The 72,089-nt window shown below is 41.6% G+C and overlaps 2 protein-coding genes across 3 annotated transcripts; both read right to left on the bottom strand.

Annotated features, from left to right (window-relative positions):
- Positions 1–32,282: 32,282 nt before the first annotated feature.
- LOC122046181 (pectinesterase 31-like) lies at positions 32,283–36,613 on the bottom strand. 2 transcript variants are annotated; one of them, XM_042606744.1, is made up of 6 exons: positions 36,233–36,613; positions 36,055–36,159; positions 35,856–35,933; positions 34,937–35,124; positions 32,794–32,967; positions 32,283–32,594 (listed from the first exon to the last, which is right to left on the bottom strand). In XM_042606744.1, exons 1-6 carry the CDS (start codon positions 36,476–36,478, stop codon positions 32,432–32,434), a joined length of 954 nt encoding a protein of 317 aa, XP_042462678.1. In that variant the 5' UTR covers positions 36,479–36,613; the 3' UTR covers positions 32,283–32,431. The 2 variants fall into 2 exon arrangements, with proteins under 2 accessions (XP_042462678.1, XP_042462679.1); XM_042606745.1 differs by having other exon boundaries at positions 34,953–35,124.
- Positions 36,488–50,949, bottom strand: LOC122046180 (purine-uracil permease NCS1-like). Its single transcript, XM_042606743.1, has 2 exons — positions 49,334–50,949; positions 36,488–36,621 (listed from the first exon to the last, which is right to left on the bottom strand). Exons 1-2 carry the CDS (start codon positions 50,853–50,855, stop codon positions 36,488–36,490), a joined length of 1,656 nt encoding a protein of 551 aa, XP_042462677.1. The 5' UTR covers positions 50,856–50,949.
- Between the last annotated feature and the right edge of the window lie 21,140 nt (positions 50,950–72,089).

The following is a 72,089-nucleotide window of genomic DNA, read 5'->3' as shown; positions in this document are numbered from 1 at the left end:
TGTAGAAGCCTTCAAAAAGCTGAGGGTCGATTTCTGGGAGGTCATCATACAAAAGATTCCCCGAGCGGAGAACCAAGCTGCAAATGAATTGGCCAAATTGGCCAGCTCGCTCTCGCTGATCGTCATCGCACAATCGATCGAGCAGGTATCTCTGGTGGCTCACATCAATTAGATGGAAGGACTCACCTTCCCGAATGATTGGAGAACGACGTTGATAGAATTTTTACTATCGGGAGCCACACCATCCGATCGGGAGGAGGCCCTTTTGTTAACGAAGAGGTTCGGTCGGTTCACCCTCATCGGAGATCATCTCTACAAAAAAAACCTTCTACAGGCCTCTGCTTAAGTGCGTCGGAGCATAGGACACCGACTATATATTGCAAGAGGTACATCAAGGATCGTGCGGAGGACACCTGGGCAGCCGCTCATTAGCCAGAAAGATTCTACTCGCAAGATACTTTTGGCTGACCCTCCAGGAGGACGCCACTCGGACGGTCACCACCTGCCTATCCTGCCAGAAGTATCATACCCTCTTGTATCAACCGACCGAGGAGATGAAAGCATCTACGGTATCTTGCCCGTTCGACCAGTGGGGCATGGACATCGTGGGGCCCTTCCTAATGGCGACAGGAAAGCGGAGGTTCTTACTTGTCACGGTCGATTATTTCTCCAAGTGGGTTGAAGCCGAGCCGCTAGCCAAAATAACCGAACAGATGGTCAAGAAGTTCATCTGGCAGCACATCATCTGTCGATTTGGCATCTCATGTCGGCTCATCTCGGACAATGGAAGATAGTTCGTGGGTCACGGGCTCAGAGCATAGTGCGAGGGGTATGACATGAAGCGGACCTTCACATCGGTGGCATATCCTCAGAGTAATAGGCATGCTGAAGTCACTAATCGGGAGATCTTACGGATCCTACGCGCGCGGCTCGACCATATGGGAGGTAGCTGGGTGGACAAACTTGTTGGGTGCTACTTGGAATTCCATTCTATTTCCCCTGTACAAAAATTTGTACAAGTACAGAACTTTTCCTAACAACCCATGTGTTCTTCAAAAGTTAAACTTAGATTGCAAACGAAACTTAACATTATTAATCCAAGTTCAACTCATGTGTTCTTCAGAAGTTAAACCATATTACAGAAGTTGATTAGATATCTATTTCAAAGATTGGCTTCCAGGTTGTTGGAATGTATACTAAAAGTGTCACGCCCCGGAGGAGTCTCTGTCCGAAAAATTTCGGCAGCATCTCCCCTGTACGGCGGACAATCTGAAACTTTTCTACAAGCACTATATACCTCAGCCACATGCAGCTGGAATAATAACAATAAAAGAAAACAAACACCACGCAGTTAATATCAAATTCAGCCTCTGGCTGACACAACCACGCAGTTAAAAATAAAGCAGCCCGCTAGGCTGTACCAAAATCAAAACACAACAAAAACTGACAGAAACCAAGTACAACCAAACACAAAACTGCTAGCCGGCTAGGCTTACACAGCCAATAACAAATACAAAATACCACATAACAACATCAACACTCCAAAAATAAAACCAGAGTACAAAGCTAAACAAACTGATACATAAAACAAACAAAACATACGTGAAACCGATAAGTCTTCTGATGTGACGCGGGGACCAGCAGACAGGATGCTCCAAGCGACACCATAAATAACCTGGTACCTGAAAAAGATAGTGTCAACGGGGGTGAGTTCAACAACTCAGCGAATACCAATGGACATGAGTAGTAAGATATATCTAACAGCAACAAACATGGAATACAACTTCCTAATCATATATAGGGAATATGCAAAACTGAAAGGTAACTGAGGAAGCTGTACTCACCAGGAACTCCTATCCAGACAAAAAGAAGTCGTCAAATCCATGCAGGTCAAAGGTATGCATCCAACCAAAATGCAGCAACCAAATGCAGCAAACACAATCACAATAATATAAATACATCAATGCATATGATGCTAATGATGCGTCCTGGTCACCCCTGACGCCAGTCAGTCCTCTCACACACAAATGGCGAGACCGAGTGGGTAGGGCTATGACAACCGTGCACTCTGTCGTCACTGCTCCTGATGAGTGACCGAGTGGACGGGATGCTGTCGGAGTACTCCTGTCCTGTGACCCCAAATCATAAATGGGGGAGCTCAATGCTCTCAACTCCCGGTACACGATGACGGGGAGGTATCTCTGCCGGCTACCACGCTGAGTCACCTGACCAACGGAGCCAAACAGAGTCCACCGTCTGCCGGCTACTACGCTGCTACACTAAATGCCAGCGAGCCAAATGACTGCCGGCTACCACGCTGAGTCACCTGACCAACGGAGCCAAACAGCAGAACCGCCACACACCTGCCTGATAAACCACTAATCCATGAGTGGTGGTGTGTGCAATACATGTAACTGGCGATGGGCTCAACCATAGTGGAGCCGACAATCGCACAGCATGCAATCATGATGCATGTCACTATGCATAACAAAAATTGATCAACATAACCATATCCATATATACAAAAATGGGTACTGTAAAAGCGATGGTCACATACCAAAATCTATAGTACACAGGTCAGATAGAATATCAAAAAAAACCTATGTCATGAACATAATAAGTATGGAATATTCTGATCAGCATAGAAAAATCCATATATACATAATATGGGTACCACAGTATCAGTAGGTCAATCCACGGATCTAGGGCATACAGGTCCTCTATGGTATAACAACCTAGATCATAAACATATCCCCCTTCCATAGCATATGTAGCAACAATATGCACATATCAAAGCCACAAGGTTTAGGTACACGAATCATATATGATATACCAATAGAAATACACAATCCAGGCATGGCATAAAAACCTAAGTATCAGATAATTTGAATACACATGCCAGAAACAAAAACCCAGAGTCTAATCCTAACCTCAGTAAAGCATGGTATGTCACTCTAGAAACTAAGATACTCATGGCAATAAGATACTCATGGCAACAAATCACGAGATATAAGTACGGATACATCACAGGCGACAAACCTAACATGCTATGGATATCAAACAGTGACATACCAAAGGCAAACATGTTCATTGCTTGTAGTTATAAAATACTATGCATATCCAATGACAATATCATAAAAGATAAGTCAAGAGGTACCCGCCTTAAATGTAGACCGAGCTAAACAATCTCCACGTCGAAGTGCTCGTCTCGAACCAGAGTCCTGTAATGCATGGTATCCAGATTTAGCTAATTACATATAAATAAATTAGCTAAATCAAATCCTCGAGAAGCTAACATAAATCTAGATCCAATTATAAATCCTAATTGGATCATCTAACTCCTCAATCGTTTCTTATCTAATCCATTCAAATTAGGTCTGGCAATAAGCATAATCCATCACAAGTTCTAATCTAAATCTAACTAACCAATTCATTTAATTCATTTAGGTTAGGTAATCCCAACCATTCCCCATTTATATCTGGATTAAAATCCGTGAGCAACCCCAAACCAAAACTCACCTGAGTTGAATGCCTCAGCCGATAACTCACTGCCGGAGAAGTTGCTGCCAAAGCTTGCTTCCCAAAGAACATTGCTACCAACGGTCTATTGCCGACACTGTAAGGAACTGCAACGGTGCCAAGTTCTTCCTCTCTACCGGAGATTTAACAGAGGGAAAGACTAGGCTTGATTTCCTTGCTCCTGTCCGAACCCACAGTGAGTTGCTGGATCAAAAGAAATCCACAGCGCATAAAATTCCAAGTCCACAGGACACGATACCTGTACCTCACAGACGTGTTTGTTGCTCCACAGCCCTCAACTAGTTGCTCTTCCTCTCCACTGGTCAGTGGTGATAAGAATCCGGTGACCGCACCAGGGCACGGTGAGGTTGGCTGTTGTAATCTTGGGCAAAGGTGCGAGAGGAAACTCGACACTAGTGGCTAGCTCTTGTAGCGGCCGAAGTGGAAGGGACTCGGCTGTCGGCGAGGAGGTGTCGGCTGGAGACTAGGGCACGACTTGACACCTGGTCTCCCGGCGAAGAGGGCTCGGCTGTCAGCGCTAGGGCTCGGATGCCGGAAGGGGAAGGTGGTCGCCTGCCGACTCTAGGGCAGAGGCAGAAACGTCGGGGGCGGCGGTGGCGCGCGTGCACAGAGGGATGAATCCGCGCCTGCATCGGCAAGAGGAGAGGAGAGGAACCGCTCGTGTGCGGTTTGGGGAGAAAAGGGAGGAGAAACGGCGTCGAGTAAAGGGGAGAGGAAATAAGGAAAATAAAAAGGAAAATAAAATATTTCCTCATTAAATTGGGCTAGCCTAAACAGGCTTTCTGGGGCCCCGTTTTCATCCCCCGTAAACTTGTCCATAGTCCATACGGTCAATGAAAAATTCCAGAAAAATTTCTAAAAATTCCGGAGAATTTCCTTATCATTTTCCCCCGTTTTTCCGGTATTTTACATTCTCCCCCACTAATTTGGTCCCCAAATTTCGTTATCTACCATCAGCAAATACCAACAACAGGTAACGAGTATAAATGTTGAACGGTAAATAAAGTCACATATCTCAAATGAAAAATGGGGTATCGAGCTCGGATAGTACCCTCGAGCTCCCAAGTAACCTCCTCGTCTAAATGATACTGTCATCCGACTTTAACCAGCCGGATAATCTTGTTCCGCAACTGACGCTCCTTCCGGTCGAGAATCCGTACCGGAATCTCCTCATAAGTGACGTCAGGCTGAACTGGAACTGAGATATCTGTCAGCACATGTGTCGGATCAGGTACGTATCTCCTCAGCATAAATACGTGGAATACATCGTGGACGCCTGCCAAAGACGGCGATAGTGCCAACCGGTAAGCTACCGCTCTAATCCTTTCCGAGATGTGAAAAAGTCCAATATATCGCGGAGCTAGCTTACCTTTGAGGCCAATCTCTTCACCCCTTTCGTGAGTGAAACTCGCAAAAATACATGATCGTAAATGGAGAACTCTAAGAGTCTCCAACTCCGGTCAGTATAACACTTCCAGCAGTCTTATGCCTCTGACATTCTCTGTCCGATAATAAGGACCACTCTGCCTCGCTGAGCTCTATGAGGTCCCAACAACTGGGCCTCTCGGATTCTCATCCTGATCGACGACTGAGCAATTATGGTAACAAGACTACCCTGCTCGGTCTGTCCCTGCTCCTCAAGGTCTAACATAGAGAAACCCTGAATCAAGTCTATAACCACAACTCGTAGCAAGTTAAACTCCCTTTGGACTTCTGGCTAAGTGCATCGGCAACCACATTAGCTTTTCCCGGGTGATAGCTAATGGTACACCCATAATCCTTCAGGAACTCCATCCTGTTGATACAGTCTGACCTGGATGTTGTTTTGCTGTTGACACTGATTTAAGTTTGTATCAGATAATTAACTCAGATTAATTACTAATCCAGGTTGACTAGGTTGACCTGATTAAAGAGTTGGAAAGTCCTGGTGAGTGAAGCCAGGTGAAAACCCTAGTGAGTGAAGCTAGGTGCAAGTCCTGGTGAGTGAAGCCAGGTGAAAACCCTAGTGAGTGAAGCTAGGTGCAAGTCCTGGTGAGTGAAACCGGGCAAGGGAAAATCCAGATGGATCAAGGGTGATCGGACATCTGGTGTTGAAAATTCCAAGAAGGAAACTTGGCATGCGGAGTCAGAGAGGGTTCGGTAGCTCGTTCTCTAGGACCAGATAAAGTCGGAAAGGGCTAGGGAGCTCATTTTTTCGGACTAGGTCAGAGAGGGCTTGACCCGGACTGAGTCGAGAAGCTGGATCGGTCGGCAGACCGATCCAGTGAAACCTTGACACCTGATCGGTTTGCCAACCGATCAGGTGTCGATGGCTCGAGCGTTCGACGGTCGCACCGATCGAAATCGATCGACAGCCCATCAGAAGTATCGATCGGTGCCGAGACCGATCGAGGCTATAGCGTTTGGGAAAACGCTATCGATCGGTCTCGGGACGATCAGTTAATCGATCGGTCCATGACCGATCGGACTGAGCATTTGTGGGCCATCCGATCGGTTTGGGGACCGATCAGTTGTCTGATCGGTTTGGGGACCGATCAGTTAGTCTGATCGGTCGCGGACGATCGCGATGATCAAAAGCGTGGATCGGTGCGGACCGATCCACGTATTGTTATTATTTGCATGTACTTTTTACGATTGCGTGATTTGTCTTCACCATCTGTTTTAACCATCTGCCGTGAGTCTTTTGAGCTTGCGGGTTGCGGTCACATTCTCATGGTTGAATTCAAATTGAGCTTCATTAAGAGAAGAAAACAAGTGCTCTTTACACTGTGATTTACTGCAACAGATGCATTTGAGGCATCAACGTTCACCGGGTTTCGATTGCGATTGGGCTGCGATCGCTTGACTCCAGGGGATTGGTTAGAGGTAGAGACCCCAATGAGGTCGTGATATCTTGTGGTAACCAATGAATTCAAATCCGTTGAAGAATATGACAGGAAAGGGGGACAACTGAGATCGATTGAGAAGCGGAAAAAAGGAGGACAACGGAAAGAGCTTGAAAAAGTCTGTGCTGTTGTGCGAAGTTCTTGAGCTCTCGGGTGAACTGCGATCTCTGTTTTCTGCTACTGATACTCGCGTGGTTGTAAGCATTTCTATTCTCCTTTGCCACCGAGTTTCTGTAAGTCTCGTGCTTTAATTTAAATCTTCCTTGAGACTCTGTTGAGAGGTTGCTCCACCGAGAAGGAGACATCTTTAGCCGGAAGTTATCCGGGGTGCGATCTGCCGAAGATCAAGGAGTCGTCCACCTTACGCCCACGCCGAGGAGGCCGGGCAAGTTATCCCCGAGCCTCGTATGTCTTTGTGTGTGTGTTTTTCTTCCTTCGTTTTAGTTTTCCACTTTCGCTGTGCTAACTAGTTTTTGTGTAGAACTCTCTGTCTAAGTTTTTTTTTAAGAGGCTATTCATCCCCCTCTAGCCATCTAAGATCCCAACAAGTGGTATCAGAGCCTGGTGCTCTTCATCTGGACTAACATTCCAAGGAGCAACAAGATGGCCATGAAGGAAGGATTCAGCACCAACAGACCACCGTTCTTCGATGGAGCAGATTTCCAGTATTGGAAGAGCCGCATGGAGTATTACCTCAAGACTGATATCTCCATGTGGTTCTCGGTCAAGGAAGGCTTCACACCACCGAAGGACGAAGAAGGTAAGGAACTCGATTCATCAAGGTGGTCTACTGAACAAACTCGTAAAGGGCAAGCCGATGCCAAGGCGGTTGTCACCTTACAATGTGGGATTGCCAAGGACCAACTCGTCAAGGTAGGTCCATTCTCGAGTGCAAAAGATTTATGGAACAAGCTTATCGAGCTCCAAGAAGGAACTCGAGATTCTCGGATAGCCAAGAGGGACCTATTCTTGAATCAACTACAAAATCTCACCATGAAGGAAAATGAAACAGTAAGTGAACTACATGGGAGGTTCAAGGAAATCATCAATGGTTTACATTCCGTGTATGAACGCGTGGAGAATCGCGACCTAGTAAGGTACGCTCTTAAATCCTTTCCAAGGAATGCCTTGTGGTCATCTATGGTAGATGCCTACAAGGTTTCCAAGGATCTTTCCATTGTTAAATTAGACGAATTCTTTTGTGAAATGGAACTTCATGAACTTGCTAACAAAGGTCAAAAGGAGAAAGGTATAGCTTTGGTTGCAGGAGAAAAGAGCAAGGATGGGAGAAGAAGGAGAGAAAAGAAGAAGGAGAAAGAGATTCCTTCATCTTCATCCTCCTCCGAGTCCGATGATGAAGGTGGATCATCATCAAGCGAGATGGCAAATTTTGTGAGGAGGATCATGAGAAGAAGCAGGAGATATAAAGGAAAAGGTAAATCTAATGATCAAAATATCGATAAGACTAATGTTACATGTTATGAGTGTAGCAAGAAAGGCCACTACCGGAGTGAGTGTCCAAAACTCAAGAAGGAGGAACGGGCCAAAAAGAAGGAGGAAAGAGCCAAGAAGAAGAAAGCTCTCAAGGCCACTCAAGCTCATCGGAGGAGGAAGAGAAGAAGGAGAAGAGTACTCGGCAATTGGCACTCATGGCAAGGGAGGAGTCCGAATCCGAGAGTGATGACTCAAGCACATTAGCCGCGGCTTCATCATCTTCGGATGATGAAGAGGTAACCTCTTCTCACTTAGAAAAATGCTATAAGACTATTACACATTTGTCTACCTTGCTTAAAAAATCAAAAACAGAAAATAAATCATTAAAAGAAGAAGTAGAGAACTTGAGAGCTCTTAGGGAAGATGAGGTTGATGACCTACATCTAGAGCTCCTTGAAGATGAAAACAAAGCCTTGAAGGGTGAGGTTGAGAAACTCAAGAAAATGCTTGAGAAATTCTCAACTAGCTCCAAGACATTAGACATGATTCTAAATGCCCAAAGGGCGGTCTACAACAAGGCTGGATTAGGATACCAACCTAAGGAGTCTAGTTTTATTTCTTTAGTATCAAGAATCCAATTTCATAGATCGCATGTTTCTAGGGTTCATGAGACTAGGAAGAAGGTAACAAAGGCATGGGTGCCTAAGTCTTTCATTGTAGATGCATTAGGTCCCAAGATTTGGGTACCTAAAACATCTATCTTTCGTGTCTTGTAGGCATTGGTAAAGGGGGAGCGTCTATCAACTTGGTTTGTTGATAGTGGATGCTCCAAGCACATGACCGGGGACAAGTCACTATTTTCTACCATTCAAAACAAAAATAGAGGTAATGTGTCATTTGGTAACAATGGTAGTCTTAAGGTTGTAGGAGTTGGAGACATTCATATATCCGAATGTCTCCATATCAAGAATGTCCTTCTAGTCAAGGGGATGACTTTTAATCTCCTAAGTGTCAGTCAATTGTGTGATACGGGTTACACAATTGAATTTCATTCAAGTCAATGTTTGGTTAAACACATTGACACACTTGACACCAGTACTAGTAGGCACAAGGGTTGATAATATTTATCAAGTATCGTTTAAAAGTGCTACTAATGCTTTGATTAAGTGTTTCATGTCAAAAGAAGAAGAGTCTTGGCTATGGCATAGAAGGTTGGCACATGTAAACATGAAGAACATCCGGAAGTTGGCCAACCAAGGATTAGTGCGAGACTTACCCAGCATCAAGTACCACAAGACCAAACTATGTGATGCATGTCAAAAGGGTAAGCAAACAAAAGGTGTTCATAAAGGTAAAAGCATTGTAAGTACATCTACTGCTTTAGATTTATTGCACATGGACCTATTTGATTGCAGTAGTGTAATATCATTGAATGGAAGTAGATATTGCTTGGTAATCGTTGATGATTTTACTAGATACACATGGACTTTCTTTTTGAAACATAAGGACCAAACTATAGATATTTTTATTTCCTTTTGTAGAAGAACTGAAAATGAAAAATCGACAACAATTAAAACCATTAGAAGTGATCATGGTGGGGAATTTCAAAATCATAGGTTTTTAGAGTTTTGTCAAGAAAAGGGATATAGGCATGAGTTCTCTACTCCAAGGACCCCACAGCAAAATGGGGTTGTGGAGAGAAAGAACCGAGTCTTACAAGAGGCTGCACGAAGCATGCTCAATGAGTACTCACTACCGAGCTGAAGCTGTGAATACAGCTTGCTATGTGCAAAATCGAGTTTTAATACATAGGTTTTTAGGAAAGACTCCCCATGAACTTTGGTTTGGGAAACCACCTACAATTAAACATCTTAGGGTGTTTGGTTGTAAGGTGTTTATTTTGAACACCAAGGACCATCTTGGGAAGTTCACGGCTAAGGCTGATCAAGGGATACTGGTCGGGTATTCTCTTACCAGCAAAGCCTATCGAGTCTACAACAATAGGACCAAATTGATTGAAGAGTCCTCTGATGTAGCCTTTGAAGAAATCCCTAACTTAAATGATCAACCAAGGGATGTAGGAGAAATTCAATTTGAACTTAGAAATCTAAGTTTGAATGATCAAAATGAAGAACGAGTCGAAGTTGACTCTGATGTTGATGAGCAAAGGCAACAAAGAACTCAATTTGATCCTTTGCCTGATATTGAGTCCTCGCCTGTGCCTAGTGAGACCATTCATGAGGCACCACCAACACCAAGACAATCTAGGATAGCCACTAGTCATCCCCAAGACCAAATTGTGGGAGACATCCAACAAGGGGTTAGGACTAGATCATTCTTCAGAAATGAGTCTAATGAAGTCGCATTGATTTCAGAGATTGAACCAAAATTAGTTGATGAGGCATTGCGCGATCCTGATTGGATCATAGCTATGCAAGACGAATTAGGTCAATTTGAAAGGAGCCAAGTGTGGGACTTGGTTCCTAGACCGAAAAAGACCACCATTATTGGAACTAAATGGGTCTTCAAAAATAAGTTAAATCAAAAGGGAGAAGTTGTAAGAAACAAGGCAAGACTTGTAGCCAAGGGCTATAGTCAAGTCGAAGGTCTCGATTATGATGAGACTTATGCTCCCGTGGCCCGATTAGAGTCCATTCGTTTGATGCTAGCTTTTGCTGCACATAGAGGTTTCAAGCTCTATCAAATGGATGTTAAATCTGCCTTCTTAAATGGCTTTATTAAAGAAGAAGTCTATGTTGAACAACCACCGGGGTTTGTGAATACCGAAGCTCCAAACCACGTGTACAAGCTCAAGAAAGCACTTTATGGGCTTAAACAAGCACCACGAGCTTGGTACGAAAGGTTGTCAACATATTTACTAGAAAAGGGTTTTGTGAGAGGCCAAATAGACCCAACACTATTTCTGCGTAGAGATGGTGAAAATATTTTTGTAGCCCAAGTATATGTCGATGACATAATTTGTGACTCAAATAACAAGGGCTATTTGAATGAATTTATTTCTCACATGGAAAGTGAGTTTGAGATGAGTCTAGTAGGAGAATTGGCATTCTTCCTTGGACTTGAAATCAAACAAACTCGAGATGGCATTTATGTCCATCAGACGAAATACACTCAAGAGATGCTTAGAAAATTCAATATGAGTGACTCTAAGGAAGTGTCCACTCCAATGGCGACAAACACTCGCCTTGACAATGATGAGAGTGGGAAACCAATTGATCTAACGCAATATAGAAGCATGATTGGTAGTCTTCTATATCTCACAGCTAGTCGACCGGACATACTCTTTGCTGTGGGCATGTGCGCTAGGTATCAAGTTTGTGCCAAGGAATCTCATTTAATTGCAGTTAAGAGAATATTGAGATACCTTAAGGGCACAATTCGAGTAGGTCTATGGTACCCTCGTACAGAGTCTTTTGACTTGATAGGCTATACCGATTCCGATTATGCTGGGTGCAAATTGGATCGGAAAAGCACTAGTGGGGGTTGCCAATTCTTAGGTTCATCATTATTTAGTTGGTCAAGTCGGAAGCAACATTGTGTTGCTCTCTCCACGACCGAGGCCGAATATATTGCCATGGGAGAGAGTGTATCACAGTTATTGTGGATGATACACACCCTAGAGGATTATGGACTTTCTTATAAGGGTGTACAAGTGCTATGTGACAACATTAGCACGATCAACTAAAAATCCAGTCCATCATTCAAGGACCAAGCACATTGAAGTGCGTCATCACTTCATTAGAGATCACGTAGCTAGGGGTGACATTGTGCTCACATATGTGGAGTCAAAGTCAAACCTAGCCGATATTTTCACCAAACCCCTTCCGGAAAATGAATTTAGTCATTTAAGGAGGGAGTTGGGGATGTGTTTGGCTCCTTAGGTCCTTAGGACTTCATCATGATCAATAAGGACAAATTAAAATGACAAAAGAAATTGGGAATGATTTTGGGCAACTTGGGAACATCTCACACAAACTATAAGGTTTAACAAAATATTTTTGTTTGCTAGAAATGGGGTGAGATGCTAGGAACAACCAAATTATTCAAAATGTATCATACATCTCTTGAATAATTAGGTTAAAGAGACATTAATTGAGTATGGGGAACACCATTACATAATTCATGTGTAATTGGTTCCTAGATCTTACTCATATATTCCAACCAAGGAATCTTGGTTGGACTTTTGCCTAGAAATTTTCTAATCATGGTTGATGGTTGATGTGTTGATTGGTATTGTTGTTTGGTTCATGTCATGACTTTTGATTGATAAAACGATAGGTTATTAAAGGAAATAATAATAACTTGGATATATTTTGACAAACTTGAAACTAAACATAACAAGAATCAAGAATTTCAGCTTTCATGCCTTGATTGCAAATTAGGACAAGTTGTCTATATTTTGACAAACTTGAACCTGATCATAGAGACGAGTTTAGCAAAAATATGTTTTGAACTCTTAAGGATCAAGAAGACAGAACTCCATATGTTTGGAGTTAGTGTGAGGTTTTGTTTGATGAGAATCTGAAACTTTAGGGCTATAAACCTGTTCAGACCATAACTTTTAGGTAAGAGCTATGCTTGTAGATCCTCCATGTTCTAGGTGCTGAACTTGGGAGTTTTTCTAGAGAAACTCCCACGAATTATCGAACACAAGTTACTGAAATTACGGGAGAAATCAGACACTGATCGGTCTACGGACCGATCAAGTCAGCCTGGCACGCTCGAGCCCGCTACTGATCTCTTTCTGATCGGTCTACAGACCGATCAGAGAGTTCCCTGATCGGTCCGGAGACCGATCAGATCAATTCGGCAGAAAAGCCACTGATCAATCTCTGATCGGTCTACCGACCGATCAGGAATCTTACTGATCGGTCAAGGGGACCGATCAGTGAGTACTGATCGTCTCCTGATCGGTCCGTGGACCGATCAGGATGATCCTGGATCGGTCCAGGGACCGATCAGGAGGCTTCTGATACCTTCTGATCGGACAACCGTCCGATCATTTCTTCACTGTACACCCATCTAAACCCTTAAAACCTCCCGATCCCTTATTTTCCTCATTCACGGAAACCCTAGCCGACTCTTCCCACCAGCTCACCCTTTCTCTTCTCTTTGCACGCCGGAACACTAGTCCGGTTCTAGCCCTCCGAAGCACTAGCCAAGAGTTCAATGGCACCAAGGTAACTCCTATTTCTCTAGAACTTTGGCATTTCGACTTCATTTCTCACATATCTGTGGCTTTGTGTTTCGGGTGGCTCCTGTGCTCTTCTTTTTCCCATTGTGTCCCATTAGAAAGAAACCAGTAGGTGAGGGTACTTCCAAGTCCAAAGATAAATCCAAAGCTCCTGCTGCTAGTTCCCGACCTCAACCATCCAGTTCGGGAAGATTTCCCAACCAACAGTTTGAACAATCCTTTAAGGAAAGGACCTTCAAATTGCTCCCATGTAGATCAGTCGATCAAAAATACATGAATGAGTTTTGTCCAGCAATTACGGAGACCATAGCGTACTATAAACTTGATTCCTTGGTATATTTAGAGAGAGATATCAACTTTGACCTAGTTTCTGAATTCTATAACAACCTTCATCAGACTATTGATGGTAGTTATAGATCAAGAGTGGCTAAGCAAAACGTTGATTTCAGCTTAATTGCCTTCTTTGATTATTTAGGCTGTCGTATGTGTTCGGGGACGGTGTTCTCATTCTATCCTGCTTTGCCTGAACCCGTGCCTCATCCTCTTGATGTCTCATCTGACTCGATTTATGAGTACTTCTTTGGACATCCGAGACCGGATGGATTAGATGAGTTAGATGTCGACTTTCCTACATTTGCAGCCCTTGGCCTTTCTGCTCCTGATTACATTCTTTTCAAAATTGTCACAAACTGTCTTCTACCTATCACCTCTAAACCATTGGCAGAGATTCGACCGTATCATTGTCTGATGCTTTACGGGTTGCGTAGGCGTCTTGACTTTGATGTCATGTCGAGTGTCTATACTTCTATCATATCCCATAGCGAGCCAAGCGGTTACACCATCTATATGCCTTTTGGGCATATAATTACTGACTGGCTTGAGACCCTGGGTATTGATGTCTCTAAGGGGAGGATAGTAAAGATGGTTAGGCAGGATTGTCGACTTGGGAAATGTGCGAAATGGGGATGTTAAGTGGAAGGATGGGAGGGCACTAGGTGAGTTACCTCGACGACAGGTTGCTCCTGTTGCTGCTCCTCCTGCTGCTGACGATGGAGAGGCCGATCCTGATCTGCGCTGGCAGATCGCCGAGCTGGAGAGTCGTTTTGATCGACACGAGGAGATGGTGGCTGCTGAGTTCGATGGACTTCGCATTCGGATAGACCAGCGCTACGATGACCTGCGCGGGCAGATTGACCAGCGCTTAGATGATATGCGCAGTCATCAGGTGGTGACACAGCAGTTGCTACTCGGATGGATGGCACGCTACCCGCCTCCGCAGTCTTACCAAGGCTATCCATCCTCCAGCGTGCCGCCTCAGGATTTCACCCCTCCTGCCGATGGTGGTGATGTTCCTCAGTGTGAGGATATTGATTAATACAGTTTGTTTGTTGACTGTCTGTATTTTGGATGTTATTTGTTAGTTTTTATGTCGGACCTGGATGTTTGCACTTCTGATGCTACTCATGTATTTATGCTACTCAGTTTTATATTTGCTTGCTCTTTATTATGCTTCATTTTCTATCGGTTTTTAATATGCTGTTCCTATGCCATGATTTGATTGTATCTTATGTCTTTCTTATTTTCATATTGTGACCTTAGAGGGAATTCTAGGTCAGTTAAGAGAAGGCAGTATGGGTTAAGGGGGAGCCTTTTGAATTTTTGTCACCTCATTTGCACCTTTTCGGTGTTTGACAAAGGGGGAGAGGATACCTAAGTTTAGAAATGTATGAAAGCTTGATTTTAGGGGAGAGGATAACGGGAAGGATCTTGATTCCCGTCCTTGACTTGGTGGTGTATCCGTCTTAGGGGGAGGATCCTGATTTCCCTAAAATTATGGGTATATGAGCATTTCTGATCTAAACTTAAATCGTGTTGTCAAACAACAAAAATGGGGAGATTGTTGATACAGTCTGACCTGGATGTTGTTTTGTTGTTGACACTGATTTAAATTTGTATCAAATAATTAACTCAGATTAATTACTAATCCAGGTTGACTAGGTTGACCTGATTGAAGCAGTTGGAAAGTCCTGGTGAGTGAAGCCAGGTGAAAACCCTAGTGAGTGAAGCTAGGTGCAAGTCCTGGTGAGTGAAGCCGGGTGAAAACCCTAGTGAGTGAAGCTAGGTGCAAGTCCTGGTGAGTGAAGCCGGGCAAGGGAAAATCCAGATGGATCAAGGGTGATCGGACATCTGGTGTTGAAAAGTCCAAGAAGGAAACTTGGCATGCGGAGTCAGAGAGGGTTCGGTAGCTCGTTCTCTAGGACCAGATAAAGTCGGAAAGGGCTAGGGAGCTCATTTTTCCGGACTAGGTCAGAGAGGGCTCGACCCGGATGAGTCGAGAAGCTGGATCGGTCGGCGGACCGATCCGGTGGCTCTGACACTGATCGGTGCCGACCGATCGGAATGTCGATGGCTGCGAAGCGTTCTTGATCGGTCTGTCGAAATCGATCGAGCGCATCGATGCGGAGACCGATCAGGAGGCTATGGCGTTTGGGAAGAACGCTATCGATCGGTCTCGGGACCGATCAGATTATCTGATCGGTCCGCATCGGACCGAAGTCGCGTGTTGGAAGCAGCGCCATCTGATCGGTCCGGGACCGATCAGATTAATCGATCGGTCGCGACCGATCAGCGATGATCGGCGTGGATCGGTGCGCACCGATCCACGGTATTGTTTATTTTGCATGTACTTTTTCTGATTGCCGTATTTGTCTTCACCATCTGTTTTTAACCATCTGCTGTGAGTCTTTTGAGCTTGCAGGTTGCAGGTCACATTCTCATGGTTGAATTCAAATTGAGCTTCATTAAGAGAAGAAGACAAATGCTCTTTACACTGTGATTTGCTGCAACAGATGCATTTGAGGCATCAACGTTCACTGGGTTTCTGATTGCGATTGGGCTGCGATCTGCTTGACTCCTGGGGATTGGTTCGAGCTCAGAAGACGCCAGTGATGACTGTGATATCATTAGTGTGAGTTCAGAGAACCAGGTAAGGAGGAAGAGGGATTGGCTGCAGCGCTGATTTGCGCAGTTTTGACCAGATCTGTGACAGCAGAGATCAGATTTGAGAAGCAGTAAAAACAGCAAGAACAACAAGAAAGCTTGAAAAAAAAAGTCTGTGCTGTTGTGCGAAGTTCTTGAGCTCTCGGGTGAACTGCGATCTCTGTTTTCTGCTACTGATACTCGCGTGGTTGTAAGCATTTCTATTCTCCTTTGCCACCGAGTTTCTGTAAGTCTCGTGCTTTAAGTTAAATCTTCCTTGAGACTCTGTTGAGAGGTTGCTCCACCGAGAAGGAGACATCTTTAGCCGGAAGTTATCCGGGGTGCGATCTGCCGAAGATCAAGGAGTCGTCCACCTTACGGACACGCCGAGGAGTAGGGGCAAGTTATCCCCGAACCTCGTATATCTTTGTGTCTGCTGTGTGTGTGTTTTTCTTCCTTCGTTTTAGTTTTCCACTTCCGTTGTGCTAACTAGTTTTTGTGTAGAACTCTCTGTCTAAGTTTTTTTAAGAGGCTATTCACACCCCTCTAGCCATCTAAGATCCCAACACATCCATCTCCTCTGTCGAAGATTAAGTTCCTTCCAAGTAAAACAGACATTTGAGATTCGATGATCAGTGAGAATCTCAATGTAATATCATACAGGTAATGCCGCCAAATCTTCAGGGCAAAAATAATAGCGGCCAACTCCAGATCATATACTGAGTATTTTCTTCTCAGGCTCCCTCAACTATCGAGAAGCATATAAGAACACTCTACCGTGCTACCTCAGAACAGCACTCATACCCTGTAGAGACGCGTCGATGTAGAGGACAAATTCGTCCTCTTCCGAAGGTAAAAAAAAAACCAAAAATCAAAGCCGACACTAGTCTCCGCTTCAGCTCCTAGAAGCTGGTCTTGCAATCCTCAGTCCAAGTAAACTTCACGCCTTTCATGGTCACGCGTGAAAGTAGCATAGCTATGCGGAAGAAACCCTCGACGAAAGGTCTGTAATATCCTGCGAGTCACAAAAGACTGCGGATCTCCTACACTGATTTCGGCTGCTCCCAACGGTAACAACCTTTATCTTCTGTGAAACCACGGTACACTCCTACTAGTGACCGTGTGTCCCAAACATCATAACAAAAGACAATCCAAACCAGCAGTACTGATAATCACATATAGATGTTCTCGTCGAATCATCTCTAGATCTATACAAAGGTAGTGTACGTGACTCACCTCGGATCCGTAATAGATCCCAACATCGTCCACAAAGATAATGGAAACCTATCCAAACATCCTCGACATACCAGGATCATCGAGTCCCTGAAAACATCTAAGGCACTGTAAGCCTATATGGCAAAAACCAATACACATAATGTCCGTATCACAGACATTCCTATCCATAAGATCTCCAATAATAAATCGAAAAATCTGATCATCAATAACATAAATCACCAAAGAATAAATCCTCCAGGGTGAGAGCAACGCTCCATCACAGGAAACACCACATATGTGGGAGCAACGCTCTACCACAAGAAATCCTCAATATGTGGGAGCAACACTCCACCACAATAATCTGAAATATGTATCTGCAATAAATATAGGAGCAATGCTCTGCTACCAGCAATCCGTGATATGTGGGAGCAACGCTCCACCACAAAACAATACCTAAGTACCCCAAGGCACCTAACTATCCAACTAGAGACTGTACAAGATCTCTCTACCACAATTCGCTGTGGTTAGCCTAGGATATAACAACCTAGTAACTAATCAAATCCATCATCAACTCTATCAGCATCCTAGTGGGTCATCCACTGATAGGAAAATTAGTTGATGGGTTAATTCAACAAATGACATAATGCAATCACTCCACATTCTGCATTCAGTATAAGTAGAATCATCATACCGCTACCAATGTATACACCTAGCACACATGCTCACACAACATATGTATGATCAACAAAATCCTCCAATTATTATACACCAAACATACTCACAACTCAGGTATATTCAGTATGATACCTCCAACAATACATACCGAACACGTGTGTAAAAATCAATGTAGGTAAAATCAACAATACACCACAAACAACGCTCACATGACATATCCTCACCTATGCCAAGAGTATAACCTACATATACTTCCAATATAGCATACTAAACTCAGGTGCACTCACAAATCAAACATAATCAAAAAGATACCTCAGATACCACACCAAACACATATGTACATATCACAACTCAAATTAAATCAACAAAATACCTCCATCAAAACACCACCGATGTACTTATACTACATCTCGGATTAAATCAACAAGATATCTTCAATAATACCTCCAGATACATACACCCAAACACATATCTATGATCCACAAGGAACCTTCAAACCATATCAGAACATGGATACATATACTACTTGCAAATGGACAGTCTACCACAGGACTCCTACAACCCAAAACAATCATGATATACATGCAAAATCAGCATACCAGCTCAATCAAAGAGACCAACCTTATGCTACCAACACTCATGGGTTACGGGTATATCTAAACAAAATTCATGCATATGTATCAAGCATGAATACATCAATCAAAAGCAACCCAAAATAAAGCAGTCTAATCATCCAGTAACAACCCTGCTCTAGGTTCAAAGGAACTAATATCGGACAAGAAAGATATACACACCATGGTATAACATTGCCAATCAATGTCATACACTACCAAGACCATATCTAATGGGGAAAATTTTATCATCATAAATCCAAATGTACTCTCCCAGTATACACTAGTAACGATTGTATCTCATAAGTGTTAAGCAATTAGCTCTACACTTCCTTACATCAGCAGGGTCACATATCCCAATGCACCCTCTAAGTTATCCCACCAGGTATATACAGTCCACGGTCAAAGTCTTCATGGAATATGATACATCGATCCTCTATAACCTATCCAAGCCGTCAGTGATATATGGCTAAATCAGTCCTTTCCACGTCAGTACAAAACATGTACTCAAATGTGCTTTAAATACATAACTAAGCACAAACAACCCAAAGATCAGCATCTCCATAAAATAGGGTATGATTGTCCTCTACTGATCGGTCCAACAAAACTAAATTGGTCACCTATCAACTGATCAAGATTACATTAATCCTCCATAAGCATTTAAGGTAAATACATTCACAACCACTAAATCAACATGTGTAAATCAGTTTTCTATTGACCGATCTAACCAGAGTACATTAATCATCTACCGACGAAAACTAATTAAAGTATATCTGTATTCTACTGGCTGGGTCATCTAGAATATATAATTACTAGTCACTACCTAGCTAATAATAGCAGAGGCTGGTATGTGCCTCAATCTGCTAACCAACTAGTAATAACAGAAACTAAAACTACTGGTGTATGATATGAAAAATCGCCAAAAACTGTAATCCCTCAATCTCTATTAAGGTCAATCAAGATCAGTGGCTAACCCATCACATATAATATATGCTACAACAACCAGACAGGTACTAGTAAAGAGTGCTAATACATGTTATAGACTGTAATAATGAACAGGGCATAAACTAATCAAAAAGGTAGGATAACATATACCAACATACCTCCTATAGCTTGGTGATGTCCTGCTTCTGCCAAGTCCCAAAATCCAAAAAGTCACATCGAGAAGACTAAAACATGAAATCCGAAATACGAGAAATAAAAACTCGTAAGCCGATCTCTGATACCAAATAAATTGGTATCAGATAAATCTAAAAAAATCCAGAACACATAGCAAGTATCGTAAACCTGCCTCTGATACCACTAAATTGTCACGCCCCGGAGGAGTCTCTGTCTGAAGAAATTTCGGCAGCATCTCCCCTATACGGCGGACAATCTGAAACTTTTCTACAAGCACTATATACCTCAGCCACATGCGGCTGGAATAATAACAATAAAAGAAAACAAACACCACGCAGTTAATATCAAATTCAGCCTCTGGCTGACACAACCACGCAGTTAAAAATAAAGCAGCTCACTCGGCTGTACCAAAACCAAAACACAACAAAAACTGACAGAAACCAAGTACAACCAAACACAAAACTGCTAGCCGGCTAGGCTTACACAACCAATAACAAATACAAAATACCACATAACAACATCAACACTCCAAAAATAAAACCAGAGTACAGAGCTAAACAAACTGATACATAAAACAAACAAAACATACGTGAAACCGATAAGTCTTCTGATGACAGGATACTCCAAGCGACACCAAAGCCAACCTGGTACATGAAAAAGATAGTATCAACGGGGGTGAGTTCAACAACTCAGCGAATACCAATGGACATGAGTAGTAAGATATATCTAACAGCAACAAACATGGAATACAGCTTCCTAATCATATATAGGGAATATGCAAAACTGAAAGGTAACTGAGGAAGCTGTACTCACCAGGAACTCCTATCCAGACAAAAGGGTCGTCAAACCGAAAGTGTCAATAATCCTGTATGCAGGTCAAAGGTATGCATCCAACCAAAATGCAGCAACCAAATGCAGCAAACACAATCACAATAATATAAATACATCAATGCATATGATGCTAATGATGCGTCCTGGTCACCCCTGACGCCAGTCAGTCCTCTCACACACAAATGGCGAGACCGTAGGGCTATGATAACTGCACTCCACGCTCACGATGGTGACCGAGTGGACGGGATCTTTGTCGGAGTACTCGCCCCGTGACCCCAAATCATAAATGGGGAGCTCAATGCTCTCAACTCCCGTACACGATGCGGGAGGTATCTCTGCCGGCTACCACGCCGAGTCACCGACCAACGGAGCCAAACGAGTCCACCGTCACGGCTACTCTGTGCTACACTAAATGCCGTGAGCAAACAGGAAGTGAATCGCTACCACGCCGAGTCAATCGACCAACGGAGCCAAGCATGAAACCGCCACACACTCGATAAACCACTAATCCATGAGTGGTGGTGTGTGCAGACATTAATGCGATGGGCTCAACCATAGTGGAGCCGACAATCGCACAGCATGCAATCATGATGCATGTCACTATGCATAACAAAAACTGATCAACATAACCATATCCATATATACAAAAATGGGTACTGTAAAAGCGATGGTCACATACCAAAATCTATAGTACACAGGTCAGATAGAATATCAAAAAAAACCTATGTCCTAAACATAATAAGTATGGAATATCCTGATCAGCATAGAAAAATCCATATATACATAATATGGGTACCACAGTATCAGTAGGTCAATCCACGGATCTAGGGCATACAGGTCCTCTATGGTATAACAACCTAGATCATAAACATATCCCCCTTCAATAGCATATGTAGCAACAATATGCACAGATCAAAGCCACAAGGTTTAGGTACACGAATCATATATGATATACCAATAGAAATACACAATCCAGGCATGGCATAAAAATCTAAGTATCAGATAATTTGAATACACATGCCAGAAACAAAAATCCAGAGTCTAATCCTAACCTCAGTAAAGCATGGTATGTCACTCTAGAAACTAAGATACTCATGGCAATAAGATACTCATGGCAACAAATCACGAGATATAAGTACGGATACATCACAGGCGACAAACCTAACATGCTATGGATATCAAACAGTGACATACCAAAGGCAAACATGTTCATTGCTTGTAGTTATAAAATACTATGCATATCCAATGACAATATCATAAAAGATAAGTCAAGAGGTACCCGCCTTAAATGTAGACCGAGCTAAACAATCTCCACGTCGAAGTGCTCGTCTCGAACCAGAGTCCTGTAATACATGGTATCCAGATTTAGCTAATTACATATAAATAAATTAGCTAAATCAAATCCTCGAGAAGCTAACATAAATCTAGATCCAATTATAAATCCTAATTGGATCATCTAACTCCTCAATCGTTTCTTATCTAATCCATTCAAATTAGGTCTAACAATAAGCATAATCCATCACAAGTTCTAATCCAAATCTAACTAACCAATTCATTTAATTCATTTAGGTTAGGTAATCCCAACTATTCCCCATTTATATCTGGATTTAAATCCGTGAGCAACCCCAAACCGAAACTCACCTGAGTTGAATGCCTCAGCCGATAACTCACTGCCGGAGAAGTTGCTGCCAAAGCTTGCTTCCCAAAGAACATTGCTACCAACGGTCTATTGCCGACACTGTAAGGAACTGCAACGGTGCCAAGTTCTTCCTCTCTACCGGAGATTTAACAGAGGGAAAGACTAGGCTTGATTTCCTTGCTCCTGTCCGAACCCACAGTGAGTTGCTGGATCAAAAGAAATCCACAGCGCATAAAATTCCAAGTCCACAGGACACGATACATGTACCTCACAGCCGTGTTTGTTGCTCCACAGCCCTCAACTAGTTGCTCTTCCTCTCCACTGGTCAGTGGTGATAAGAATCCGGTGACCGCACCAGGGCACGGTGAGGTTGGCTATTGTAATCTTGGGCAAAGGTGCGAGAGGAAACTCGACACTAGTGGCTAGCTCTTGTAGCGGCCGAAGTGGAAGGGACTCGGCTGCCGGCGAGGAGGTGTCGGCTGGAGACTAGGGCACGACTTGACACCTGGTCTCCCGGCGAAGAGGGCTCGGCTGTCAGCGCTAGGGCTCGGATGCCGGAAGGGGAAGGTGGTCGCCTGCCGACTCTAGGGCAGAGGCAGAAACGTCGGGGGCGGCGGTGGCGCGCGTGCACAGAGGGAAGAATCCGCGCCTGCATCGGCAAGAGGAGAGGAGAGGAACCGCTCGTGTGCGGTTTGGGGAGAAAAGGGAGGAGAAACGGCGTCGAGTAAAGGGGAGAGGAAATAAGGAAAATAAAATATTTCCTCATTAAATTGGGGTAGCCTAAACAGGCTTTCTGGGGCCCCGTTTTCATCCCCCGTAAACTCGTCCATACGGTCAATGAAAAATTCCAGAAAAATTTCTAAAAATTTCGGAGAATTTCCTTATCATTTTCCCCCGTTTTTCCGGTATTTTACAAAAAGCCTAGCTTTTGTAAACATTTATTTTGAAATAAAGAATCACATTGGTAAAAAATATCTACATTTATGTTAAGTGTAGTTGTTCAATTAATTTATATTATAGATAACATGATGTGTGGTGTCACACACAGAAGATCATGTTATCAGTTCTTTATAAATTATAAACAGTTGCTCACGACTAAGATTGAAAGGAACAAACCGTCGGTAAAGTCGTAGTGTGATTAGGGATTAGTTTATCTTAACTAATAAATTACACTAGTACACTCTAAGTGTATTGAGTAGGACCATTTTAGGTAAGTTCTTTTTATACTGCCTTGATAAAAGAACTAGACCTTAGTTATTATGGAAGTGTGTGCTCTTAATCCTAATATAATAACAAACACATATATTTAGTATTTATTTCTTTGACTTATCAATGGGTGAGATTTAGCTCGATAAATCAATAAGCCCGATAAGTTGGGAAATGATATTACTTATAGTGTGTGTTGTTGATTATAGAAGGAAGCTGTGTCCTAGTAATCTAGTTGAGAATGACCCTAAGAGAAGATCATAAGGATTGTCATGTTAAACCCTGCAGGTGAACTTAGTCCGACATGACGATGAGGTTGAGTGGTACTACTCTTGGACTAAGATATTAATTAAGTGAGTTGTCAGTAACTCATTTAATTAGTGGACATTCGACATCTTAAACACAGGGAGACTAACACACTCATAATAAGTAGGAGCCCAAAATGTAATTTGAGATTTGTGCGGTAGTTCAATAATAATTCTTTAGTGGTATGAATTATTATTAATGAAATTAAGTTGTGTGTTCAGGGCGAACACGGGAAGCTTATTTTGATCGGGAGACCAAAACCAATTCCTCCTCTCAGTCTCTATCATAGCCTCTTATACGTAACCTATACCCACCTTCTTACCCACTCTTTAGTGGCTGGCCAAGCTAGCTTGGAACCCAAGCTAGGGCCGGCCAAGACCCAAGGATTGAGTCAAGATTAATGGTCGGCCCTAGCTTGGAGTCCAAGCTAGGTGTGGCCGACCACATATAATATAAAAAGGGATTTTATTTAATTTTTTTTTCTTATGTGGATAACATGGTTTTAAAGGAGAGTTTAAAATTTAAATCTTTCCTTTTATAGCTTTCTACAAAAGATTAAGAAAAGATTTGAAATCTTTCCTTATATATAGATTGAAAAGTGGATTTTAATTTTAAGAAAACTTTCCCTTTTTGTAACCATGTTCATGATTTAAAAGACAGTTTAAAAATTAAATATTTTCTTTTATAAGTTTCTACAAAAGATTAAGAAAAGAATAAATATCTTTCCTTATTTGTAGATTGAAAGGAGATTTTAATTTTAGAGATAACTTTCCTTTTTGGAAATTATCCACATGTTTAAAAGAAAGATTTTAATTTATAAAATTTCTTTTTATAATCCACCTTGAAGGGAAAAATTATTAGAGAAATTTTTTATTAAAAATTTCTGGAAACAAATTAGGAAGTTTTAATTCTTATGAATAAAAACTTTCCTTGATGGAGAATTCTTTGTGGACGGCCACTTTAATAAAAGAAAAGAAAATTGATTTTATCAATTAATTATTTCTTTTTCATGGCAAAGAAAATAAAAAAATTTTATTAAACTTTTCTTATTTGCCAAGGCCAAGGATTATAAAAGAGAGGGTAGAGGTGCCTTCAAAGTAACGACTCTATTATATTTTTCTTCCTCTCTTTTCCTCCTTGGTGGTGGCCGGCCCTATTGTTTTTTCTTTCTTCCTTTTCTTTCTTCTTCATTGGCCGGACCTTATAATCTCATGGAGCTTGAAGGTGGCTGGATTCTAGCTTGGAGAAGAAGGACAGAAAGGAAGCATCCCTTGGAGCTTGGTGGTAGTGGCCGAACCACATCTATTCTTGGAGTACTTGTGGTGGCCGAATCTTGCAAGGAGAAGAAGGAGCTTTGGTGGTTCTCATCTCGGTAGATCGTTGCCCACACAACGTCCGAGATAAGAAGAGGAATACGGTAGAAGATCAAGAGGTTATTTGCTTACAAAGAAAGGTATAACTAGTAATTGTTTTCCACATCATACTAGTTTTCTTTGTATAGTTATTTTTGGAAATACCAAACACAAGAGGCATATGATTCTAGAATTTTCAAATTTATTTCGAATTTGTGTTTTTTTTTTTATTTTATTTTTTGAATTTGTGATTCGATTGTTCTTTTTGGTTAAACCTAAAGTTATATAAGGAAATTAAATCTTAGCTTTCCTTAAAAGACTTTGTCTAGACGGTGGTGGATGCTCCCATACCCAAGAAGACCATGTGCCTCGCCATACAGTCCTGGAAGCCAATTTTGAAAATTTATATTTAATTAAATTTATAACATAGGTGGATTTGGATCAATAGTGTTAAGTTCCGCTTGCGATCCAAGTCTAAACCATTAAGAACAGATAAGTTAAATTTGGAATCAATAATGTTAAGTTCCATTTGCGATTCCTAATTTAACTTCTAAAGAACACAATAGGTTGTTTAGGAAAGGTTCGATACTTGTACAAAATTTTTGTACAGTGGAACCGGTACGATCTTCCTAGGACCAACCAACATAGGTCGTTGGTGAAGGACTCGGCCTTCTTGGTTATGGGATCATCCACCACTTCCTAGACAAAGCCTTTCAAAGAAATTGAATATTTAAACTCCTTACAGTAAACCCTAGGTTTAACTACAGAGAACTCAATTGAAGCACAAAATCGATAGCCTCTTGTGTTGATATTTCAGGATCCATACAAAGAAAAACTAAACTAGTTTCGCCGCGGAATAAATTAACTAGTTATACCTTTCTTTGTATCTTAAAGACCTCTTGATCTTCTGCTATATTCCTCTCCTCCTCTTGGACGTCGTGTGGGTGATGATCTACCAAGACAACACCACCCGAACCACTTCTATGCCTCCAAGACTTTCGGCCACCAAGGGATGCTAGAATAGGGAGCCTCCTTCTCTTCTTCTTCTTCTCTAAGAAACCGGCCACAAGGAGATGAAGCCTTGATGTGCCGCTGGCCTTAAGGGAAGAAAGTAAAGGGAGAGGAGGAGAAAGGGGGCCGACCACCATGGAAAATAGAAGAGGAAACTTTATGTTGTATTACACCATAAGGCACCATCTACCTCTCTTTTATAATCCTTGGTGAATGCTAAAAAGAAAAGTTTTAAACATAATTAAAACTTCCTTTTAATTCCAATCATGGTCGGCCATAGCTTGGGCAACAAAAAAGGAAAACTTTAAAATTAAAATCTCTCTTTTAAATCCTTTTATGGATAGCTATAAAAGGAAAGATTTTAAAATTAAAATTTCTCTTTAAAATTCCTTTTTGGATGGCTATAAAAGGAAAGCTTTAAAATTAAAATCTCTCTTTTAAACAATTGTAGATGACTTAAAAAAGGAAAGATTTTAAAATTAAAATCTCTCTTTTAATTCCTTATGGGTGGCTATAAAAGAAAAGTTGTAAAATTAAAATCTCTCTTTTAAATCTCTTGGAGGATGACTATAAAAGGAAAGATTTTAAAATTAAAACATCTCTTTTAAATCCCTTTGTGGATGGCTATAAAAGGAAAGTTTTAAATATTAAAATCTCTCTTTTAACTCCCTCGAAGGATGACTATAAAAGGAAAGATTTTAAAAAATTAAAATCCCCTTTTAATTCCCTTGTGGTTTGCCCCTTGCTTGGGCACCAAGCAAGGCTTGGCCGACCACCTCTTGGGCTCCAAGCAATGCTTGGCTAGCCCTTGCTTGGGCACCAAGCAAGGCTTGGCCGACCACCTCTTGGGCTCCAAGCAATGCTTGGCCAGCCCTTGCTTGGGCACCAAGCAAGGATGTGGCCGACCCATTACTTGGGTAAGAAGTGGACTTGGTTGGATACGAGGCTTTATGCATAGAGGCTACAACAGGGACCTAGAGGAGGAATTGGCTTTGGCCTCCTGATGAACTTGAGCTTCCTGTGTTCGACCCAAACATCCAACTCAAGTTCATCAATAATAACTCATACCACTAAAGAGTTATTATTGAACTATCGCACCAATCCCATATTACATTTTGGGCTCCTTCTTATCATGAGTGCATTAATCTCCCTGTGTTTAAGATATCGAATGTTCATTAATTAAATGAGTTACTAACAACTCACTTAATTGACATCTAGCTCCAAGAGTAGTACCACTCAACTTCATTGTCATGGCGGACTAAGTCCACCTGTAGGGTTTACATGACAATCCTTATAAGCTTCTCATGGGGACATCATCAACCTATATAACTAGGACACAGTTTCCTTCTATAATCAACAACATACCATATAAATAATATTATTTCCCAACTTATCGGGCCTATTGATTTAACGAATAAATCTCACCCTTTGATAAATTAAAGAAATAAATACTAAGTATATGTGCTTGTTATTATATCGGGATTAAGACATCCATAATAACAGATGTTCTATTCTTTTATGCAGTCAGTATAAAAGGAACAACCTCAAATGGTCCTGCTCAATACACACATAGTGTACTAATGTAATTTGATAGTCAAGATAAACTATTACCAAATTACATCATAACAATTCCAATGGTTTGTCCCAATCATCTTGGTTGTGAGCTACTATTTATAATTTATAAGGAACTGATAACATGATCTTCTGTGTGACACCCCACACCATGTTATCTACAATATAAATTAAATGGACAACTACATTTAACTAAATATAGACATTTAACCAATGTGATTCTCATTTCAAAATAAATGTTTATACAAAAAGCTAGGCTTTTAGTATACATTCTAACAGAACTCCCCAGCGTGCTATGGCCGATCCGCACGACCCCCAAAGAAGGAACAGGAGCAACCCCCTTTCACTTGGTGTACAGCGACGAAGCGGTCGTCCCCGTAGAGGTCGGACTCGAGTCTGATCGGATACAGCACTACAACAAGGGCAATGCCGAGCGAAGGCTCCTGGAGCTAGATTTGGTGGACGAGGCATGTGCTAAAGTCGCCGCCCGGCTAATGGCCTACCGACAGAGGATGAAGTAGGCCTACAATTGAAGGGTGATCGCAAGGTCATTCCAGGTCGGCGACTTTGTGTGGAAGAAGGTGAAGCCGGTCGGCGACATCACCAAGTTGGAAGCTTCATGGGCTGGACCCTTCAAGGTCGTGGAAAAGCTTCGGTCGGGCGCCTATTATTTAGAGGACAAAGACGGGCGACGACTCGAACGTCCATGGAGCGCGAACCACCTCCAACCATATTGAGCCGGATGAGAGGTGCGTCAATGTAATCAATGTATTTTATATACCCCTACACCCTGTTAGTGCAGGACTGAAATCGAAATATTTTCGAAATTCATGCCGAATGGCGAGTCTTCATCAAATCGTCGAGTGACGACGTTAAATCCAGGTCTCCACCGACGGTCGAGTGGCGACCTTAAACCCGCACCTTCATCAAATCGTCGAGCGGCCACGTTAAACCCAGGTCTCCACCGACGGTCAAGCGACGACCTTAAACCCGAGTCTTCATTAAATCGTCGAGCGGCGACGTTAAACCCAAGTCTCCACCGACGGTCAAGCGACGACCTTAAACCCACACCTTCATCAAATCGTTGAGCGGCGACGTTAAACCCAGGTCTCCACTAACGGTCGAGCCACAACCTTAAACCCGAGTCTCCATCGACAGTCGAGTGGCGACCTTAAACCCGCGCCTTCATCAAATTGTCGAGCGGCGACGTTAAACCTAGGTCTCCACCAACGGTCGAGTGGCGGCCTTAAACCTGAGTCTTCATCAAATCATCGAGCGGCGACATTAAACTCAGGTCTCCACCGATGGTCGAGAGGCAACCTTAAACCCCCTGATGAAAAAGAATCTCTAAAGATAATAAATACATTGATCCTGTCTGAAAGTGAGAAAGATGGTGCGCTGAGTAAATGAGTCTTGTGTTGACTATGCGAAGACTCCAAGCTAGAAAGGATGACTCCAAACAATGCATGTCTAAAAGAGTGTTAGCAACCAGGCCAGGAAGGGGGTCCTCGGTACAAGCACTTCGATGCTCAAATCAGTGATCCAGTTGAAGGCGATGAATACTAAAATGAACAGTGCTATAAGTATGCAAAATTATATAATGTTGTATACTTGCGCTAGTAGATGGAGGCCCCCTTTTATAGTATTACTGTTTGTCTGTTCATGAATCTCAAAGCATTTCCAAAAAAGGCAGACCATAAAGAGTCTCTAGCACCTTTTCCAAAATAGACCCGCAATCACTGCGTTTGGTAGGGTGAAAGCTTCTAATGTACAAATTGTATATAGAATATTCTCTGTCATCTGTAGCACAAAATGCTAAAAAGGAATGTGAAATCGTTGGGTTGAGGGACCTTAGGGTAATCGTAACCTTGAACCTATAAAGCCAACTTCATTATAGAACCTACTATGTCACATCATTGCCACATTAAAAGTGAAAAACTCACAACTTTTATAAATCTCTCCCCACAATTATAAATCCAAAAAGCAACTTCATGCATCTTCTTCATCCTCAATGATCATGTTGTGTAAAATAATGCACATATACATGATATCCCTTAAGTCATTTTTGTACACGGATTACACAGGACCTCTAACTATTGCCCAACGAGCTTGGAGCACTCCAACTTCTTGCTCCATATCCTTTGTTACAACCTAATGTCTCTCCTTGAATTTTTTCCTCTTGGGATCCTCAAGACATGGAAAGCTCTTTACGAATGTAGCTCATTCCGAGTATATATCATTTGTCAGATATTATCCTTTTGTATATGATGTGTCGTTTACTGTGAAATTAACATCCGGAGCATTTCCCTATAGGACAAGGTTGAATAATGGTGATTTATTAAGAACATTTATATCATTATGTGACTCCATGGCGCTAAAAAAACATGTCATATCTACAAGTTTGCAGACGCGATCGCTTCAAGAATTATTGTTGGGATGCCGTAATCACCTCTAGTAAACTGGCTTTCCAAACGATGGGGCAATTCCTCTACTGCCAATGAATGCAATCAAGGCTACCCAACATTCTAGAAAAATTGTGTCTCTGCTCATGCATTTGAAGTAAGCGTTGAGTGTCAGCAGCATTGGGTCTTCGCAAGTATTGTGCCTCAAACACATCGATCACACATTGACAGAAGTTGATCAAGAAATCAAAGGCAGTTCTCTCACCCATCCGTGCATACTCATCCAGAGAGTCGGCAGGGGCTGCATATGCCAATTAACGAATAGCCTTCGTGCATTTTTGACGCGGCGACAAACCTTTCCTTCCAATTGCGTCTCTCCTCCACTGAAAATACTCTGAATGATTTGTCAGGGCTGTGAACAAATAACTCTCTTCGCATATGAAATCGTCGTCGAAAGACTTCAGTGTGAAATCTTGGAACATCCGAGAAGTAATCTTGGACAAGGCGAACATGCTCGTTTTCACAATCTTGGTCCACATATCTCCGATTTGTAGCTCTTGAAGAGCTTCGAGTTTCTTGACATCTCTACTCTTCTTGCTCAAGTAGTGTAATTATCATTCTATCAACATCATCTTCTGCATCTTCCCACATCTCATTTTTCCAAAATTCACGGATGTTATTTAATCTAGAGCGATGGAGATCTTAGACATTTCAAAGATAATTAAAATTTTAAGTGGTTCAAATCATAAATATAATATATATATATATAGACTAACTTGTAATGACTATTTTATAACGACTATTTTATAACAACTATTTTACAATGACTATTTTACAATGACTAGTTTATAATCATGATTTTACAACGGTTAATTTATAATGGTAATTTTACAATAGCTATTTTATAATGATTATTTTACAATGACTATTTTTATAATGATTATTTTATAATGGTTATATTATAACTGCTAGTTTGTATCGGTAATACAACATAAAGACACTTTTTTATTTAAAAAGCTCATAAAGATCTACATAAATTAGATAGTGAGTAGGGAAATGAAAAATATTTCTCTATTTATAAGACAAAAAATATTTAAAAAATTAAAATAATATGAAATACCCGTTTCTAGCCTTCTAATTGTTTTGTAACATAATCGAAAATAGTCGTTGTAAAAAATGATCATTTAGTTAAATTTTTCTTTTTTTAAATAAAAAAAAATAAAAAAGGTTAGTGGCTGACGGCCACTATGTGTGGGGTTCATGCCCCTACGCGTGCATGCTGCGCAAGCACACATCCTCCTGGAGAGAGGGTGCATACATAACACCCTCTCTCTTTGCACTCTTTTTTTTTTAAAAAATTATTCTAAATCCAACATCCAATTTTAGACGCTAAGTTCTTGGATTTACAAAACCTAGGTTAATTGCAATACTATTGGGTTTACAAAACTCAACATCTTGGATTTTGTAAACCCAACATTGTAGTCACTCTCAATATGTGTAAATGATCAACTAACCAAGCCTCTTATGTAGTCCGATCAGCTGTTGCTTATAAAAGTGACCCGCTGTTGCTTATAAAAGTGACCCGATCGAATTTGAGGAATGTTGTCGGGGACCCGTCCTTCACTCAACCTCTTCGTTTGGCACCAGAGTTTGGTCAGACCAAGTGTCCAATTTGTCCAATTGGATCATAGGTCCGATTGGTTAGATCACTCGGTCAAATAATTAACTGTGCTAGCTTTGATTGATGAAGTGAACCTTGCTCTGGATAGTGTTGACTCGGATTAGAGTTTTATCAATACTAATATTGAGGGGCTCGACATCCAAGGATCTGGTCGGATGACCTCTTGATCGAGACGATTGTTTAAGATAGTCCTGAGTATTGACCCTCTTAATTTGACTATCATTATCTGTCTCGACTTGATCCGAAGAAATCTCACCTTATTCACCCTATCACACACTAAAATCTATTTAATTATGGTTCCATCGAAGCCGAGCCCTCCATAATCTAAATTTTAAAAAATTAATCTTTATATATATAAAAGTTTATGAATTGATAGATTTCTTAATCCGCCGAAATGAAGCATCCGGCCAAATGGCCAGCCCGCCCACTATAATTCCGCCCGTCTCTATTGCGACCCAATGAAGACCTCTGCAAAATCACAGCACCTCCAACCCCACAAAGGTCGTGATCTCGCATTTTTTAAAGAAAAAATTTATGATTTAATATTTTTAACATTTCCATTTTAATTTTAATTAATATATTTTACATTAAAACAATATCAAAATCATATAGGTACCGCATCATAATCTAGTTATGTATAGAATCATATTGGTCCTACATCATAATTGTTTCTAATGACTATTAAAAACATCAATACTCGATCAGAGTTCAACCTTCTTATTCTTCAGTACAATCTTAAACAGAGCTCATAGTAAATTCTAAGCCGAATAAGGTATTCTAACAGCCATTTTCTGTGCAAGCCAAGGCCTATCTGGATCGGGATCTACAAAAGGGTGCGAGATGAAGGATTCTGCCTCATCATCGAGCAGTTCTCTTGACCATGCGACTCGGTTTGTGAGGCAGCAACCAGGTCCTGAGCATCTGGAAATAGGTTCAAAAACCAAACATGAATGCTTTGTTTCTTCGATTATCAGTATCAATGGAACTATGCAAACACTGAATCAATCAAAAAGTGAATTGGTTGGATTTAGAGTAACCAATAATCTGTTCATAGTCTAAAGGAAGAATCTACTGGGAGGTTACAGCAGAAGCAGCTGAAGTCGAACAGAAGACAAATTACCTGTACTCATAGAAGCATGCGCTTCGTTCATTCTCAGATTTATCCCAGTTGTGCCACCCGAAAGGTCTAATGCAACAGTCCATCCAAGTATACGCGAAAACAACCCTCGCGAAGGGTCCCCATGGTCGCCCAAGAAATGCATAGGAAGTTCCACCGTTGCCCGTGATAATACATCTGCAGGGATCAAATCTGAGAAACAAAATTGAAGCAAACAAAACCAGATGGCCCCGGATGCAGAAAATGATATAGTTTATTGACAATATTGGACCTAACGATGAAACTGATTACTCTAACTCGGATAATGATTTTCCTTGTCACAGAGAAACACAAGCATTTGGGTTAAATTAATTAATTGTCATCGTTTTAACAATCCATACTATATGAGAATCATTATCAACCAAATAATTACCTTCATAATCTGAGCTGCACAATATGAATGGAATTTTAATCTGTATTGCTAATTATAATCCAAATTCAGCATTGTTGATAATATCATTAACAGATTCAACCAAAACCAAAAATTATGAATACATAATATTAGTAGGATTAATTAACCTCTGATTTACTCCTAAACATATTACTACCAAATAACTTAAATTTTTTTAAGTAATATATATTAAGGTAAATACCTAGACTTTCTTACTTATATGTCTTATATTATAGTCTAGTGATAATTGCCAACTTATTCTGATATATCTATTGCGAACATATCAGATACTCATTTTCCTGTTATGAAGGAGATCAAAACTGGTACTTAATATTTTATAGCAGTCTAAAGGCGATTTAACATTTTTTTTTTTTTTGCATTTATGACTTTAATAATGATGCAATATAGTTTGCTCAATGACATGTTTAAGACTAAGAATTTTGCATTTCATAGTTACAGTTAAGTGGTGGTTTTGGCTTATTTCTATCAACTCTAGATGTCTACATTGGCATGTGATGGTGAACCTAGAAAAAACAGGTGTGTCTCCTATAGGTAAGAGAAATTTTCAAGGTGAGAGATGAGGTAGGGTAAAAGTTCAGAGGGAAAGAATAAGAATAGATCTTCCTAGTTTTTGTTTTCTTTAGTGGAAGGAAGAGAAGATTCTCTAGGTGGTTTGTGACTAGTTCAGTCTCTTCTCCTAACTCTTCCCCATGTCTTTTCTATGGTGGTTTCATCTTCGTCGTAAGAAACAGATTTCCTCTTTCTTTTGAAAGAAGCAATCAGTCTCTTGGCTTCTTCACATGACTCCCAAACTCCCTTTCTTTGCATCGGATATGATTGAGCTACGGAAGAAAGAAAACTTGAGATTCTATACTACATTAAAAACATGAAAATATAATTGACAAATAGTTTTGTATATTTTTTATTTTGACCTGACGTAAGAAATATTTGGTTCAGATATTGTTCTTCTGACCAATTTAGGCTAAAGGAAAATTAGAGAAAACTATGAAAAAAAAATCCCAGCCCTTTCCCATCCGTGCTTCCTTCCTCCATTGTCTCCATCGGAGAATCACATCCTTGGTTTGGTGAGGTGAAGAAAGCAAAATTATTAATAATTTACAAATTATAAGAGGACAACTAAATTTAAAAAAAGAGGGGGAGGGGGAGGGGGAGGGGAAGCAGAATAATTTATAGCTTAAATAACAACAATTGCATAGATAAATCATTAAACAAGAGGTCAGATTTCATATTATAATCCAATTTATTATCATTTTTGAGAAGTTGCATGAAATCATAAAGTGATATCTCGTTAATTCTCCAGAATAGGATGTTTAAGTAATCCATAGCATTTTGTAACCATTCCATCAAGTGATTTTGTTTCAAGAGCTCCATATACAGAATAGTTATTCAATTTGAAAGGACAACTCAATCATAAAACCATCCTCCTGATTTTCTAAGCTTGGGGTGCTTCATAAATATAAACATTCCCAATAAATTTGAAAGAGCAAAACTCAAAAATATGCAATAGACGATTCCATGTTTGCAAGTAAATATAGAATTAGGAGTTATTTTATTCCCATGCAAATCATTTAAACCAGATCTTAGAGCTATCTTTTGACATCAAGAATGAACACAAGCTGGTTCTTTCAACTCAAAATACCCAACAGATACATTTGTCTTTTCTAATCCCATTTAGTTGATTAAAGAATTGTGTACCTCAAGAAGACATAACCTGTTGATTCTTCGGATGATTTCCTATTTTGAGCAGTTATAAATCCCTGCGCCTTGCAGTGGATATGACAATGTTCTAGGAGAGCAGTAGAGTTACCGAAAATAAAGTCAACACTTCCTTCAATATAGCAATCTCTCAGATATTGCTTTCCATAATGTAGATATAAGGTATCCTGAAGAATTTAAATAGCATCTGTTAGTAAATGTCAAAAAAATGTAACACCCTAAGCAATTCCTCCAAGCAATACAAAAATGCATCAATTTTCTTTTATTTGCAAGGTGACATGATCAAATTGGAAAACCTGTAAACACTATTCATAATTGCATGAGAAAAATCATAGACAATGCCATGCTGGCATGTTCTTTAAGTTTATAACAAAGAATTGATTTTTTTGGCCTTCATTGGCTGATCTTGGTTTGAATCAACCAGAGCTCAAATTGAATATTATTGTTGTTCAGATTGAAGGATTCAGGCAATTAAAGCATCAAAAGCAGCTCAAGACTCAAATTAGTCTCCCCCCTTTGTTCTTCAGTATGTCTTCTTAAAATTGAGTAACCTCCTCTTGGATTTGACTCTGTTAGCAATGTATTCTACATGAGCCAAATATCTGAACTCATCTATTTAGATTTAAGATAGTCTCCAATGTTGTTAGCTGACAAAGAAAATGCATTTAATATCATCTAAGCAATGTAATTATGATTGAATCTTTTCTATGATAAAAAAAAAACACTAATTATCCTAAGTTATCTTTGTGATATTTCTTGATCTCCAACCATTTCTCCCTCTCTAGCTTTATTTTCCTGATTCAGAAGAAATGGCAGATTCCATCTCTTGCACTAGGCAAAACGGAATGTGGAAGAAAATGCAAGCAATTGAGAAGAAAGATTGTGCCAATTAAAGTACCTGCCACCCAAGGAACCTGCAATTGTAGAAAGCACATCGATCAGCAGTCACCCGGATAGCCACAGCCTGTCCCGAACCCTACATGCACACCTAAAATTACTAAATCTCAGCTTTGAACTTCTTGAGTTGCTGAGCACACTGACAGTGGAAGAATATGGGAAACAAACTTAGGGTTTTTGAGGAACCCAATCGGGCATACCTGCGGGGCAGAGTTCTCGAAGGTGATGTTCTCCGCGATGAAGTCCTCTCCTTCGACGATCGTGCTTCCGCATCCAAAAGTCCCCGTCCCAATCACTAACGGAGACTACATTTGCGAATAGAAACGCAGAAGAAGCACCTTTATGAGAAAGCGAGCGAGAAGGACGAGGGATTCAGACCTGGTGGTGGTCGATGCGGCTTGCAGTGTTGTCCCAGGTGAGGACAGTGGTATCTGGGCAGGAACCGGCGAGGGTGATGAAATCCTTGGTCTTTGGGACGTACACGGGCTGCCGGTAGACGCCGGGCGCCACCTGGATCACCGTCCGCGTCCGATTGGAGAACGGCACCGCGTCGACCGCCTCCTGGACCGTGCGGAAGTCGCCGCTTCCATCGGCCGCCACCCTAAGCACCTTGTTGCAAGACATGGCCTTCCCCTACCGCCCCTTCTCGCTCCCGATTCTCCTCTCTCTCTCTCTCTCTCCCCTTTGACAGGTCGGCGGCGGCGGTTTCATCTTTGTGATGTTATTTTGGGAAATTTTCTTAACGTCCGATGACCCCAAACTTTTCGCTGAAGCCAGAATTGATTAAGAATAGTAATCGTGGGATTAATAAAACTTTGGACAGTACTAAATGATTAAAATTTAATTAGCTAAATGAAACATTTTATATTTAATTTTTAGCTAATATGTATTAATTAAGATAACATGTATTAATAAAATATTTTATATTTATTTTCTGATTGCCATGTAAAACTTTTTTATTGGAGCATGATTTAGAGCATCACACCTGATCCGGTGGTAAGAACGGGGGACCCTCGTTGACGGGAGGTCAATGATACGTGGAGGTCAATGGTCAAGAAGGTCAACCCCAAGGTCGTGCCGAGCGGACAGAGGTCGTGCCGAGCGGAGTAGCGGGCCGACCGACCATCCGGCCGACCGGACATCCGGCCAAGGGTCTCTCGGACCGGACGAAAGATAGCCTAACCAGGGGGCGGGTTTCCGATGCTCAAGGTAAAAGAGTCTATGGGCCGGGCGGGCAGGCCGCTCGGCCGAGCCGTAGGACAATAAGGCACAATTCCATCCGAGCACATGAGCAGGGCTTCCCCGCCCGGGTCTAGGTATGCGCATTCCCGGAGGCCATGAGTGCCGAGCGGCTGGTCCACTCGGCCCGGGAACAGGCAAGAGCGCAAAGGGACAAAAAGGACAGCTGGTAACATCATCCTCGAGACACCTGCCGCCGACAAACAGCATGGTCGGCGGCCGAGCGGACAAAGTATCGTTCGGTGGAAGTTTCTACCGTCACATCCGTGATATGCTCAGACGATTACGGAATGACGTCAGACATGCTTTTCTGACACAACCATACTGAGGTATGTTTGGAGAAGCGTGCATGCATCGAGAAGTGTGCCCGCGCCTCCCCGGGGTCCTATATAAGGACCCCCAGACTTCGACGGAGGTATGCGATTCTCATCACTGTAGCCACAGTAGCGTTGCCTTATTCTTCTTCTTCTTCTTCACTGTCTGACTTGAGCGTCGGAAGGTCATCGCCGGGAAACCCCTCCCGGCTCAGCTTCTTTGTAGGTTCGCCGGAGATCCACATCACCAGTCGAAGATAGCGGAGAGTGCCACGTCCCCAGTGCCCATCGACTCAACGCTCGGACAGGATCAAATTAGCGCCGTCTGTGGGAAAGTTCCTGAATCCGAGCATAGACGATGGAAGAAGCTGGACGCCAACTCACGGTGACACTCTCTCCCGAAGAACTAGACGCGCTCATCCAAGCGCAGGCAGCCAAGATGGTCAAGCAACGGCAAAAGGCTCAAGCCGATCGGATAGCGCAACAGACAACGTCGGCATCAGGCGGTCGGGCAGCATCAGACGACCGGCAGGAGCAGCTATCAATATGGGGCCAGAACAAAGGGTCGACCGACACTCAGGTGGAAGCCCCGCCCGCCCCGATACCGTTCCATCGGGCTTTATTCCAAACGCCCTCAGAAGTCGCGCAAGCCAACCTCGACCGGGGCTCTTCGTCCAATGAGGCGCCCCTTCGCGACGCAAGGAAGGGCAAGGCGCCACGGACAGACTCGTCCCCCGAGCAGATCAATAGACAATTCTCCGAGGCCATCCTGCGCGACCCACTACCAAGGCATTACGCCCCCCCGGCGATCGGGGAATACAACGGGACCACCGACCCGGACGACCATCTGAGTAAATTCGATAACACAGCCACATTGCATCAATATACAAATGGTGTGAAGTGTCGGGTGTTCCTTACCACCCTCTCGGGATCGGCGCAACGATGGTTCCAAAGGTTGCCGGACGGATCGATCACGAGCTTCAAAGAGTTCCGCACGACATTCCTCTATCACTTCGCGAGCAGCAGACGCTACCAGAAGACCAGCGTAAGTCTATTCGCTATCAAACAAGGCTCGAAAGAGTCGCTTCGAGCCTACATCCAGCGTTTTAACCAGGTGGCCATGGATATCCCGACGGTCACTTCAGAAACTATGATGAACGCGTTCACACAGGGGCTCGTGGACGGAGATTTCTTCCATTCGCTCATCAAAAAGCCACCTCGCAGCTACGACCACATGTTGAACAAGGCCAACGAGTACATCAACGTGGAGGAAGCTCAGATGGCGAGGCAAAAGGAAGCAACATCCGAGCCACCAGCTCATGCCGAGCGGAAGCCGCCTTCTAATTATCAACCACCGAGAGGATCCCGCGCAGAGGTAGCCCGTCCTCATCAGCAAGCAAGACCGCATGTCGTTCAGCAAGTAGCGGCCGATCGGCCTAAGCCCAAGGGGAAGATATGGACTCCCGTGTTTTGTTCGCTCCATCAGTCAGCAAATCACAACACCCGCGACTGTCGGAACCTCCCCCCAATCACTCATCCTGCACCAAGGAGCTATCGCCGTCGATCACCTTCGCCGAGCCGACGACGTCAACACCAAAGTCCTGGCCAGCGTACAGAAAGGAGATCTCCCGAGTGACAACATAACCAGCAGCACAGGGTCATTCCTCGGGCATCGCATGAACGACCCTGACCATCCGCTCGGGAGGAGGAGAATAGAGGCAATGCGTCGAGGGGTGAAATCAACATCATCGCTGGAGGGTCGACCGAGGGCGACTCCAACAGGGCACGGAAAGCGCATGCAAGGCAGCTCACGATCCATGCAATTGGCTGAGTCAGGAGCGGGCGAACGGGCCCGAGATCAGCTTTGGGCCTGGGGACCTCGAGGGAGTCGAAGTCCCGCATGATGACGCCCTCATCATCCGAGCGATAATAGCTAACTATACTATTCACCTCATCTTTATTGATACAGGCAGCTCGATCAACATAATCTTCCGGAAGGCATTCGACCAATTGCAAATCGACTGAGCCGAGTTGCTACCGATGACAACCCCCCTCTACGGATTCACCGGTAATGAAGTTTTGCCGGTCGGACAGGTCCGGCTGGCTATCTCGCTGGGATAGGAGCCGCTTAGAAGAACGCGGACCGCCAACTTTATTGTGGTCGATGCTCCTTCCGCGTATAATGTGATCTTGGGCGACCGGCACTCAACGAGTTTCGAGCAGTCGTCTTGACCTTCTGCTAGAAAGTCAAGTTCCCTGTGGAAGACAAGGTAGGAGAAGTCCGAGGGGATCAACTGGCAGTCCGACGATGCTACGTAGAAATGGTCCGAGCCGAGGCTAAATCCGCTCGGAATGCGCCACGAGTCGAGGTAAACGTTATAACCGAAAAGCCACCTTCTTTAGTTTATGAAGAAAAGGAGAAGGTACAGATCCACCCTACCCGACCGGAGGCCACGACTTTTATAGCATCCAACCTGGAGGCGGGCCAGAAGGAGGAGCTGATCGGATGTCTCCAGCGAAACTGCGATGTCTTCGCTTGGTTAACTCATGAACTGCCGGGGGTCTCGCCGAACGTAGCGCAGCATGAACTCCACGTCCGGCCAGACGCTCGGCCGGTGAAGCAGAGGAAGAGGGACTTCAGCGTTGAACAGAACGTCATCATCCGAACTGAAGTTGAGAAACTGCTGGAGGCCGGCCACATACGGGAGGTGTAATTCCCGAGCTGGCTCGCCAATGTGGTGCTGGTCTCCAAGCCAGGCAACAAATAGAGAGTCTGCATCGACTTCCGGGATCTAAACAAAGCATGCCCAAAGGATTTTTACCCTCTGCCCCGGATCCATCAACTGGTAGACTCTACCTCGGGGTGCGAGCTGATATGCATGCTGGATGCATACCAGGGATACCACCAAGTGTCGCTCGCTCGGGAGGATCAGGACAAAGTGAGCTTCGTCACTGCAGACGGCACCTACTGCTACAACGTGATGCCGTTCGGACTCAAGAACGCTGGGGCTACCTACCAACGACTGATGAACAAAGTATTCCGGGAGCAGATCGGGTGCAACCTAGAAGTCTACGTGGATGATATACTAATCAAGTCATTCCGAGCGGCCGATCTTTGTACAGACATAGAGGAAACCTTCCGTACACTGAGAATGTATGGAGTCAAGCTGAACCCCTAAAAATGTCTGTTCGGAGCAAAAGGTGGGCGCTTCTTCGGATATATCGTGACCAAGCGGGGCATAGAGGTGAACCCTAGCAAGGTGAAAGCACTGCAAGACATGCCGTCTCCCAGGAATCTGAGGGAAGTGCAACGCCTCACCGGCCGGATAACGGCATTGTCAAGATTCATCTCTAAGACAGCCGACCGGAGCTTGCCATTTTTCAAGATCTTGCGCCGAGCAGCCAAGTTCCAATGGGATCAGGAGTGCGACCGGACGTTCGAAGAGCTAAAAGTCTATCTCAACTCACTACCTGTATTGGCTAAACCAAACATGGGCGAGCCGCTCCGCATATACCTGTCATCAACCGAGCATGCTGTCGGCTCGACATTCGTAAAGGGAGGCGGAGAAGAGCAGCTAGTGTATTTCTTGAGTCACATCTTAAAAGATGCTGAGTCCCGCTATACTGGTCTCGAGAAGCTCGCGTTCGCCCTAGTCCTGGCCGCGCGGAGGTTCCGTCCTTATTTCTTGGCGCATACTATCATCGTTATGACAAATAGCCCGCTAGGAAGAGTACTCCTAAACCCTGAGGCGTCCAGGCGGCTCATTAAGTAGACGACGGAGCTCAGTGAATTCGACATCCAGTATCAGCCCCGCTCGGCGATCAAGGCGCAGTCCTTGGCAGATTTTGTAACTGAGGTACAGAATCCCGAGCCCGAAGCTTTGTGGAAAGTATTTGTGGACGGATCGCCCACTCGGCTCAGGAGCGGAATAGGTATTTTACTACATTCCCCTCAAGAAGAGCGGATGCACCTATCCGTCCGTCTGGATTATCAGGCAACAAATAACGAGGCGGAATATGAGGCCCTCATAGCCGACCTACAGGCCGCGCGTCATATGGGAGCCCACCGAGTGATGTTGTACTCTGACTCCCAGTTGGCCGCTGAGTAACTCTCGGGGTCCTTCGAGATAAACAGCGCAAGGCTCCGGCTCTACGCGGAGGCCTTTGAAAAGCTCAGAGATAACTTCACCGAGGTTGTCATACAGAAGATCCCCTGAGCCGAGAACCAGTCAGCGGATGAATTAGCCAAGCTCGCTAGCTCAATATCGTCGATCGTCATCCAACAACCAATTGAGCAGGTGTCCTTGGTGGCGCACATAGACCGGATGGAAGGCCTTACATTCCCGAGTGATTGGAGGACATCCATAATTGAATTTTTACGTTCGGAGGCCACGCCGTCCGATCGGGAGGAAGCCCAGCTACTGAGGAGGAGAGCCGGCCGGTTCACGCTCATTGGGGACCAGCTTTACAAGAAGGCGTTCTCCCGCCCGCTGCTGAAATGTGTCAGCTCGGAAGACGCAGAATATATTCTCCAGGAAGTACATCAAGGATCTTGCGGAGGTCATCCGGGCGGGCGATCGTTGGCTAAGAAGATCCTGCTAGCCGGATACTTATGGCCAACCCTACAGGAAGACGCCGCTCGGACCGTCGCCACCTGCCTTTCCTGTCAGAAGTTCCACAGCTTCTCCCATAGGCCAACTGAGAAGATGAAGGCATCTACTGTGTCCTGCCCATTCGATCAGTGGGGTATGGATATAGTAGGGCCTTTCCCTATGGCGACCGGGCAACGGAAGTTTTTAGTAGTGGCGACCGACTATTTCTCCAAGTGGGTTGAAGCCGAACCACTAGCCAAAATAACCAAGCAGATGGTTAAAAAGTTCATCTGGCAGCATATAATTTGGCGGTTCGGCATTCCTCACCGGCTCATTTCGGATAACGGGCGGCAATTCGTTGGTCATGAGCTCGGGAAATGGTGCAAAGGATACGACATCGAACAACACTTCACTTCCGTGGCATATCCTCAGAGCAATGGTCAAGATGAAATAGCCAATCGGGAGATCCTGCGAATACTTCGGGTTCGGCTCGATCACATGGGAGGAAGCTGGGTGGACGAACTGCCCGGCGTGCTATGGGTCATTCGCACAACCCCAAAAGAGGGAACGGGGGTAACACCGTTCTACTTGGTATATGGGGGCGAGGCGGTCGTCCCAGTCGAGATCGGAGTCGAGTCTGATCGAATCCAGAACTACGATGGGGTCAACGCCGAGCGGAGACAGCTGGAGTTGGACTTAGTCGACGAAGCACGAGCTAAAGCAGCCGTCCGGTTGATGGCGTACCTGCAAAGAATGAAGCAGAATTACAACAGGCGTGTAATTCCCAGAGCATTCCAGGTCGGCGACCTAGTATGGAAGAAGGTGAAGCCAGTCGGCGACGTGAGTAAGATGACAGCTCCCTGGGCGGGGCCCTTCAGAGTCGTCGAGAAACTCCGATCGGGTGCATAGTACCTGGAAGATGAGGACGGACGGCGGCTGGATCGACCATGGAGCGCAAACCACCTCCAGTCGTACCGTGCTGGATGAAAGGTGCACCAGTGTAATTCATTTCATGTATGTTCCGTTCATCTGTACCCTTTGGCTGCAGGATTGAAGATAAGAAAAATTGCGAAGGATATGAGCATTTGTTGCCGAACGACAAGACTCATTGAAGACCATCGAGCGGCGACATTAAACTCTAGAGTCGGACCGGCGACTATAAACCCCACGGCCCGAAGACCGTCAAGCAGCGACGTTAAACTCTAGAGTCGGACCGGCGACTATAAACCCCCCGACCCGAAGACCGTCGAGCGGCGACGTTAAACACTATAAACCCCTCGGCCCGAAGACTGTCGAGTGGCGACGTTAAACTCTAGAGTCAGACCGGCGACTATAAACCCCCCGGCCCGAAGACCGTCGAGCGGCGACGTTAAACTCTAAAGTCGGACCGGTGACTATAAACCCCCCCGCTTGAAGACCGTCGAGCGGCGACGTTAAACTCTAGAGTCGGACTGGTAACTATAAACCCCCCGGCTCGAAGACCGTTGAGCGGCGACGTTAAACTTTACAGTCGGACCGGCGACTATAAACTCCCCGGCTTGAAGACCATCGAGCGGCGACATTAAACTCTAGAGTCGGACCGGCGACTATAAACCCCCCGGCTTGAAGACCGTCGAGCGGCGACGTTAAACTCTAGAGTCGGACCGGCGACTATAAATCCCCCGACTTGAAGACCGTCGAGTGGCGACGTTAAACTCTAGAGTCGGACTGACGACTATAAACCCCCCGGCTTGAAAACCGTCGAGCGGCGATGTTAAACTCTGGAGTCGGACCGACGACTATAAATCCCCCGGCTTGAAGACCGTCGAGTGGCGACATTAAACTCTAGAGTCGGACCGGCGACTATAAATCCCCCGGCTTGAAGACCGTCGAGTGGCGACATTAAACTCTAGAGTCGAACCGGCGACTATAATAACCCTGGCACAAAGATCGTCGAGCGGCGACGTTAAATCCTTGAGTCGGACCGGCGACTATAAACCCCCCAGCAAATACCACTCGGGAAAAATGCGTGCGAAGAAGTAACATTAGCAGAGATGAAATTTTTTAACGCATCGCACAGAAATAACACAGTCAAGTAAGTTGAAAGTCAAATTAAAGCGGATAATTGTAGCTCGCAGAACGGCGAGCATACAGATACACCTCAAAACACAGAAAAAAAGACAAAGCTGAAAACGCTCCTCACTCCATGGCTTCAAAAAGGGGCTCGGGGATGGTCTCTAGTAAACCGGCAAAGTCTTTAGGAGGGATGGAGGCCGTCTCCGGAAGTTGGCCCTTAGTTTTCAGATAAACCGTTGTCGCCCGGATGGCTTCCTCAAAGGCTAGAACTAGACGATCGCTAAATTTCTCGTCGAATTCGTCCGAGCGGAGATAGTTTTGTTTCATCACTTCAAAGCGGCCTGATTCACCGTCTTGATATTCCTTTAGTGCCGCTCGGGAAGCATCAAGAGCGTCTTGGAGATCTTTCTTGTCTCCTTGAAGATTAGCTTCGGAGGTCGATCGACCCTCCTGCTCGGCAGATAGCAGATCGGCCAGCTGCTTGACATGCTGCTCCAGCTCTCGGGCTTGCACATTCTTTGCCTCCAAATCGGAGACGACCCTATTTTTTCTATTGGTCACCAGCTTCATCTCCTGGTCGTGAGACTTGACCTGGGCTTCAAGACCAGCTACCCTGGTCTCCAAGCCAGAGGACTTGTGCCGCTCGCCCGCCAGTAATTTCTCCGATTTGCTCAGCTCGTCTCGAAGCGTGGCATATGAGGGCCCCTGAGCTGGCGCCCTCCAAAAATTTGAAGCTTTTTTAATTCTTCCTCCAGTGCAGTCAGGCTGTTGCTGATCGCGATGTTCTCTACCTAATTCTGCGCACAGAGGAAATAATATCAAGGGCCAAGTCAAATAGTCATGTATGGTGTTGAGAAACATACCCCGGTAGCTTGCTGCAAGTGGCTATCGTCGAGCTGACCGGGAGTCATCAAGGCGACGCGGGCTCTCGTTTCCTCCCATATCTTGGCGAGCGGTCTGCGGATAGTAATCTGATGCTCAGGGGCAACTGGCCGATTAGCCGCCAGAAGAAACTCTTCTGTAGGAAGGTGGAGGACTGCCTTAACCACTCGACGGCCGCTCGGATCAGATTGAGCCGAGGTTGCGCGCCCGGATGACTCGCCGAGCAGGGCAGACACTATACCGGAACGCCTAAGCCGAACGGGAGCTTGTGGCTGAGAACTGACAGGCGGCGCTCCAAGGGAAGCCATCGGCAGATCAATCTGGGAAGGCGTTCTGTCCGAAGAAATAGCCTCAACTGGAGCAGGGGTCGGGGCGATTGCTACAGTAGGAGCGACGGTCGGCTCAGTCACTAGCTCCACGGATGTTACTGGCTGGGTGTGGAGATCCGTCTGACACCGTTTGCGTATTATCAGTGGGGAGTCCTCGGTCGAGTGCCCCGCTTCTTCCGATACTGGTTGTCCGACAGACGAGATAGCATCCCTGACCGGTGCAGTTGCAGGGATCCGAACGGTCGACTCTCCAACCGCAGGAGAAGCTTCTTCACTTTCACCCTCGTGTGAGTCGACCGGTTCGATGCCTAAATTGGCCATTTCCTTCGCGGCCGCCGCCTCCACCTCGGCATCTTTCAACTTCAGCCGATCAGTGACCTTGGCGCGCCACATAATGCCAGCTGCATAAAAGAAGAATAAATCAATTAGACCAAAAGGATGGGGGACAAGGAAAATGCTTACCCATGCTCCCCGGAAGCTTCGTTCTGATCGGGCTCAGTCCAAATATATATAGCACCCCCTCGTGGAGCAGTTTGTTGATGTTAAATCTTTGCCCGGCCAGCAGATTGGCTGCATGAAGGTAATCTGGCTGGCTCTTATATTTACCGAGGTACAGCGGGCTCGTCACAATGGTCTGCCATTTAGTGCGGAAGGACGGCCGCTCGGGAAGACAAAGATAGAAATAGTTTTCCTTCCAGTGTTTGTTCGAGGTCGGCATCTTGTCGAAGAAAATGAGACCGATTCGCGATTGGAAAAAGAAAGTACCCCACTCGGACTGTTTGGGATAGTAGAAGTAGTGGAAAGTCTTAGGGACTAAGGGGATGCCGTGCAGCTTAAAGAGGATAACCACCCCGCATAGCAACCTAAAGGAATTAGGGACGAGTTGGCCGAGCGGGAGGCGGAAATAGTTACACACCTCAAGGATGAACGGATGAATGGGAAAGCGCAGACCGGCCATGAACTGATCTCGAAAAAAGCAAACAGTGCCGGTCGGAGGGTCGTGTGGCCGATCGAAGGGTGTGGCTAATATCAGTTCATGGTCAGAGGGAAGTTCAAAGGTTCGGGTGAAGCTCAGCGCGTCCTGCTCATCGAATCGACTCTCGGTGGTGGTATACTAGAGGCCAGGTGCGAGGTCGAATGGACGAGAAGAACTGGTCATTATCAAAGACAAGGAACGACACAAAGGAAATCGAAGTTTGACAAGCAGAATGGTCGGAACAGTGTCCAAACGAGCATGAAGACAACGAGAAGTGCGAAGAAAAGCACAAAGGAACTGAAAGTAAAAGGGCGAAAAAGCCTTACAAAAGATAGGACTGAAGGAGGCGGTGGTGGATCACCAGAAAGCAAAGCAACGAGCTCGCTGGAGCGCTGGACGAGAAGAAGCAGAAGCTTTCGGATGCGCACGCGATATCGTGAAGCGGCCGAGGAGGAGATATGCTTATAAACATTGGGCTTGATCAACCGGAGTCGTCCGATCCAGGTTACGGGATCCAAGGAGGGGATCTGACTGTCAAATTCGAAAAAGTCAAAGGTCACATCAGACCTGACGACTCGAGTGAACGATGACGAATGCGCGACCACGTGGCGCTCGCTCATAGGTCGCATTTAATGAGCACCATCATGCGAGCATGGCCACATGCTCAACATTAATGACAGTGATTTACACAAAGGCCGAGGAGTTTTCTAGGGATAATCAGCGTGACCGATGCCGGAGCGGCGGGACAACGGCAAGCAAACGAAACTTTCCAAGTACCAACCGGGGACACGCCGAGCGGCGTTATCTACTTGCATAGTCCCCGGACGGCTTGACGCTAATCTCGGTGGATGAGCGGCAGACACGCCACCCAGACGTAGTCCAGTCGGTCGGACTTAGCGCCTCCTTCGACTAGACTTGAGGGGGAGGCATGTGATCCGGTGGTAAGGACGGGGGACCCTCGTTGGCGAGAGGTCAACGACACGTGGAGGTCAATGGTCAAGAAGGTCAACCCCAAGGTCGTGCCGAGCGGACAGAGGTCGTGCCAAGCGGAGTAGAGGGCCGACCGAGCATCCGGCCGACCGGACATCCGGCCAGGGGTCTCCCGGACCGGACGAAAGACAGCCTGACCAGGAGTCGGGTTTCCGATGCTCAAGGTAAAAGAGTCTACGGGCTGGGCGGGCAGGCCGCTCGGCCGAGCCGCAGGACAATAAGGCACAATTCCATCCGAGCACATGAGCAGGGCTTCCCCGCCCGGGCCGAGGTATGCGCATTCCCGGAGGCCATGAGCGTCGAGCGATTGGTCCGCTCGGCCCGGGAACAGGCAAGAGCGCAAAGGGACAAAAAGGACAGCTGGTAACATCATCCTCGAGACACCTGCCGCCGACAAACAGCATGGTCGACGCCCGGAGCGGACAGAGTATCGTACGGTGGAAGTTTCCACCGTCACATCCGGGATATGCTCGGACGATTGCAGAATGACGTCAGACATACTTTTCTGACACAACCCTACTGAGGTATGTTTGGGGAAGCGTGCACGTATCGAGAAGCGTGTATGTGCCTTCCCGGGGTCCTATATAAGGACCCCCAGACTTCGACGGAGGTATGCGATTCTCATCACTGTAGCCACAGTAGTGTTGCCTTATTCTTCTTCTTCTTCTTCACTGTCTGACTTGAGCGTCGGAGGGTCGTCGCCGGGAAACCCCTCCCGGCTCGGCTTCTTTGCAGGTTCGCCGGAGGTCCACATCACCAGTCGAAGACAGCGGAGAGTGCCACGTCCCCAGTGTCCATCGACTCGGCGCTCGGACAGGATCAACACCCATTTCTTTATCTAAAATATATAATTTAAAATAAAAAATTATTTTATTAAATTTCGATATTTATTTTTTAATACATTGTATATTAATTTTCATATTTCTTTTTTCTCATTTATAATATTTGAGAATAAAATTTATTCTATAAATTTAGAGAAATATGTATAATTTAAAAAATAAATAGAATAACCCATAGATAAATTTTTTAATTATCTTATTCCAAATTTAAAATAAAATATTCAATATAAAGCTCAATAAATATCATCTTCGAATATTAGTGCTCTAATTTCACAATTGCAATTTTTTATAGGCTAAATAACCTTAAATCCTATTGTGTTTTTCATCCAAAAGCAGTTTATCCCCTTATATTTAAAAAATAATACTTAATCCCCTATATTTTAAAGAAAAAAAGAAAAAAATAATAAATGATCAAAATAACCCTTACTTTACTATTTAAATGTTAAAATGATGGCTAAATAACTTTAAGCCCATTTTATTTTCCATTGTATTTAAAAAATGACACTTACCCCCTTATGTTTTAAAGAAAAAAAAGGAAAAAATAGTAAATGACCAAAATAACTCCTTTACTATTCTAAATGTTAAAATTATTCTAATTGAAATATCCTTATTCAAGGTAACCTTATATTTTTAGACAAAAAGAAAAGTAAAATAAAAAATCTCACATAATTCGTGAAAGCTTAATCTTACCCAAACCTGATTGATATATAGATCAAAAATTTTACTTGTTCCTAAAAAACTCTTACAAATTTATACATGCGCACCAATATAAACAATAGATAAGAAGCAACTTTAAAAGAAATAACTATTCAAAAACTCATTCCCCCACCCTTAGCAAAGAAAAAAAAAATCAAAATTTTAAATTGATGAACCAAAATCAAATAAAAATGGAGTAAAGGAGTTATTTTCGACATTTACTATTTTTTTCCTTTTTTTCTTTAAAACATAGGAGGCTAAGTGTCATTTTTTAAATACAATGGAGAAATTTCTTTTGGATGAAAAATAAAATGAGCTTAAAGTTATTTAACTATCATTTTAACATTTAAATAGTAAAGTAAGGATTATTTTGATCATTTATTATTATTATTATTTTCTTTAAAATATAGGGGACTAAGTGTTATTTTTTAAATATAATGGGGTAAATTGATTTTGGATGGAAAATACCAGGGTGGGGTTTAAATTTATTTAACCTTTTTTTATGTTATTACAGCTCATCGCCAGCCAAGGAATTTTATTATAAGAAAAGTTTGACCAGTTAGTCACCTGTACAGAGGAGCGGCTCTGTCCTGGTGGAAGAAGCTTCTCGATGACGCTGGCGCCGTCCGGCCCTTCCGCAGCACCGGGAGAGCGCCCAATAGACCAAGGACGCAATGGAGACTCCAAAGAACCACGCGCTTCCGTATACCACGTCGAACATCTCCCACGTCACCCCCACCGCGCCCACCTTGTGCAGGAAACCCGGGACCGCCGGGACCACGCCCGCCGCCAACGCCACAAATGCCACCACGTTGTACCCTCCAGTGTAGTAGTACGGCCCGTGCTCGTTGTCGGAGTAGAGGCCGCTTAAGTCGAGGCGCGCTCGCCGGAGGACGTAGTAGTCGGTGAGCATGATCCCGGTGATTGGGCCGAGGACGGCGGAGTAGCCGACGAGCCACGTGTAGACGAAGCTGTCGCTGGAGCCCATGAGCTTCCACGGCTGGAAGGCGAAACTGATGGCGGCGGTGAGCAGCGAGCCGGTGGCGAAGCTGAAGGCGGAGGGGCAGAGGCTGAGGAGCATGGTGGCAGGGGCGACGAAATTGGCTGGGATGTTAGTGGTGATAGTCGCCAGGGCGATCCCGAAGAAGGCGATGGCGGAGACGAAGAAGTTAGAATTGATAGTCGAGAGGAGCTCGATTGGGTTGGAGATCGTTCGGCCGAAGATGACCACGGTCGCGGAGGTGATGGCGAGGCCGGCAAAGGTGAAGGCGGTCTGGAAAATTGGGAGGCCCATTTGGCCGAACACCTGGTCGGCTTGACTGCATGCGAACCGCGCGAAATCGGAGATGTTGAGGGCAAGGCTGGCCCAGGTGCCGACGCATCCAGTGAGGGAGGAGAAGAAGACGGGCCAGAACTGGGAAGGGGAGAGGCGTGACGGCGTGGATAGCATATCGCCGAAGCTGCCCGCCGCAGCATAAGCCCAGGCGAAGAGGGTAGCGACGAGGAGGATCAGGATTGGGGCAGAAAACCGGCTTAGGGCATTGATCGCACCCATACCCTTCCATACGACGGCAAGCTGGAGGACAGAAAAGAGGAGGAAGCAGCCAAGCTCAAGCGGCGAGGTGCCGAGCCAGGAGAGGGGCTGGGCGAGGGGCGACGAGGCCACCGAGCGGGGAAGGAGGAGGAGGAAAATAGACTGGCCTCCGATCCAAGACTCTATGCCACACCATCCGCAGGCAACGACGGCGCGAAGGAGGGCCGGGACGAAGGCGCCCCGGACGCCGAAGGCGGCGCGGAGCTGGACGGAGAAGTGGACGCCGTAGCGAACGCCAGCGTGCGCGGTGAGGCAGATGGGAGCGACGATGATGAGGTTGCCGAGGAAGATTGTGGCGATCCCTTGCCACCACGACATCCCGAGATCTACCAGGCTTCCGGCCAAGTAGTAGTTAGGGACGTTCGTGACCAAGGCGATCCAGAGACCGGCCATGTCCCATCCGGAGAGGGTGCGTTCGGCGACGGACACAGGACATAGGCCGCCGCCGCGACGACCAACATCGTCGGTATCGATCAAGTTCGAATCGGTCTCCATGGACGATATTGATGTCACTCGTTCAATTATTATTCAAGCGACGCACATTGAGCAACTTTTGGTCCTGGTTAGTAGGAGCGCGAGGATGTACCACTCTCTATTATTGGTGGAGAGTAATGACCTCCACTTATTTTATACATGTCCTCTAGTTCATGTTTTACGGGCCAAAGGATTTGAGCTGAGTTCGTAGACGTTGAGCCTAGATCCTCGGGTCCATTAAAAGTGGACCATGATAAAAACAGGTTCATCGTCTCTCGATTATAGTTTAGATAGTATGAGGTCATTTGAAAATTGTCCTCGCTCAACGCTTCTACTATCGGTGGCCTTCGACCATTCGTTCCGATTTAAATTGTAACCTAGGGGACAATGAACCTAAGAAAAGATCACAATCAATTACGATCGGATCGCGACCACGATCCGATCGTAATTACAAGTGGTCAATCCCATGATCTATTTTTTTTTTTTGTGGACTAGAGGATTTGCCACCCTAGTGAGCCTGATCTCCTAGTCTAAAAAAAGTGGATCGAGGAATGAACCACTTGTAATTGCAGTCGGATCTTATCCATTCTTGGATTCACTGCCCCCCAGGTTATAATTTGAGTTGGGGTGAGTGGTCGGAGGCTGTTTGTGGTGGACAAAGTGATCAGGTAGCCTGATATCGAGCGGGGGTGGTGTTCGGCCACTCGTCTCGATCCAAACTATAACCTCGGAGGACGGTGAACCGAGGGAGAAACCATAATCAATTGCAACCACGATCCGATCGTAATTACTTGTGGTCCATCTTCTGGTCCACCTTTTTATTGATTGGAGGATATGCCCTTGTGCACGTTGACCAATGACCACTAGTAAAGAGGGCATATCCTTTGGTCCACAAAAACTTAAGGGGCGGTGAATTCAAGGAGGAATCGCAACCAATTACGATCGGATCGTGGTCGCGATCAAACTACAATTGATTGCGATTTCTCCCTGAGTTCACCATCCCCTAAATTATAGTTTGGATCGGGGTGAGTGGTCGGAGGTGGACAAGTGGCTAGGTAGCCTGATGTTGAGAGGGGGTGTCCTCCGGATGGCCTCCGGTCAATCGTCCCGACCCAAACTATAATTTAGGGAACAATGAATATAAGGAGGTATTTCAACCAATTGCGACTAATTCGTGGGCACTATCCGGTCACAATTATAATTGGTTTATCTCCTAATTTACTTTTTGTGGACTAGGAGATTTGGGTTCATTATGCATTCTCTCAATTTTTTCTACACTAGAGGATCTGTCTTTTTAGTAAGTCCAAATCCTCTAATATAAAAAAAAGTAGATTAAGAGATGGACTACTTATAATTATAGTTGGATAATAACTATGATTGGATCGTAATTATAAATAGTGTATTCTTTGATCCGCTTTTTATGTGTTTTTTTATAGACAAGGACATCTGGAACCACTAGAAAACCAAAATTAAAAGTGAAAACAGTCCGGCGCAAGAATAGTATAAGATTTAATTAAATAGTTTAATTTGGATCTATAAAAATAAACAATTTAATTTTAAAATCAGAACTAATTTGAAAATGAATTTAAAATTTAAATTTAATTTTAATTTTAATTACATTATAGTCTTATTTAATTTTAATTTTAACGGGTAAAAATCGAAAGTAAACTTCAAATTATATAAACGATCAAAGGAATATTTAAAAAAAACTAAAAAAAATCTCATAATATATTATTCTTTACTTCGAGGATTCCAGCATTATTATAGCCCGTTACAAGTTTCGACAAACGCTATAACGTATAATGATTAATACAATATTATTATAATATTATAGTGGCCACGAAATAGTTTTTACATGTGTAACAATTACTTAAAAGTTTGTAAAACTATTTTAAAATAATTTTAATATATTTAAATTATTTTAAGAATATATTTAAATATAATAATATTTTAAAATTTTAAATTTAATATTTTAATATTAAGTATAATTATGTAATAGCTAATTAAAAAGTTTTTATAACTATAGCAGTTATTTAATAATTTTATAATGATTTTCATCCGTTAAAATAATTTTAATAGAATTTAAATAATTTAAGCATTCTCCTCTTCATAATAGTTCATATTTTTTTTCCGAGATTATAATATCGTGGTAGGACATTCAAATTATTACTCATGCATTCGCGATTCAAACCTTAACTATAATGTATTTATAGGAATTTTTTCTTTGAATAAGGGACGTAATCAAATATTCTAAATTTTTTGACTGACTTTTCTTTGTGGAGCTAACTGAGATTATTTTATTTTATTTTTATTTATTTATTTTTATAATAATTAATGTTTTTCATTATAGGTCGTCTCCTCTAAAATGCTTCATCTCTAGGTCAAGCCCTCATTCACAAACATTTCCAGACTCCTCTATGCCCGAGTCCCGAGTGTCGAGCACTGAAAAATCTCGAGCTCTCCCATAACCAAGTCCTATACTTCAAGCATCGTATTCCCGTTATAAAGCATCTGAACACCATACCTTCCTCCTCATGTACTTGTTTGTTTCGATCTGGTTAAATCCATGAGTCTTCTTCCTCATCCGAACACCATATACTTCTAGTTTCGATCTAGTTAAATCCATCCTACGATAAGACTCATGTATTCTCTCAAATTTCCTTACTCAATTATAAATTATTATGGGGTATCAATTAATTTTAATAAAATTTGATCGTTAATTTATGTACAAGAAATAATGTTACTTGTTTGTTAGATCGGTAAATATACGTTAAAGATTTAACATTGAAAAGCTTATGGTGATCTAATTAGAGAAAACAAATTGTGATTATATATAGAGGGATGAGTTCAATTGGACTACAACCAAAGCTTAATGAATCAGCTAGTAAGATGATGATATTTGTTAGAAATCTAAGTAATCATCATTGAAAAATTATAATACAAGTGTTAGGACCCTTGAATATAAATGAATTATAAATTGTATCAAATAAATTAATTAAGTATTTATGAATATATAGGTGCACTTACGTTGGCAACTATGTGCACCGTAATGTGTGCAATTTATATACTTATAAACTTTCTTGTATTAAAGATTTTCCTCAATGTTCTGAGAATATAGACTTGGGTTGCAGGTGTCAACTTTTATACTCTTTCATAAAGGTAAATATACATTGTGAAAATTTTCAATAAAAAAATTACAGAGGTTGACTTATTACACCACTTACTCTAATGAACTACGAGTTACTACAGCAACTTTGGATAAAAGATTTAGACTCTGTTCCAACTCTACCTTCAGTACTTGGACAAAAACTACAGCATATATTGAAAGAAAAAGAAACACTTGTGTTATGTACTTTTGATAGTTCTCCACCAGAATGGACAACTACTTATTTTGAACCAGCTAGACATCTAATTAAATTAGATGTGCAAAAACTTAATATTGAACTTCTACCATTTGAAAACTATCCTTGCAATCTAGACAAAGAGTAAACATCATCAAAACCACTTGAAGAACAACTGAAACATTAGAGAACTTCGCTATAAGGAAGTTCTTGATTATGGGATCAAGATCAAGATCCTCTAGACTATACTTTGGCCGGAGAAAGACTAATCGAAAAATATATTGGCCAAAAACTTTTGGAATAGTATTATTTCCGTTCTCCTACTCTACTGAACATGTAAACCTCTGCTAGTTTTACCAAACGAAAAATCTGGCATAGTTAGAAAAACAACGAAGACAGACTTCAACAGACTCCACATCTACGCTACCACCATCCATGCGTTCTGTCGAAGAAGCAAACCTCATCAACATGATGGAACTCTAATGACACAAAAGCAATGACATCATCAAATAAAAGACGTAAGTACTGACGACTGAAGCCACTAATGATGTCATCCCTAACCTCTACCCGCACTTACTAGCATACTTATCTGCCATGACTACCATCTAGCCCCTACTTCTTCTCTCTATAAACATCTCCTCGCCAACCTCCATAAGAGGCATCCAGAAGAACAACCCTCTCACCTCTCTCAACTCTTAGCCTTTCGCTCTCTCCTTCTCGCTTTCTCTGAACATCCTCTGGTACTATAATTGTAAGTTTCTGTACTCTATTAGTTTAGTTTTGTAGTTTTGTATTTGTATAAAGTTTATTAGGTGTTTGTATTTCTTCTTATGGCTAAATAATATCTTTGTATTTCTAAACCATAGGCTGGTGTTCTTGTTTTCTTCCATGCAATAGTCCTCAGTCCTTATCGTCACATACTCTTTAGTATCCACGCAACTAGCTGAAAGAGAAGACAGTGTGAAACCTTTCGGTTCTGTAAAGCCTGTGCTAGCTTAAGTAAGACAATCAGCAGAAGCTATTGTAAGACCTAAAGAAGCCAGGGTAAGAATTGTTTGGATTTCAAACAACTCTAGAGGCTCTTTACTAGGTAAGGTTCACTGGTGCGAACTGAAAAAATAAAAAAACACTAACCTATAGGTTTAGAACACATCACCTTCGAAAAACACAACCACCTCTAAAAACTTCTAAACTTCTCCACACTTTGGTATCATTGAAATGCCAGGAGTCGTGTTTTGATGAAACCAATTAAGTTCTTTTTCGAGTTCTAAGAATAATTTGTAGCTAGAGACTTCTCCAAAAGTAGTGATGTAAGTACGTAAGTATGTTGGTAATGTTTTGATAGAGACTAAACTATTGTATCAGCTAGTGTTAGCCTGAAGTATTTCCATGGATTGGCATATCATTGGCCTTGTAGGTACAAATAGTACATCCATTTCTCTTCGGGTAGGTATCTTATAAGTGGCTGCCATTAAGTAAGTTTTATCTGCTTGTATTTGACCGTAATTCTGAAGTGAATGGCTAATTATAAAGTTTGGCCCCAATTTTTCTCTAAGTAAGTCATAGGCTTCATCCAACGAGTAAAAACCCATGTAAGGTACTTTGTCTTCATCTGAAAGAAGAGGTTTAACTTCATTCTAGTGGGCATAAAGACCTACATAAGTTCATGCAAGAATGACATAACAAGAAAATTTCTTTCCCAACGATTTTTGAACTGTGGTTAGGAAATAATTTAAGAGAGCATTAATCACTGCTATTTTGTTGCTAGCTATGCCTGGTGAAGTAGGAATGTTCCATATATTATCAATCAAATATTGTTGTATAGTATCTAATTGCAGTCATAATGCGAATTGGAATGTATCTTCCTTTCTTGTGTATAGCAGTAATTCATGAATACCAAACTTCATAGTCTTGGAATAACCATAAGTATGTACCTTCTTTATTCGGTCCATTCTGAAAGAGGAAAGAAGTTCAATAAGTAATCGAGACAAAGTATCTGCTAAAGAATTATTAGTTCCTTTAATATGTTCCCAATGTATACGTAAACTCTTATTGAGGATGGCATAAAGAACTTATATTTGATCACCTTTTTCGGGTAGTTCTAATTTACAGTAGCTGTCTTCTTTTATTGTAGAGAACTGTTTTGTATATTCTACAGCGTCTTCATAGTGGGAATTTTCGTATTTCAATTGATTCATATATATTTATGTTCATCTAATAAGTGAATTATGTTATCTAGTTTGTTATATAATTGAGTTGTTAAACCTAAAAAAACTTATGCCAACACAATAACTTATTTTGCATGTCATAAACCCAGACATCTTTGCTTAGTCTGTCCTGATAGGAAAAACTTATATAGTCGTGAAGTAGAAGCAGTTAGTAATACCAACTTAGACTTAATTGAAATACAAGATGATGTTTCTAGTATGTCTTCTATTTATTCTATTCTTTCTGTATTAAATCTGAAAAATATACCTTCACCAGTACAGAAAGATTATTCATTAATTAACTCTTTCTTAGATCCTAATAATGTTTATTCTTTTGAGGAAGAAGATCTGGTAGATGATCCACTTTTGGACGAAACCTTACAGGAGTTTCAACAACTTTCACTCATGTATCATCAATTCATCCCTCAAAACTTAACTGACTTACGTTCTGATCAAAGAACTTGCCCTCATGAATGGAAATTAAAAGAAGGCTCTGATAATATCCCTTGTTTTACTTGTGGTTATTATCCTTCTCTTCTTAATCGTGGTACTTGTAAACTCTGTAGACGACAATGTTGTAACCTTTGTTTAAATACACTTTTTCAAATCGACATTCCTCCAACTCAACCAGTTAAATGAAGCATGAGGAATACTTTATTAGAATCTCAAGTTGTTGTACGCGAAACTCGTCTCAACCTTTTGAAAATTGAACTTGCTATGCTAAAGGAGTGTTTTCCTGAACCTTCAGACTATCCCAGACCTTCTTTATATACTCAACCTAGTCCAACACCATATCCTTATGACCCCTGTCCTAATAAAGGCAAGGGTTTTCTTATCCCACATGAATAAGGCAATTCTCCGTCAATAGAGTTTGTTTTCATTCAAACCCCCAGTATTGTAATACAGGCACAACCATAGACATTCGTGTCCAATGCACTATTAATATTCAGGGTCATGAACTCACCTTACATGCTTTCTTAGATAGTGATGCTACTACCTTCACTATTGATGAAGCTCTACTCACCTCTTTTGTTCCCTCTACGTTAATCAAGGCTACTAATACACCTCTTCTTAGTACACAATTTGATGGCTACCAATTAAGGTGTCATAAATTCGTTAAAATGTTCATCTTAAATTTTACACCAATTGTGGTGTGTTTAGTGCTCCCCTCACTTTATCTCAACTCTGAATCCAACCTATGCCTCATAAATTGATCCCTTTCATTCTTGGGCTTAATTTTTTAGTTTTCCTTGACCGTTCCCTACTCTTGACTAAAGACTATGCTATTTTTTCTCTCAACTCTCATCATCTCTCCTGTTCTCTCTGGCTATCCCTCCGAGGTCTGCGCTGGGCTGTGTGGTGGTGCCTCTCCTATCGAAGCCTTCAATCCAACTGCCACTTGTCCTTGCCTTATTCCAAACATCTGCTAGAAAAAGCCTAGAGTCAATATTTCTTTATAGGAAAACTAGCAATACTTGGTTGTAATAGCCTTGACAATCTAGATGATTGCCTTCTCAATGATATACATGCGCTAGACCAAGAAACTTATTATCAAGACTATATTAACCCTTCTTATTTATGTACTTTACTTAATACCCAAGAAACTTTAGACGCTGTCCTTTCTTGACTTGAAAAACTAGAAATTATTGGTGAAAATCCAACAAAATACTAGGAAAAAGATAAAATTTATTATAAACTAAATATTATCAATCCAGACTTAACTATTAAAGCTCAGGATCTTAGATACACAAACTGAAAATCAAAGAATGTAAAATGCATATTACTCAACTCCTGGCCTTAAAAGCCATACAAAGATCAGACTCTAGATATAAGAGTCCTATTTTTATAGTAAATAAAGGAGCATAACAGAAAAGAGGACAATCTAGAATGATTTTTAATTACAAACACCTTAATGATAATTATCATGAAGATGATTATAAAATTCCTAATAAAGAGCAATTACTTAATAAAATCCATAAATCTAAATGTACTCCAAATTTGACATGAAATCTAGTTTTGGCAAGTTAAGATGCATCCTGACTTTATTCCCTGGACTGTATTCTCTTGTCCAGAAGGACATTTTGTATGGTTAGTTATGTCATTTGGACTTAAAATAACACCTCAAGTTTTCCAAAGAAAAATGGATGGCATTTTTCGACCTGTTACTTCCTTGTGTCTATATTGATGATATTCTCATTTTTTCCCAGACAACTGAAGAACACTTTACTCACTTACATATGATTTTTAACCTATTTGAAAAACATAGGTTAATTGTCTCAAATAAAAAGATGAAACTTGCCAAACCATACATTGAATTCCTAGGAAGTCTTATTAGTTAAGGCAAAATAACATTGCAACCACACATCACTAGTAAACTCTTAGGATTTCCAAACAAATTGGAGGATATCAAAACTCTGAGAGCAGTTTTAGGACTTTTAAATTATGCTCGCCCATATATAAAGGATATTGGCAAAATTAACAGTCCTCTATATAATAAAACATCTCAAACAGGATAAAGATACTTCAATCAGCAATACATATACTTGGTTAGACAAATCAAACTTATGGTACAACATCTTCCGTAGTTAACACTTCCCTTAGATGTAGACTATCTAGTCATAGAAACGGATGGCTGTCAATCAGGATGGGGCGGAGCCCTATTCAGTAAAAGATCTAAATATGACCCAAAAAGCTATGAAAACCTTTGTCGTTATGCTTCAGGCAAATATAAAGAAAAAGGAAGATTAACCTCTTGAGACTTTGAACTACTAGCGGTCATCTACTGTTTAAAAGCTTTTATACTATTTATTTACAGTAAATCTAAAATCACAATTAGAACAGATTGTAAAACCATAATAAAATATAGCCAACAAACAAAGAAAGCAAGAAAAGGCCTTGGTTCTAAACGTTGGATAAAATTCACCGATGCCATCCTCAATAAGGGTTTACGTATACATTGGGAACATATTAAAGGAACTAACAATTCTTTAGCTGATACTTTGTCTCGATTACTTATTTAACTTCTTTCCTCTTTCAGAATGGACTTGATAAAGAAGGTACATACTTATGGTTATTCCAAGACTATGAAATTTGGTATTCATGAATTATCACTAAACACAAGAAAGGAAGATACACTCCAATTCACATTACGACTGCAATTAGATGCTATACAACAATGTTTGATTGATAATATATGAAATATTCCTACTTCACCAGGCATAGCCAACAATAAAATAGTAGTGATTAATGCTCTCTCAAATTATTTCCTAACCATAGTGCAAAAACCGTTGGGAAAGAAATTTTCTTATTATGTCATTCTTGCAGGAACTTATGCAGATCTTTATGCCCACTGGGATGACGTTAAACCTCTTCTCTCAGATGAAGACAAAGTACCTTACAAGGGTTTTTACTCGTTGGACGAAGCTTATGACTTACTTAGAGAAAAATTGGAGTCAAACTTTATAATTAGCCCTTCACTTCAGAATTACAGTCAAATACAAGCAGATAAAACTTACTTAATGACAACCACTTTTGAGATACCTACCCGAAGAGAAACGGATGTACTATCTATAACTACAAGGCCAATGATGTACCAATCCATGGAAATACTTCAGGCTAACACTGGACGATGCAATAATTTAGTTGTTAGTATTAGCCGTAGTACCAATTATGAGATGAGTGTAAATGACTCCTTTTGTATCATATTTCATTATTAATAAAAGGTAAAGTTGGTTATTATATTTATTTCAATTTAGTGTCGAATGAATAAGTATAATAATATCCTAGAGTAGGAGGTTCTAATCTACAACATATCAATTGATTGAATTGATAATGAGATATTGTAAATATACATAGAATATTACTCTTAACTATTCTTAGTCAAGCATTAATATACAAGGATAATATTAATGCGTTGAGACTAGCATGTTGGTCAACAGATGACTTAATCTCACAAGTCATGGATATGAAATATCAAGTTGACACATGGGTATATATTAGAGAATATATACTGAATGACTCACCATGAGAATGTTTCATGGATCATTATATGAGTGTCATAAATATTCTCATGTGACTGTTGGTATGAATAGTCTTTAGATCTGAAGTCACTACGGTTCCCTATATAAGGTGTTGTATACTTTGGTATCGGTAAACATCACCTGTAACATGGTAGACAATAAAGTCGATTACTGGTATGCAATAACTTATGTAGAGTGATATGAGTGATGTAGATGAGATATATCCCGTCCATATGACGGAAGCGATATTTGTGGGCCCCTTAATTAGTATGACACAATAATGCATGACCATGCTCAAATGAGACAATATATGATATTGAGCTTATTTATTTTAGTGTGTCTACTTAGAGATCAAGAAACATAAAGGTTGATACGAGGATGAAACAGTCTATGCCTCATTGATCAATCTAGATATCAAGGATAGAGGGACCAAGTCATATAAGAGAATAACCACAGATAGGTTAGGTCGGATCTCGACTTTTTTGTTACTTGGGTAGCAATGATGCCTTGCTAGATGTCACTCATTGCTTATGTATCTAAATATTGATTTGGATACATTGCCAACGTTACGAGAACCTATTGGGTCATACACAAAGAGCAAGTAGATTTAGAGATGGATTCATATGATGAATGATTGGATTAAGTCTAATCCGAATTAGACTTATTGAGTTAGACTAAATTGGATCTAATTATTGGATTGAGTCCAATTCAAACTAGACTCATGGAGTGAATTCGAATTAATGAAATGGTGTTTCATTGAATTCAAAATTACATGAGAATCAATGAGTTAGATTCATTGGGTGAACTTGAATTCAAAAAGGGAAGAGGCAAGGTCAATTTTGACTTGACCAAAAGACTCTTCATGAAATATGACTAAGAGTCAATTCATGAAGAAGATCAAGAGGCAAAAGGGAGATCAAGAGCCAAATGGACTTTTGGTATTCCATGGGAGTACAAAAGGAGTAATTTTGTCCATTGATTGCAAGGTATTCATTGTCTTCTTCCTCTCTTCCTTTCTCCACCAAAATTACCTTGCTTGGTTGCTAGCACAACCGTAGGTAGTTTTCTTCTCCACTTCTTGAGTTCGTGAGATGGACGAGACGCTTGTTCGTGTGGATGCCGCTAGAGGCATGGACACATGATCATGCTGAGATCTAAGTTGTCGGGAGTTCAAGTGCACGCATCAAAGGTATACCTATCATGAAACTTAGTATATGTATTTCCCTTCGCACGGATCTTCTGGAAAGAAACTAGAAGTTTTCCACTGCGCTTTCGCGTGTTTAGCTCCCTAGTTCCTTACATTAGTCTATATCAAAACATTATCAACAGACTTACGTACTTATATCACTACTTTGGGAGAAGTCTCTAGCTATAAATTATTCTTAGAACTTGAAGAAGCACTTAATTGGTTTCATCAAAACCCGACTCCTGGCATTTTAATAACTTATGCTGAAGAATATACTTATAAACTTTCTTGCACTAAAAGTTTTCCTCAGTGTTTTGAGAATACAGATTTGGGTTGCAGATGTCAACTCTTATAGTCTTTTAGAAAAGCAAATATACATTGTGAAAAATTTCAACATAAAAATTACAGAGGCAGACTTATTACGCCTTTTACTCTAATAAACTACAGGTTACTGCAACAACTATGGGTACAAGATTTAGACTTTGTTCCAACTCTACCTCCAGTACTTGGACAAAAACTACAGCATATACTGGAAGAAAAAGAAATACTTTTGTTATGTACTTTTGATAATTCTCCACCAGAATGGACAACTACTTATACTGAACCTGCCAGACATCTAATTAAATTAGATGTGCAAAAACTTAATATTGAACTTCTACCATTTGAAGACTATCCTTCCAATCCAGACAAAGGGTGGACATTATCAAAGCCACTTGAAGAACAACTAAAACATTGGAGAGCTTCGCTACAAGGAAGTTCCTGGTTATGGGATCAAGATCAAGATCCTCTATACTATACTTTGGCCAAAGAAACAATAATCGAAAAAATATATTGACCAAAAACTTTTGGATCAGTATTCTTTCCGTTCTCCTACTCTACTGAACATGTAAACCACTGCTAGTTCTACCAAAAGAAAAATCTGGCTTGGTTAGAAAAATAATGAAGATAGACTTCAGTTGTCTCCACATCTACGCTACCACCATTCATGGGGTTTGTCGAAGAAGCAAACCTCATCAACATGATGGAACTCTAATGACACGGAAGCAATGACACCATCAAATAAAAGACGTAAGCACTGACGACTGAAGCCACTAATGACATCATCTCTGACTTCTACCAGCACTTACTAGCATACTTATCTGCCACGACTGCCATCTAGCCCCTACTTCTTCTCTCTATAAATATCTCCTCGCCAGCCTCCACAAGAGGCATCCAGAAGAGCAACCCTCTCACCTCTCTCAACTCTCAGCCTTCCACTCTCTCTGAACATCCTCTTGTACTATAATTGTAAGTTTCTATCCTCTATCAGTTTAGTTTTGTAGTTTTGTATAAAGTTTATCAGGTGTTTGTATTTCTTCTTTATGGCTGAATAATATCTTTGTTGTTGGATTGAAAAGAATTTAGATATCTCCACAATAGCATGATATTGTCCACTTTGGGCCTAGACCCTCATGGTTTTGCTCTTGGGCTCTCCACAGAAGGCCTCATGCCAATGAAGATATCTTTTCTCTTATAAACCCATAATCTTTCCCATGTGTTTTCAATATGGGACTATGTTTGCAACCTTGCAACCCCAACAATCCCCCCCTCAAACAAAGGACCATAGGCTTCCCACATCCGATCCTCGACCCACCAGGTCTTCCTACCCCTCCACCCGACCTACTAGGACTTCATTGCCTAGTCGCAACTAGGACTTCCTGCCTGGTGTCTGGTCCTCTTGATCCGAACATAGGAGCCCCCACTTTCTTTGTTCAAGGTCAATATTGTACCCACATGGCTCAATCAGACCATAGCTCTTGTGTACAGTCGGCGGTTAAACCTTCTGGCAGTCCGGGCTCTGATATCACTTGTTGGATCGAAAAGAATTTAGATATCTCCACAATTGTATGATATTGTCCACTTTGGGCCTAAGCCCTCATGGTTTTGTTCTTGGGCTCTCCCCAAAAAATCTCATGCCAATGGATATATCTTTTCTCTTATAAATCCATGATCTTTCCTATGTGTTTTCAATATGGGACTATGTTTGCAACCTTGCAACCCCAACATTTGTGTTTCTAAACCATATGCTGGTGTTCTTGTTTTCTTCCATTCAATAGTCCTCAGTCCTTATCATCACATACTCTTTAGTATCCACGTAACTTGCTGAAAGAGAAGACAGAGTGAAATCTTTCGGTTCTATAAACCTTGTCCTGGCTTAAGTAAGGCAATCAGCAGAAGCTATTGTAAGACCTGAAGAAGTCGAGGTATGAATCATTTGGATTTCAAATAAGTCTAGAGGCTCTTTACTAGGTGAGGCTCACTGGTGCGAACTGAAGAAATATAAAACACTAACCTATAGGTTTAGAACACATCACCACCAAAAAACACAACCAGCTCTAGAAACTTCTCCACACTTTGGTATTAGAGCCCTATCGATTTCTGACCCTATACTGGGGTTATGAGCACAACTTCTAAACACTTAGATTATCTAGATCTCACTTTACAACCAAGAAACATAATAACACTTGATCAACAGAAACACACTTGTTATATTAGAAGCAAAAGACTTGAACACATCTTATACTCAGAACAAACACATTTAAACTCTATCACTGATCTCCTTCTTAGTCAAAGAATATCTCTAAAAGGCCATAGTCAGTCCATAACTAATAAATTAGAAACTCTTAAAACTACTTTGTGCCAACAACTACAACTTTTAGCAGAACTCCTAAGAAATCTTGATTATTTAAAAACTTCTCTCAATCTCTTAACAAGAAAATCTTCTTCTCCGAAGCCTATAGAACTAGAAACCTCTTCACAACAACAACGGTTACTATAGTCAAAAGATCTTATTGTTAGTAATAGAACTCAATTATATAACAAACTAGATAACATAATTCACTTATTAGATGAACTTAAATATAAATGAATCAGCTGAAATACGAAAATTTCCACTATGAAGACGCTGTAGAATATACAAAACAGTTCTTTACAATAAAAGAAGATGACTACTGTAAATTAGAGCTACCCAAAAAAGGTGATCAAATACAAGTTCAACAAAATAATACCATTATTGCTCTTCTTACTTCTTTACACTACATACTTACTGTAATTGAAACTACATTGTTACATATAAAAACATTAGCATTAGCAACTTGGTGTTTTAGTGAATTTCAAGAAGATTTTTCCAAACTAAACAAAGAGTTAAGTTAGTTATCTCTTGGTAAAACTATTCCTAAACTTCCACCTATCACTTCTAAATTTTTAACATATAAATCCAATGAATCTAACAAAACTGAACCCTTCTCTAGACCTTCCAAAGTTGTTAGATCAATGGAAGCTAATACTTCCTCCTCCTGGATAGATTCTATAACCAGGAGAACTGACACTTCTTCTTTAGGACCTCTTCGACTTGAAGAAATAATAGACGTTGATAAAGATCTTACGATTTTCTCAAATGAATAGCTAAATACTTTAAATCCTAAGAAACTTTACAGTCAAGGTATTCTCAATTTTTCAACATCAATCTATCGACATCATAGACAGGAAGCTCTTCACCTTCCGCGAGGGGGGGGGGGGGGGGGGGGGGGAAATTTGGTCTAATGATAGAAGAGGCAACAAAAATATTATACTTGAGAAAATATAATTACATCCATCTTGCACTTATTATTTTTGGTCTACGAGGTTTAACAAGGGCAAAGCTAGGAGAAAAAGTGTTATTAGTCTTACATGACACCCATTTTTCTGATACTGAAAAAGCAATCATTGGACTAATAGAAGTTGATATGAATGCAAACTTAGGAATTACTTATGCCCCAACTTTAATATGACTATAAGAGACTTTATAAAACATATACAAATTTATATACAGGAAAAAGGCTATGGTCAATTTCAAGGAGATAATCTCTAATTAGATATTATATTCTTAGGAAAAATAATGAATCACATGCACAATCACTTTAAAGTATCTGTTACAAATATGATTAAAGCCCTGACAACCAAAAGAATACATTTTCTTAAATCCAAAGAATACAATTTTGAAACTTTAGCTGGCATAGAATGGACTATTAATTTACAAAATCCAGACGCTACTCTAAAACCCACTTCTTCTCTTATGTATAAAGACAGTAAAAACCAACTTTCTGTCCGATTTTAGGGATATCAACCCACTTCTACACCTAAAATAGAAATAGAAGAAGAATTAGGAACACAGTTAAACTTAATGAACAACAACTAATACAAGAATACTTACTGATCTCCCTAGGAAGAAAATATTTACAATTAATGACAAGACTTGAAAATAAAACAACCAAACCAATACTTACTTCTAATCTCATGAACCTAGTAGAGTCTTTAGCTACGTCAAGACCCTATGATGTACGCCTACCTGAAAGTACAAGCGAGAGACAGAAAGAGGGGGGATTTAACTTGGGCGTGCCTCTCACATAGAAAGAAAGAAGGGGGTAACTTGGGCGCGCCTCTCACATGGGAGACGCGTCTGCATGTGAGAGCCACCCATGGCAACCGCCCACCGTGGGCGCCCAGGCTACACACACACACACACACAATTTTGATACTCTGCACACTCTTATATGGGCAATAGGTGACGTGGCCTGGTGATACAACGTTAACTTTAAAAAGTTTAATCTCTATCCTTTCGCGCAGGTTTATTTATTCTCATTCTCTTCTTTCGCTTCTCTATCTTCCCTAAAATGAAAGTCCTAAACCTTCTTCACTGCTCATTCACACCTCTCTTCCTCCGCTTCTAACCTTAGATACAGGTAATCTTCTTCAACTCTTGGTTCATGCTAAGTGAGTTAGGAGTTTTGCTCACAACTATAATGAACTTGCGCCAAGTGAGTTAGTGTTTTCGCTCACAACTACACTAGCCATCTCCCTCCTCTCCTTTTTCTACTCATGTTTAATAATGGCGCAAAAGGGTGTTGCAAAGGTATGTTGAGTGTTTGTCTTTTACCCATCGTAGTTTCTAAGAACTAGCTATTTAAAAACCACTAGGAGAACACTTTGGTGCTTGATTTTGAAGAACATGATGGAATTGGTTTTCAATAATTGCAACATTAGTGCTAGTCTTCAAAAGGCCATTGACTACACGTTTGTGGTGATTTTTACAAATTAGCACCAACGTTGGTGCTAGTTTTTAAAGACCAATACCAACGTTGATGCTAGTTTTAAAAAACCAGCACTTTTCATGTGTAAAACTAGCACCAACGTTGGTGCTGATTTCAAAAAATTGGCATCAATTTTGGTTTTGATTTTCAAAAACCCACTGACTATACGTTAGTGCTAGTTTGTAAAGACCAACACCAACATTGGTTCTGGTTTTCAAAAATCCATTGATTACTACATCGATGTTGGTTTTAAAAAATGGACACATTGGTGCTAGTTTTAGAAAACTACCACTAATATGGTGCTGGTTTCTCAAAACTAGCACCACTAATTTTAAAAAACACAAAAGTCACACCAACGTTTAGTATATGTCTGAAAAATCAACATTAATGTGGCATTACATATGAAAACTAGTACCATCCCAATATATTGATAAAGACATAGAAGTCAGAAAATATATTGTTATATCAATGTCAAAATCTTAGAACCATTATTTGTGCATATGCACATTTATTTATTTATTTATGTTAATAATGTTGACTTTGAATAATTCTAGTCATCAGTTGATGTTAGCCATAAACTTCAATAAACTAGTGTTTCAAGTTATTTTAATAGTTTTTTTAGCGGTCCAACAATGAAAGGATAGGATCTTAGGTTAGTTCATTTACACGATCGACACAAAGCGATTATTAAATATTCCCCTTTTGCTATATTTTTGGATATACAAGATATTCAGTAAATTCGTGGTCTACTGGTCAATATATTTTAAAATTGGAATTCAACATCTCAAACCTTTAAATTTTCAGGTACATTTCCTAATTTTGATAGTTAGAAGCAAATAATAAAAAATTAATCATTGTAAATTTATAGATGTCACAATTACTTTCACTAGAAGTGACGTGTCTCTATTGCTGGGCGATCCTATCTGAAGGCGATGAGATGGCATGCTCGCTCTTCTAGATGATGGTTCAACGAACAAGAAACTCCTTGAGATTTGAAGGGAACTCCTCAACGATCCTGCGTACAGTTAGACGAGATAACAAAGCATTAGTGACCTAAGTTCGGGGTGAAAATCCCTGGTTAGGCCCTCCGACGCTCAAGGTCAGTCTCCTCTCTTGGAAAGTGGAAGAAGAATAGTAACCAAAAAATGCAAGAAAGTAGGGCTTTAGATGCAAATGTTGGTGTTTACGTACCTTGTCAGCAGAGAGGATTCTCCTTTTTATACCACCTTACATAACCTCCGCGATCGTGAGATGGTCCCCGGTTTGTTAGAGTTTGTTAGAAGATGAGAGAAGTATAACCTAGGCATCGTGCAATAATCCTTTGAGGAATTGTTTTTCTACCCCAGATGTACTTCCTTTGTCGCTTGTGAGTTGAGTTTTTCATGAAGTACCCATGGGAATGTGTCGTTGTAACTACTTAATGAAGAAGCTTTGAGGGAATATTCCCAGATAAACTTGCCAAGCTGTTTTAATGTTGTCGACTACTTGTCTACTGAATGTATCTCGACCGATCATTGAGCCGATTATATGTTAAGAATGTTGGGTCACTTAGGAGCTAAAGTGGGGGCGGGAGAGGGTGAATAGCTCATCGCACTTGTTTGCTTGCTTCATAGATGATGATGTTGCAACGGAAAATCGTATAACAAGCTTACAATGCTAACACTAGAATTTACTTGGTATCTACCTTAAGAAGAGGTGACCAATCCAAGGATCCACACACATGAGCACTCTCCACTAAGAAAGAAACTCCTTCTCGGTAACTACCAGAGGTGGAGAAACCTCGTACAATCTCCTTACAACAAGATGCACTCAAACAACAAGAAAATACATACGTGTATAAACTAAAAACCTTCTCTTGCTTAATCTTGTTGATGTAGATCACCTCTTGAACCTTGGAAGTGCAATAACACTTGTCTCCAATGTTGGTTAGTCCTAGGAAAATCGTACCGGTTCCACTGTACAAAATTTTTGTATAAGTGTCGAACCTTTCCTTAAATAATCTATTGTGTTCTTTAGAAGTTAAATTAGGAATCACAGACGGAACTTAACATCATTGATTCCAAATTTAACTTATCTGTTCTTAATGGTTTAGATTTGAATCACAAGCGGAACTTAACACTATTGATTCAAATCCACCTATGTTATTAATTCCATTAAATATTAATTTCCAAAATTGGCTTCCAGGACTACATGGCGAGGCACATGACCTTCTTGGATATAGGAGCAACCACCACCGCCTAGATAAAGCCTTTTAAGGAAAGCTAAAATTTAATTTCCTTAAATAACTCTAGGTTAACCAAAAAGAACAATCGAATCATAAATTCGAAAAATAAAAGAAAAGAAACACAACCTCGAAACAAATCCGAAAACTCTAGAATTATATGCCTCTTGTGTTTGGTATTTCCAAAAATAACTATATAAAGAAAACTAGTATGATGCGGAAAATAATTACTAGTTATACCTTTCTTTGTAAGCAAAAATAACCTCTTGATCTTCTACCGTATTCCTCTTCTAACCTCGGACGTTGTGTGGGCAACGATCTTCCGAGATGAGAACCACCAAGCACCTTCTTCTTCCTTCTAGGTTTCGGCCACCAAAAGCTCCTCCAAAGATGAAGAGGTTCGGCCACCACCAAGCTCCAAGGGATGCTAGAAATATCGCCTCCTTTTCTCTCCTTCTTCTCCAAGCAAGATCCGGCCACCACAAGGACTCCAAGGATGAGATGAGGTTCGGCCACAAGATGGAGAAGAGAGAAAGAGGAGGGGCCGGCAACACCCAAGGAGAAAAATAATAGAGTCGTTCTTTTTTATGAAGGCACCTCTACCCCCTCTTTTATAATCCTTAGTCTTGGAAAATAAGGAAATTTAAATAAAAACTTCCTTAATTCTTTTGCCATGAAAAAGAAAATTTTAATTAATTTAAATTAAATTTCTTTCTCCAATTACAATGGCCGACCACATTAAAATCTCCAAGCAAATAAAATTTTAAACACAAATTAAAACTTCCTTATTTGCTTCCGGAAATTTATAAAAATTTCTCCAATAATTTTTCCCTTCATGGTGGATTATAAAAAGGAAATTTTATAAATTAAAATCTTTCTTTTTAAACATGTGGATAATTTTTAAAAGGAAAGTTATCTCTAAAAATTAAAATCTCCTTTCAATCTACAAATAAGGAAAGATATCAAATATTTTCTTAATCTTTTGTAGAAACTTATAAAAGAGATATTTAATTTTTAAACTCTCTTTTAAATTATGAATATGGTTAAAAAAGGAAAGTTTTCTCAAAATTAAAATCTCCTTTCAATCTACAAATAAGGAAAGATTTCAAATCTTTTCTTAATCTTTTGTAGAAAGCTATAAAAGGAAAGATTTAAATTTCAAACTCTCTTTTAAAACCATGATATCCACATAAGAAATAATTTTAATAAAAATCCCTTTTTAATATGATATGGCCGGCCACCTAAGCTTGAGCTCCAAGCTATTGGCCGGCCACCTTAAGGCTCAACCTTTAGGCTTGGCCGGCCCTAAGCTTGAGCTTCAAGCTTGGCTTGGCCGACCCCTATAGGTTGGGTAAGAAGGTGGGTATGTGATGGATATAAATCTCTATATACAAGAGGCTACGATAGGGACCGAGAGGAGGAATTGGTTTTGGTCTCCCGATGAAATTAAGCTTCCCGTGTTCGCCCCGAACACACAACTTAATTCCATCAATAATAATTCATTCCACTAAAGAACTATTATTGAACTACCACACCAATCCCAAATTACATTTTGGGCTCCTTCTTATTATGAGTGTGTTAGTCTCCCTGTGTTTAAGATGTCGAATGTCCACTAATTAAATGAGTTACTAACAACTCACTTAATTAATATCTTAGTCCAAGAGTAGTACCACTCAACCTTATCGTCATGTCGGACTAAGTCCACCTGCAGGGTTTAACATGACAATCCTTATGAGCTCCTCTTGGGGACATTCTCAACCTAGATAACTAGGACACAGATTCTTTCTATAATCAACAACACACACTATAAGTAGCACCATTTTCCAACTTATCGGGCATTTTGATTTATTGAACTAAATCTCACCCTTTGATAAGTCAAAGAAATAAATATTAAATACATGTGCTTATTATTATATTAGGATTAAGAGCATACACTTCCAAAATAACTAAGGTCTAGTTCTTTTATTAAATCAGTATAAAAATAACTTACCTTAAATGGTCCTGCTCAATACACTTAGAGTGTACTAGTGTAATCTATTAGTCAAGATAAACTAATACCTAATTACACTACGACCATTCCAATGGTTTGTTCCTTTCCATCTTAGTCGTGAGCTACTGTTTATAATTTATAAAGAACTGATAACACGATCTTCTGTGTGTGACACCACACACTATGTTATCTACAATATAAATTAATTGAACATCTACATTTGGTATATATAAATGTAAACACTTGACCAATGTAATTCTTATAAATGTTTATACAAAAGCTAGGCTTTTAGTATACACTCCAACACCCAAGAGCTTCCAAGAACTAGCAGAGAGTGGCAGAGAAAATTGTGCGAAGATCGGGAAGAAGACTTTCGTGTAAGGGCTTCTTTCATTTAAACTTGCTGTTGCCTTTATATTCCATGATCTAGGGCTCCCAATCGATTGGGCCTCCACCCAATCGATTGCCATGTCAGATCCCAGCAATCCCAACATTCCAAAGCCCGCATCCTGTGCAATTGTCATATCCAATCGATTGGGGAGGTTTGAATTGATCGACTGATCGATTTAGAGTGCCTTTGTGCTCTTGCTAGAAAAAGCCCTGAATCGTTTGATCAATCAATTCAGGCTTCCTCACATTTTTGCAAGAAATCCAATCCTAATCGATTGGCCGATTGATTGGCATTGCCCAATAGATGGGCTGGTCATTTGGGAACCTTTCTATGCTCTCAAGAAAATCTCCCCAATCGATCGGCTGATCGATTGGGCTGCCTTCACTGACAGCACACTCCCAATCGATTGGACTCTAGTTCAATCGATCATCTGATCGATTGACCAATCCTAACTTGCCTAACTCAAGTCTAGGGTTTTTAAACCCAATATCCAATCAACCATGACCTGTTGGGACTCCTCATTGCCTAGCATCCGATCAACCTTGACCTGTTGGGACTTCTTGACCAAGTGTCCGGTCAATTCTTTGATCCACTTGGACTTTTTTCCTTGTGCTAAGTATTTGATCAATAGTTTGACCTACTTAGACTTCCAATCACCAGATGTCTGATCATCCTTAACCTACCTAGATTTCCATTGCCAGGTTTCACTCACCAAGACTTTCATTCTGCCTAGCTTTACTCACTAAGACTTTCACCTGGCTTCACTCACCAGGATTTCCATCTGCCTAGCTT

The sequence above is a fragment of the Zingiber officinale genome, chromosome 2B (genome assembly GCF_018446385.1).
Source record: "Zingiber officinale cultivar Zhangliang chromosome 2B, Zo_v1.1, whole genome shotgun sequence".
NCBI lineage: Eukaryota > Viridiplantae > Streptophyta > Magnoliopsida > Zingiberales > Zingiberaceae > Zingiber > Zingiber officinale.
The sequence above is the reverse complement of the archived record's forward strand: the minus strand, read 5'-3'. Positions and strand labels throughout refer to the sequence as shown.

What these genes read in the sequence shown, in the direction of transcription:
- LOC122046181 (XM_042606744.1), bottom strand. Translation starts at nt 36,478, where the DNA reads ATGTCTTGCAACAAGGTGCTTAGGGTGGCGGCCGATGGAAGCGGCGAC. An exon ending in TCGAGAACTCTGCCCCGCAG is followed by an intron (nt 35,934 to 36,054) that starts GTATGCCCGATT and finishes GTGTGCATGTAG; the next exon opens with GGTTCGGGACAGGCTGTGGC. An exon ending in GCATGCTTCTATGAGTACAG is followed by an intron (nt 32,595 to 32,793) that starts GTAATTTGTCTT and finishes ACCTATTTCCAG; the next exon opens with ATGCTCAGGACCTGGTTGCT.
- LOC122046180 (XM_042606743.1), bottom strand. Translation starts at nt 50,855, where the DNA reads ATGGAGACCGATTCGAACTTGATCGATACCGACGATGTTGGTCGTCGC. An exon ending in AGAGCCGCTCCTCTGTACAG is followed by an intron (nt 36,622 to 49,333) that starts GTGACTAACTGG and finishes TTCTGGCTTCAG; the next exon opens with CGAAAAGTTTGGGGTCATCG.